The sequence below is a fragment of the Benincasa hispida genome, chromosome 12, assembly GCF_027475165.1.
Source record: "Benincasa hispida cultivar pf3 chromosome 12, pf3_genome.v1.1, whole genome shotgun sequence".
In the NCBI taxonomy this organism is placed as follows: Eukaryota; Viridiplantae; Streptophyta; class Magnoliopsida; order Cucurbitales; family Cucurbitaceae; genus Benincasa; species Benincasa hispida.
In genome coordinates this window covers 42,634,726-42,706,814 of record NC_143489.1, presented here as the reverse complement: position 1 = coordinate 42,706,814, position 72,089 = coordinate 42,634,726, and the positions used below count along the sequence as shown (strand labels likewise).

The 72,089-nt window shown below is 34.0% G+C and overlaps 2 protein-coding genes and 1 long non-coding RNA gene across 3 annotated transcripts in view; 1 reads left to right on the top strand and 2 right to left on the bottom strand.

Moving 5' to 3' along the window:
- The window catches only part of LOC120067310 (histone acetyltransferase of the MYST family 1), a 6,922-nt gene extending 5,502 nt beyond the window's left edge, over positions 1-1,420 (top strand). Inside the window, exons 7-9 of the mRNA XM_039018867.2 lie at positions 356-449; positions 681-823; positions 1,028-1,420. Of these exons, the coding sequence (XP_038874795.2) occupies positions 356-449; positions 681-823; positions 1,028-1,231 (441 nt within the window). The 3' untranslated portion in view covers positions 1,232-1,420. The remainder of the gene's footprint in view (positions 1-355; positions 450-680; positions 824-1,027) is intronic.
- Positions 1,421-2,873: 1,453 nt separating this feature from the next.
- LOC120067829 (myotubularin-like protein) lies at positions 2,874-4,115 on the bottom strand. Its single transcript, XM_039019421.2, has one exon. It carries the CDS (start codon positions 3,759-3,761, stop codon positions 3,081-3,083), a length of 681 nt encoding a protein of 226 aa, XP_038875349.1. The 5' UTR covers positions 3,762-4,115; the 3' UTR covers positions 2,874-3,080.
- Positions 4,116-20,330: 16,215 nt separating this feature from the next.
- LOC120068145 (uncharacterized) lies at positions 20,331-21,179 on the bottom strand. The gene is made up of 2 exons (XR_005479103.2): positions 21,044-21,179; positions 20,331-20,682 (listed from the first exon to the last, which is right to left on the bottom strand). It is a non-coding gene; the product is annotated as an uncharacterized LOC120068145 (long non-coding RNA).
- Between the last annotated feature and the right edge of the window lie 50,910 nt (positions 21,180-72,089).

Below are 72,089 nucleotides of genomic sequence, written 5' to 3'. Positions count from 1 at the left end.
CGACATTATGTCGTGAGCTACCAGACCATACGTTTTTTTTTCTAAGGGAAAAAAATGATAAAAGTAATGTTTGTTTAAAATTAATTTATCTACTATGATGAACAGAATTTTGATTCATGGCATACTTTCTGATCCATGCTTTAGTAGTTTTTTTTCCCCGGTTTAGTAGGCTGGTGGGTGTTTTTGTGCCAACAGGTGGTATAAAAATGAATAAAAAATTGTCATGCGGATTATGGATTTACTACTAAATTGCTTTAGAACAACTTATAAGCTAGGAACAAATTTTGAACTTCTCATACCTCTTAAGTGTTTGAATTGGATTATTTTTGTGACTATATTATCTGTCGGTGTGCAGGAAAAGCATTCAGAGGAATCCTATAATTTGGCATGCATTCTCACCCTTCCTCCTTATCAAAGGAAGGGCTATGGCAAGTTCTTAATAGCTTTTTGTAAGTCCACAATCATTAAACTGGCTCTATGTTTTGGCAATTGTGTCCGTGACTAGCAACCTCAACGAGATCTGTTCTCTAGCATTGAAAAAAGCTCGATGAGCTCTGTTCTTTAGCAATGAATAGGACCAGTGGTTTTCTTAAGTTTAATTTGTTATTTTAGTTTTTTTTTCCTGTTACCTCACGTTTGTTTTTAACGGAAGTTTTGATCTTTTATGAAACTGAGATCAGCTTATGAACTCTCCAAGAAGGAAGGTAAAGTTGGCACGCCTGAAAGGCCTCTTTCAGACCTTGGGTTGGTGAGCTACAGAGGATACTGGACAAGAGTGCTTTTAGACATCTTGAAAAAGCACAAGGCCAATATCTCTATCAAGGTTTGCATTTTTTTCCCTAATTGAACTTCAGGATTTGTTGTCTCATATGGATTCTTTCGGTTGATGTCTTTGATGATATTTAAAATATTCCACTGAAGCTACGCTCCTAAAAAATTATGCCAATTTCAAATAATGTTCGGATGTACTGCTAGTCATTAGATTTGGTACCTAAGACTTGGCGCATTGTTCATCCCTTTATGTCAGGAGCTAAGTGACATGACAGCCATCAAAGCTGAAGATATTTTGAATACACTTCAGAGCCTGGAGTTGATTCAATACAGGAAAGGGCAGCATGTTATATGTGCTGACCCCAAGGTGCTGGATCGTCATCTCAAAGCTGCCGGTCGTGGGGGCCTAGAGGTTGATGTTAGCAAATTGATCTGGACTCCATACAGAGAACAGGGTTGACTAATTATTAAGTCGGACGATAACCTAACTCTGTATGTACAATATTAGTGTAGAATTTTAGTATAAAGCATTGGCTTTGCCATTCGTATCTGATGAATGTAAGCCTGGACAATCAATATGTATACTTTGAATTGACAAATGGTAAAAATCTAGCTCTTTGTACATTACTAGTTGCTATTTCTTCGAAAATTTGGCTTTAATTTGTATTTCATGTGTGACCCTTGACATTCACCCTTTTTCTTTATCTTGTTTCTTGATTCATGTGCTGCTTGTGAAGGATATTAAGATTTAAAGAGAGAATTGTCGACTTCTTGGATCTATTATTTTTCTTTTACAAATAAAATGTAAAATTGGATATGGCTTTTTATATTTGTTTATGGTTCAGTGTTCTCACAATAATCCTTCCCTTAACAAAAGTCAAAGTACAGTAGGATTTAGTTGATGATTAATCTTTCAGCAGAACAGGAACTCTCTTTTTTAAATAAAATTTTATAAAATAGACTCATTTTAACACCTTAAATTTTTAGACGCCAATTTTTCGTTTCAATGATTTGAATAAGATTTGAAAATTAGATTACAAAATAATATAAAAACTAAGAACTATCATCCACAAGCCTTATTTGTCAAGTAGCTCTGATGCTAGACGTGGCAAGAGTAGACAAGAAAGCTAAAACAGCAGCAGTCCAAAAGAAAAGATGATGTTGCTTTTCCATAGCCTTTGTTGGTCATGTCCACATCTCCAAAAGAAATAACCCTTTTTGGTGAAAGCAGAAATAAGATCCCTTTCTGTTCAAATTTTCTTAGGAAAAAGAAGCAGATTTCACTGCAGAAGACTCATCTAGTAAAAGTTCTGATTTTCTTTTTTAAATACATTACATTTGCATCCTCCCAAGGTGAAAACGTCAGTACTTTTGTTTCTTAACACTGTTCCCTTTGCCCATCTCACAAGTTTTAGGCTTAGGAAAAAAAAAAAAAGAAATATACTTTTGAACTTTGTCATTTTTAAAGATATTTTGTAGAGGATGATTAGGGCAAAGAGTGAAGTTTTGAATTCCAAGAGTCTGAAATCTGGAGAGTTGTGAATTCTTGGACAGTCAATGTAAGGAGTTAATAAGAAATAAAAAACTCCTTACTCTCCAACTTCATTTATTGAGGAATTTCATTGTTCTCTTTTTTTCTTTTTATTTTACACATCGATTGAGAAATTTCATCTTATAACTTCAAACTTTGAAACACAAATTTTCTAATTTCAATATATTAATTGGCTTTAGAACTTAACTTAATACCCCAAACATCACGATAAAATCAATGAGATAATAACCCGTAACAAAAATATAGATCATCACACCCATACAATTTGAATGTTGCACCGTTTAAGTCTAAATTTTCGTTTTAAATTCTACTCCAAGTTTAAGTGCATAGCCTTTTTCAAGATTTGAGAAAACGGGAGGGGAAAAGGCATTTGGCTGCAAAACCTGGAATGGGGAGGACAAAAAATCACAGCACTTGGCCAAATTGACCAAATTTGCCCACTGTTTCATTTAAAACATGTCTGCCATTTACTTCAGATCTGATGCATATGTGTTGTTTGTTTCAACTTCAAGTGCAAGACTTTGCAGCAAGATGATATGAACAGGTAAACTTAATATAAACATGTCGCATAAAATTGAAACTTGAACCAAAAAGAAGATTATGAACAACGAGTAACAATCACACTGTATTCAGCATCAGTGATTGAGATACAATCAAAAAACTATTAAGAGAAAAAACAAAAGAACAGATCATTTACAGATACTCTCCATGGAATATATGATTAGATTACCCATTTCCACTTCCAAATTTTTCCTCATCAAACAGTCGTAATCTGAAGCCGATGCTTTGGAAGATGGGTTTGCTGTATCTGTAAGCTCTGTAGTACAATCCCACCTGACCTTCTCTTCCATAGATTATCCATTTCCCCTCTTTCTTCTCCGGCTTTTTGCACTCGCCGGACCACCGGCAACGGCGGATCCAAATCCACTATGTTGAATGATCCGCAATTCCCATTTTCAGAAACACTCTTCTTACCCATAATTGCAGAATTTGGGGCCGCTCTTCTTCTACTCCCACAACCGTTGACACCCACCGACGATATCGATGCGGCGGTGGCAGCGGCGGTGGACCTGGTGGTGCCGGTGCCGGTGACGGTGCTGGAGGGGGAAGCCAAGAGATTTTTGTTGGAGAAAAATTTCTTCAGCTTGAAGTAACCAACATTTGGGTTGTTGCCATTTTTGCTGTTAAGAACGGCATTTTTGGTTGTAATCAAAATCCTGTGAGAAATCGGAAGACCCGCAACTCTGTTATTCCGTTTAACTTGACCCATACATCCGATTCTCGGCGATAAAGGGTCACCGGAAAAGGACTCCGAACGGTCCCGATCGCATCTGGGTGGCCGGCCGTCTTTAATCGCCGGCTTAGAACAGAGCATCGGCAAGAACATGTGTTTGTGGCGAACATTTTGTGGATTAAAGCGATTGTATTTGTCCCCCATTTCTAATCTCTGTTTTTGAAAGAGAAAACAGAGGTTGGAGCTTGCTTGATGTACAACAATGCTCCCAAGAGCTGTATACAGTGGAGAGAGAGAGAAGGGTTTATTGGGAAGATAAGAAAAATGGGCAAATGGGAACCGAAATCTTGGCGGTGTTCGAGGTAAAAAAGCTTGGTGGAAGTTTTGTCAAATATGAACAACGTTGATCGAGTCTTGGCCTTTTGCCTCTTTTGTTGCTCTTTTGAGAAGTTGTTAAAATATTCCACATGAAAAAAATGTTTGGCTCTGAAATTTATATAAACTTTGAGGGTAATATGGATAAAGTTTCCATATCTATAAACATCATTCCTTTACTCCGATTATCACGGTTTGTTGTGGTCAATATTAGGATTGGTTGAATGTCGATATGACATGTCTAAAAGTTATTTTGAACTCGAGTTCATTTCTCAAATGCTCAGAAGTTGTATTAGTTTGTAGAGAATGACTAATAAAACAATTGCTCTCGTTTTAAATTAAAAATACTATATAAGTGATTGAAATTTCAAAATTTTCTTTCACTCTTAAATTTTCAAGATTTATATATACACAAAATAAGAACGAGAAACTTTACGTAGCTCTACCAAATTGTTGATATGGGAAATGATTATTTATTAACTTTCTTGATTTTAGAAAAGCCTAAAATCATGGACATCAAGTTACGATGGGTAAAGAATTTATTAAATTGAAGATGGTCATGTTACTCCAACATTTTACTTGTGATGTTAGTAGTTGAGATAAATATCACAATCTTCAATATTAATCTCATTTTCTTAATCTATAGAAATATCGACAATGTCGATAAATGATGTCATCTATTTTATGGGTGTCCATGGTTTGATTTGGAGGCCAAAATCGAATCGAGTTGAAAAAAATTCAATCTTGAATATATACCAAAATCAAATCATTTATTTACTCCAAACCAAATCGAATCAAACTGCAAAAATTCGATTTTCAATTTTCGATTTATTTATTTATTTTAATATGGTAGAGAGATGTGAGATGAGGGTCAAAGATTAACAACAACAAAAAAAAAAAAAAAAAAAGTAGGATAAGGCCAAAGATGGAATTGGCTTAGTTTGGTGGTGTGTGGAAATTTGGTTAAGTTGAAGTAAAGTGAAGGAAGCATCTTTAATAATGAGTGGTCCTCTCTCTTTCTTTTCCTTCTTTTTTCTTTTACACAATCAAAGCAATTCAATTCATTTTGATTCATGCCAACTTCACACGCTATACCCATCTTGCTTTGGTAAATCATGTGCCTTTGTCTCCTTCACTTCACATCTCACACCCAATCCAATCCCTTTCTTCATTTCATTACTCTTTTTTTCTAACCTAAATCTTACTTTCCACCCTAAATAGCATTCTATTTTACCTAAAAAACACTTGTTTTTTCTTATGTTTAATTATCCTCAAATCTCGTGAATTGAGTGTTATACTTTGAAATATATGTATATAGTTTGATTGTGAGTTATTTGTTGGATTCTCACCAGATATGTATCTAGATTCTCGTATTTGTTTGACAATAATGTAGGATTTGTATGTATCCTCATAACAAAATATACATTGTGCCGTAGATATATAGTTGGACATTTAAATATATCACGAATCTAGATTCTCTAAAAAATGAGTGATCATTAATATTCCTTTTGCATAACATCAAGTGAACTTGTAATTTAAGTCATGCTAATAAGTTTACTATTATGATTCACGATAAACGTATCCATATTTAAATAATAAAAGTCCAAACAAATTACATTACAATAATACTATTTTACTTGTCCATTACCATGATATAGATTAAGTAAATTACATTACAATTATGGATTTGACAGGATCTTAAAATCATACCAATGAAAAAAACTTGAAAAACAACCAAAAGAAACAAAGTTTAACTTTTGAAGTAAAATTGTCGTTGTGTAAATAAATAGCATCGTGAACGTTATTTTATATATACACTTTTGAATTTTGTATAAAAGATATTTATATTTTTTAAAAAGTTACAATGTTATCTGTAACATTTCGTATGTTATTTATGACATTTATATTTTTTTAAAAGTTACAATGTTATCTATAACATTTCATAAATATTTCAAAACTATCATTGAAGTAGAAGTTCGTTTAAAATATTAGACTACAATTTAAATTGAAACAATGAAGACATTGATCTAGAACGAAAATTAGGATTCAAACACGTTCACATTATTTCAAATCTTCACTATATCTTTTCAAAGTTCTAAAATCCGTTCAACATTCTAACAGATGCTTATTCTAATGATATTTTTTATATGAACGACTTAAGTGTAACATTACCATTTTTTCAAAAAAAAAAAGAAAGAAAAAAGAGTAAATTTTTAAAAACAAGTAACAATGTTAAGAAGTATTTTTTTTTTATAACTTAGAAAAAAATAGTATTTTCATGAATGACGTTTTTTGAAAGTAGTAAAATGGGTGGGAGAAGAAAATTTCGACAAGATTTAATTAATCATAATCAACTCTCTTTTCTATTAGAACTATTTGATTTAGTTCCATAGCTGACACGTCTGTGACAGATTATCATTAAAACATTGCTATTAAATTATGCTAAAAACCTTATTTTATCATGCAAACTAAATTATTTTATTTTAGGCCGACTTCCTAAGAAAATCTGTCTTGTTTTGGTTTGCTGTATTTAAATAAAGGAAAAAGAAGCCATTGCAAATATAATAATTAGTTCAAAATATTTACAAATATATCACAATGCAAAAACGATATGTAGATATAGCAAAATTTAGATTTACCTCTCGAAGTCTTGGATAGACTGTATATATTTTTTTCCAAAATGTATTGTAATTAAAGTGTGGGGTGGGGGAATTGATCCTCAAATCTTGAGGTCAATAGTATAAACACTATGCCCTACGTTCTTATTGGCTTGGATAGACTATATTATTGATAGGAGTCTATTAGCAATAAAGCTCATCACAGTCTATCAATCATAGAGTATTTTATTGATAAATTTTGTTATATTTGCAATTCTTTAGGATCGTTTGATTGGACGGTTTCTCTATGGAATTGACACATACATAAAAACACATGTTTATTTCATAGGTTCCAATATTTTGCCTTGAAATAAGATATTATCAAGCATTCTCATTTTCCAAAAAAAAAAAAAAAAAGTTTTCTATTCCTTTTTAAAATTGTGGTTTTTTTTTCTCCCTTTTCATCGGTTTTTCATTTTATATATAATTTTATTTTGAATATAGTTAATTGATTAATTAATATTTAACAAAACCAATATAAATATTTAGTTTAATAAATCAATAATAATCTATTAAAATATTTAATTAACTTGTTTTTACAATAAAAGAATGCAATTACTTTTTATATAAATAATTAATTAATTAGTTAACTATATCTTAAAAATTTTTAATTAGTAAATAATGATTAATTAAATTTAATTTGTACACAAATTTATTTTTCAATAATAATAATTGATTACTTATTTTTTTATCAAATAATTATTTATTGAAATTAATTTTATTTTTATTTTTTATATAAACATATAATCATTATTGATTATTTATAATAAGTTAATTATTTTATTGTAATTATATTTTACATAATTCATTATTAACATATGATATTGTTATCTCATTTTTACTTTTCTATAATATATTGTTTATTAAAATACATTTTTTATATTATTTATTAAAATTACAATTACTAATATTAAACTTAATTAATTATAAAATGATAAGTATTATATTATAATTACTATGACATTCATTAAATATATTAATTGATTAATTTTTAATAACAAATTACTCAATTTTCAAATATTTATAATTAAAATTATCATTGATTCTATAATTAATTAAATTTTATCAATATATTGAATGATATTTATTTTTTAATTAATTAGTCTACTACAATGGTATAAGATTGTCATAATTAATTTCATAAATTAGATATAAGCATAATTTTTATTCATAAAATTTTGATAGACAACCAAACACAGTATCTTTGATTTTCAGATATCTTATTCTATAAGATCTATCCTTAAACTAAAAAACCCTTAAAATATGGTTATACATTTAATTATTAGCCATAGTATTACCAATTGCAATTACTTAAAAATACGCAGACTCACTAAAAGGTTTTTCCCTTTCTTTTTTGTTTTTTTAACTTAAAATGGAAACTAAATATTCCAAATGCGGGTAATTTTGGGTTTTTTTTAATAATGTAATTTAAATAAATAATTACAAAAGTAATATTTTTGACAAATTATTCTTAAAATAAATTGACTAAATCGTGGAGATAGTACACCGTCCACAAGTCCATTTAAATCGTGTAGCACATCCACGATTTATCCCTAAATCGTTCACGATTTAACTGACATGGATTATCAACACGTCATGATACATGCCTTTCACTTGGATGTTAAAAAAACTCGTGGATCATGTCCACGACAATTTTCAAGTCATAAAAATCCGCACTCTTTCAAATCTCACAAGCAAACACTAAAAAAAAAAAACAAAAAAAAAAACCCTCTTTCCTCACTCTACTCACTAGCTGGTGTTGTTGAAGCACTATCATCTTTTGCCTTAGCACCGCCAACCATGCCACCATTTACTTCTCATCACCATTGCAGCTGCCATTTCGTCACCAATAGTAAGTTTCATCATGCCCATTTGTTGAATTCTCGCAACAAGTGTGTATCTAGATTCTTATGTTGGTTTCACAATAATGTAGGGTTTTAAAGTTTTCTAAAAAAACATTGTACAAAACAAATAGTCATAGATTTGTAGTGGGACATTTCAAAATGTCAGGAATCTATATGTCTAGAAACAAGTGATCATTAAATGTTCATTTTATTATCACATCAAGTGAATTTTTATTTAAGTCATGCCTATAACTCTTGTATCAAGATTCATGATAAACATATCTATATTTAGATAATAAAAGAAAAATTTTTACGTATAGAAAAACTCCTATTAGTCTCTATCTTTCTATCATTGATAAACACTGATAGATTTCTCCTATTAGTCTCTATCTTTCTATCATTGATAAACACTGATAGATTTTTATTAACATCTATCAGTGATAGACTTGTATAAGTTTCTATCAATTATAGACTTCTATCAATTTCTATCACTAATAGATACTAATAGACTTCTATCAATCTTTATTAGTGATAGACTTGTATCAGTTTCTATCACTAATAGATGTTGATAGATTTCTATCGGTGTCTATCCGTGATTGATATGATAACAATGTCTATCACAAATATCTAAAAGCAATAAAACTCAACAATATCCAACTTCATGGGTAAATCAATTTTAACACAAAAACTTAATGGGTGTTCAAGAACCAAACAAAATTAACCCAAAATGCCCTGAAATCTTACCCCTAAGGGCAAAAAATCTGGCGAACTCTAGCGCTGGTAGTGACAAGACAATGACAACAAGGATTGGGCTGCACGAATCTAAGAGTTAGAGGAATAGAGAGTGAATCGGGTAGAGAGAAAAATCGGCTTACCAACAACAACGTACAACCAAATTTACGATGTAGATCTAAACGACGATGGATCGGTGGTTGGGCATGAGTGCAGTGGTTGTTGGACATTAGAGTGCATGGATTAGAGAGAGAGATCGAGATCAGATCGAATAAGAAAAAGAAAGTGCATGGGTTAGAGAGAGAGATCGATATCGAACTAAAGAAGAAGAAGGTAGAGAAGGGAGAAGACAGAGAAGGAAGAAGATTATTAAATTTTACTATGATGTATAAATAATTTTTCTTATTTTTGTATTTTTGAAAATTTCCCTAATAAATATTCAAACAAGTATTTATAGAGATGAAAGCAATAAAATAATTTGAAATATTTTTTACTACATATTCTTTTTTCATAAAGATTTTATTTGTCAAAACTGATGATTGTAGTGTTGTGGATGTTATTGTTACCTTTTAAAGAGTGATAAATGCAAAAAGAAAAAAAAAATCCTGAACTTTGTCATTTGTAAAAAAAATATTTCTAATTATTTTAAAAATTGGGATATTATACGTAACCATTCATAAGCAATTCAAAATTAAACCACAGTTGGAGTTGAAGTCTACTAAAATAATGGACGAAAACTGGGATTGGAACAATGTGCACATTGACTTCAAATAGAAACAGAAATTCAAACACCTTCACTCGGCATTTGTTTATATTTCAAACTCCCAAATTATTTTCAGAATTCTAACCTATGCTTACTCTAATAATAGGTAATTTAATATATTCTTAAACAACTAAGAGTAATATTATAATTTTTTTTCACTCGCATGTCATCATCTAATGTAATACAACTTTCGTCTAAACATGTTTAATTGTGAGTTGATAACATTTAATGCATGAGTGCTAGTATGACCACACTCAATATTACATTTTTTTTTTAATAAATGACAAATGTTATACATTTTTCATACTTAGAAAAAAATAGTATTCTAATGAAGATGCTTTTTATGTGAAAAGCGGTCAATGGGTAAGAAGACCAAATTTCTACAAGATTTAGGATATATTTGGAATGCATTTTTAAGTATTTAATTTAAAAAATAAATCATTTTTGAAACAAATTAAAGCATTAGATAACCACTCAAAAATAATTTATTAATTTTTATTAGATTTAAATAAAAATAGATTTTTAAAAATATTTATCCATTAAGCACAACTATTTATCATCTTTTTTAGAACTATTTGACCATTGACTTAGTCCATTGCTTACGCATCCGTCAAAGATTCTTATTAAAATATTTCTAATAAATTGTGCATAAATTTATTTAATTATGCAAACAAATATTTTTTTTTAGGCCGACTTCCTAATTTAATTTCTGTCTTGTTTTGTTTTGCTGTATTAACAGAGAGCGAAAAAAAGAGCCGACTAGCTAAATGCTCTTTTTCTTTTTTCCTTTTTAACAAGGAAGGCTAAATATAAAAAATGGCAGTAATTTTGGAGAATTTACAATCTAGTATTTTGGAATTATTTATTTGGCGCCTAATGTTTTAAGGATTTTTGGATCCTACTGTAAGAAACTTATTAAAAAAAACGTAAAATAATTTTTTTATTAACATTTTTAGAGACATGCCAGTTTCCTATGTACAATCATTGTGATTATACCCAATCTTTCAACAAAATTCATTTCCTTCAATGGTATGGCTAGGTTTGATATTTTATTAGTTATGTTAAAAAGTCATTTGAAATTCTTTTGGCCATTTTTTTTTACATTTGGTAAAACAGATTTAATTTAAATAGATTAAAACCACTTTTAAAAATATATTGTTAATTTTACGTTGACTTTAAAAGCATCATTCGTGGCTTTTAGATTTTCTTAAAATTGGATAGAATTTTTAATTAATATTTAGTTTTCAATTTTATACTTTAAAAAAGATTTATTTTATATATTTATCTATTTTCCACCAAATCAATTCCATTTTCTATTTTCATGAATTAAATGCATCATTTTTTTTAAAAGTATACCATATTCATTTCTTAAATAAAGTTATTTTTCTTAATATTTAAAAACTAATATATAACAAACCAAATTTATCATCCTAAATAATTATTTAAAATTTTAAATTACAACTTTTTTTTAATAAAAAGGTTGATTGTAAGTCTATTTTAGTTATTATATCTAAATAAGATGTTTTTGTATTTATTTACCCGACGTTCTAACCTATTTTTTCAAGTTTAAGTTAAAATTTATCAAACACTATTTTACTTTTCATAATTGATTTTTCTAAAAGTACAATCACTAACAATTATTTCAAAAACTTCAACAATCCCAAACGGAGCCATAATCAAGTAGTATGCTTACGTGTTACTTTATTTCTTTTTAAGACAAATCGTAAAAATCACACATGGAGTATGATGATAGTTGTAATTACATTCTCAAACTTTCATTTGTAAAAATTAAACCCCTAAACCTCTACAAGTGTTAAAATTAGACCTTCAAACTTATAAAAGTTGTAGAAATTGAACCTAAATGTTAAAAATTGAACCTTCAAACTTATACAAATGTTTTAATTTATACAATTATGTAAGTTTAATGGTCCAATTTAATCTAATTTTAACACTAAATTTGAGGACTCAAATTTTAAAATTGAAAGTTTAAGAATTTAATCACAACTATTACGTGGTTTTGGCCATTCCCCTTTTTTATTATTGAAAAAAAAGAACTAATTGATAATTTTAGTAGATTAAAGGAAAAATTAATAATTTAAAAAAAACAATTACCAAATTAGCATTACTTAAAATATTATGACATTTTCTGGCACATGAAGTTCTTCAATTAATATTTAAAAATGTTATTATTATTTAGTATATATAACTTTAACTCGTAGGTTAATTGACATGCTCTCTTCTATGCGGAAGTTCAATTTGACGGTGGTCTGTCCGTTTCGAATCGCCGTTCAGATTACAATTTTGTGATAAAAACAATGCAGAGGCCCCAAGCAAATGAACTTGAAAAAGAGGCAGTGCAGCAAAGGAAGCATGTGGGCACGTGGGAGGCACGCTAAAGTTGTGTTTGGTATCCCAAATTCATTATATGCCTTTTTAACCTTTTTTAAGGAAAAAAGTAATTATTTATAAGAAAATTTTCATTATTTATCTCTTCTTCTTCTTTTTTGTTGGACCATTTGGTCACACATCTTGAAACAACCCATCATTCTTCATTATGCTTCAAGCCACATTTATTGATTCGTAATGAAAATTGGTGTAATCGTAATCGAATTTCATTGAAAGATCAATCGTAATAGACCTCAATCGCAAATGTAATTAGATCGCTTTTGATCACATTTACTTAAAAATAAGAATTTTGTCAAATTTACTGTTATCATTATGGTTACTTTTACCTTTGAGAACCAAACTGTAACGGTAACTATAATAGTAATAATAAATATGTCAAAATTCATAGTTTTTTTCCTCTGAAACAGTAACAATAATGGTAACCATAACCATTACCATAATCATAACGGTAATGGTAACGTTACAACGTAATTTTTGGACGCAATTCAATTGATCACCTCACGCTTGTCATTTAGATTATATGACTTGATTACAGATTTTTAACTGGGTCCACTTGTCAGCACGAATGCAGAATGCCAGTAAACAATAGCAAACATAAAAAAAAATAGGTGTCATTTTCCAAATAATCTTTTATTTATTGAGATACACCTTCTGTAAACGTCGCCTTAATTCTTTAATTTCTTCAAAAAAAAATTAAAAAGAAAAATTCCAAACAATTTCAATATCGAAAAATTATTATAAATTTGTAAACATATACTAATTTTATATTGTTTTGAAGATATATATTAATCACCTTTTAAGAATATCAACATCAAAATTATTAAGTCTTAATTGATGGTATGAATTATTTTATTTTTGACCATATCAGATACCATGTTATAGCCAATTAGTTGGTGCACACATGTGAATCTCATTTTATTCTAAATTTATCACATTAAATTAGTATGAATTGTGTATTTTATAAATGGTCCTCTTCATGTTTTAAACAATGGTTTCAAACAACTTCATGGCCTGCAAATTAGCAAATGGCACATTTCTTCTTCTAATGGTTAATATCAGTTTAATTTTAATGAAATTGATATGATTTAAGTAGAATAAGCCACAAATTAATTTGGTAAAAATGGGTTAAAATCTTGTTGATACGGTTACAAGTTTAGCTTTGAATTTTCTATCTATTTTATCTCGAACTTTAAAAAGCATCAAATAAGTTCTTGAAATTTTATTTTGCAGTTGACATGTTTATAAACTTTCAATTTTGTATAGATAATTTCGTGAATTTCAAAAAGATCATATCAAATAGGTCAAAATCTATTAGACAAAAAAAAAAAAAAAAAAAAAAAAAACTCAAGGATTTATTGAACACAAAATTAAAAATCTAAAGATCTATTAAGCACATTCTAAAGTTAAAAAACTAATATCATGTTTGGTTTTGTCTAATTCCATCTCCAAATTTCTTCCTTTGATATCTACTTTTCACCAATGGTTTAAAAAACTAAGCTAAAATTTGAGAATTAAAAAAATAGCTCTCAAAAAGTTGTTTTTGTTTTTTGAATTTGATTAAGAATTCATCTATTTGTACTTAAGAAAGATGCAAATTATAGTGAAAAATGTGGATGATATAAACTTTATTTTAAAAAACAAAAATAAAAAATAAAACGATTAAATTAATAGAATCCTCACAATTTAGAGATTAAACTTAAATTTTAGTGTATATTTGAAAGTGGTTTTAAAAATATTAAAATTATTTTAGTTACGTTTAAAATCATGATTTTAACTCCTTAAAATTAGTTTAATATTTAATTTTATACTTTTAAATATGATTAATTTAAAATTAATTTAATATTTAATTTTATGCTTTTAAATATGATTAATTATATGACTGTGGAGTTGACCATATACATTTTTCCAGAGAGGAGATATCTCATGGATCACTTTGTAGAAAGTGCCAAAAAAGAAGAGGGTGTGAGAGGCAAAAGAAGCTTTACTATTTGAAAAAGGCAGCAGAATTAGATAGTAAGGCACATGTAGTAAGATTGACCAATCAAGCAAAGCAAGCAGCCATTTTGTGCATTTGAATTATTAATGCCTTTGGTCCCAAAAATTATATTAAAAAATGTAATAAAGTTTCAAAATAATAATAATATTATTAATGGACATGTTTCCCAAATGTGCATGTGTTATGGGCAATAAAGTTGTAAAGCACTAAGATAGAGTTGTCTATTTTTGTTTGAATTCTCCTAATAACAAAATCTCATATATTACATGGATATTTAATTTTAAATTTGTGTCTACAATAAAGAAATTGTTAATAAACAAACCTATGTTGTTAAAATAAATATATTAATAAAATGTAAGGGCATATAATTTGCTCAACTTCCTAATTCTAAACTATTTAAAAAAATCTTGTAAATTAAGCACACCATAAATGATTATTATCAAATAAAGTCTTGAAAATTCGATACGTTATGTTTCGCTTGTATTAATTTTGATGTATTTTATTTTCAGAAGACATATATATAATAGTAATGATAAAGTAATAAAATGTATTCATGGATTGTGTTTGCTGATATATGAACGTGTTAGGTGTGAGTTTTAATTTTTGACCTTACCATATCAGACTAAGTTTGAATATAAAAGTCACCTCAAAGGGAAAGAAAGGCTCCAACTAGGCAACCACCATATATTTTTAATAATTTTCATGTATTATCTAATTAGCATAATCTCATTATCATGAGACAAATCATTATATACTCTCCTAGTTCTATTCGGTTGCCAATTTCTGTCCAGAATATCTTCACTAAGAATTTAATTCTTTTTTTTTAAGAATATGTGCGTTTAGTTCTTGAATTTTCAGAACATACATTTTTTAGTCGAATTTTTTAGAATAAGTTTTTTTTTTATCAATAAATTTTCAAAATGAACCTATTTAGTCAGGCCAATGATAAAATTTCATAGTTGGTTTTTATTGCCATTACTTGTCATCTACATAAAAGATTCGATCCTACACATGAGATTTGCTCATTTCCAATGGATAGAAATATGAGGAAGCAAAAGCAAGATACCCACAGAAAACAATCAATTGATTGGACCCACAAAAGTTGTTGAAAGTGCTAGGATTAGGACGTCTTAGTCGTTTCCTTCGTGTTGAGTTTGTACTATCTTATCTGTGGTAATTTCAGTTTGACTATTTTGTTCTTTGATAAGACTTTAAGGAGGCGTTTGGATTGAAAAAAATAGGTTAATGGTGGGAAAGCGTAAGGGATATTCATCCTCTTGCTTGGTATAAGTTTTGAAACTTTAGACATGTTGAAGTTGTGGTTTTGACTCGAGCATTTTCTTTCCATTTTCATGTTGAAGTTGTGGGTTGGGCTTCTTATTTGTTTAAATATTTATGTGTTGGGCTTTATTATTTATGAAAGCCCAAAACCTTGTACAACTTTTTATGTCTCCAGATTGTAGCCCAAGTATTAAAGCTTATGAATTAGATAGTTTTCCTTTTCTCCCACCTCCAGTACATCAGTTCGTTGAAGATGAAGAAACGTGGGTGATTAATCGTTGGAGGGCAAAGCGTGCAGACTGGTTTTTCTGGGTTTTTTTATAGCCTCATTTCTCGCCTCTGCTCAGGGTGTAAATTCTGGTTTTGTGTGAGATTTTTTGAACATTGGTTTTTCTCTTCTTCCCTCTTTGGGCTGTACTTTGTTCTTGAAGATTGAAACTCATAGACTATTGTTCACTTTGCACAATGGATGGAGATCGTCAAACCACTATAAATATTTATGTTTGTTTCTTCGCTCCTTTTTATTTTTATTTAGATTATGGAATAATATTATAATGTGTAGAAGACTGATTTTGGTTTACTGTTTAAATTAGCTGTGGGTCGTGACTTTCCACAACAAATGGTATCGGAAATGTGGTTGATAAATTAGTAGTTTTCATCTCATAATTTGTAAGTTTCAGTTCTGTGAGTATTTTGTTCTTCAACACTCTGTTTTTCATTGTTTTGATCAATGGTCTGAAACCTTTCGATGGGCTGATTTGTACTGTCGATTAGGCTAATCTGAAATTTTTGGTTTGACTAATTTGTATCTGTTATGGGCTGATATGAAATTTTTGTTAAACTGGTTTGTGACCGTTGTTTGGGCTGATCTAAAATTTATGTTTTTGGTTGGTCAATTTTTTATGTTTGTTGTTAAAATCTCAATTATGTTGACAAAATTCAAATTAGATAAATTTGATGGAAGGGGATTTTAGTCTTTGGAAAACGAAACTTAAAGCTCTTTTAGTACAATAGAAAGCGAGTAAAATTTTAGATGAACCAGAAACATGACCGGTAGATTTAACTAAAGAAAAACAAGTTGAGATGACCAGAACTACTTATAGCACAATGATCCTTTACTATTTGCTAAGTTGGAATCACTTTATTTAAGTAAATCTTTGACAAACAAGATTTATTTAGAGGAAAGTTTTTTTGGATTTAGAATGCAATGGTCAAAATCCTTAGAAGAAAACTTAGATGATTTCAACAAGATATGTCTAGATCTATCAAATACAAGAGTCAAACTAGATGATGAATACCAAGTTGTTATTCTCCAAAATCATTACCTAAAAGCTACAATAAAATATGGCAAAGATTCATTGACTTTAGAAATTGTCTTAAATGCTTTGATATCTAAAGACTTTGAAATCAAATATAGAAAAAAAAGATGCTGAAACTTTGGTGATTAGAAGGAGATCTAAATCTAAAAGAAAATCACAGGTGAAAGACACGAAACATAGATATAAATCTAAAGGTAAAAAGAAGAGAAAATGCTATTATTACAATAAGGCAAGACATTTGATGAAAAATTGCTTCAAGTTAAAGAACAAGAAAAATGATGATGAGAAACATGAAGAACAAACTGCTGCACATGTGCATGAGGGGTATGATTCAGCCAGAGTGTTAACTGTGTTTGAGAATGCCGTTAGTGATGAGTGAAGACTTAATTCTAGATGTTCCCATCACATGACACCTTACAGACATTACTTTCAAGATTTTGAGAAATTTGAAGTGGAAAGATTTTGATGAGATCTGTAAATGATATGCGATCTGTCAGCTTGAAACTCTATGATGGAATGGAGTTGATGTTCAGTTTGTTCCGAATTTAAAGAGAAATTTGACTTCTCTTAGACAACTTGATGAAGAAGGTTTTAATTGCAAGTTGGAGGGAAGTGTACTTAGGATTTATAAAGGCCTACTATTGGAAAAATGAAAGGTACACTTAGAAATGACTTGTATCTTTTGAATGGAATCTTAGCTGTAGTTCATTGTGCAAATGTTACTCTAGGAGGAGGTGATAAAGAAACTGTCCTTTGGCACAAGAGATTAGCTTATGTTTCTCAAAGAAGCTTAAGTGAATTACACAAACAAAGGTTGTTTAGTAAATTAGCTTTCAAAATTACCTTTCTGTGAGCATTTGTACTCTTTGAAAATCTACTAGGGTAAAATTTTCAAAGAACAAAAAGTTATCCAAAGGGATATTAGATTATGTCCATTGACTTGTAGGGACTAGTGAGGGTTACAACCCTTGGAGGAGTAAAATACTTTAGGAGTATTGTGGATGATTTCTGAAGGAAGTTGTGAGTGTTTATTTTGAAGAACAAGAGTGGTGCGTTTGAAACATTTAAGATTGGAAAATCCTAGTTGAAAATAAAATGAGGAGAATTAAGGTTTTGAGAATAGATAATGGTCTCGAGTAAGTGAATGTCAGTTTTGTAACTTCATAGAGAATCTGGCATTAAGCACCGTCACACATTTCCTTACACACCACAATAGAATGGTCTTGCAGAACGTTTCAATATTACTTTGCTTGAGAGGGTGAGATGTTTGCTTGCAAATGCAAAGCTTCGTAAGATGTTTTAGGGTGAAGCAGTTTCGACAACAACATATCTCATAATAGGAGTCATTCGGTTGCCTTGAGTATGAAAACTCACTAAGAAGTTTGGTCAGGAAAGCCTTCAAATCTTAATCATTTGAAAGTATTTGGTTGTGTGTTGCATATGCACATATTAGACAAGACAAGCTAGAGACATGTGCAAGGAAATGTATCTTCTTTGGTCCATATGATGTAAAGGGTTATAGATTATGGCTTTTACAACCAGGTGCAAGACAATGAAATATCAGTAGAGATGTAAAATTTGATGAATTGAATATGCATTGGGAGTTGTTAAGTAGTGTGAGTTTTAAGAAATCTGTTGACAATGCATCTTTAAACTCTTTTGAGATTAAGTTGAAAAATACACACATTATTGGATCTTCAGAAGAGCAATCTATTACCAATCATGAAGTTATAAGGGTGTTGATGATTAGTGGATTGGTGATTTGTAACGACCCGATTTCAGGAGGGGTACATGAATGAACCGATATCACATCCGAATGAGAGAGATCATGAGGACATGAAAGTATGGTTAAGAAAGACTTAAAAAAATTAAAAGTTACTACCTATACCAACAAGGTGCATCTTCCTTTTCGGTGGCTCAATCATAAGAATTCCAAAGTTAAGCGTGCTTAGCTTGGAGCAACTCTATGTTGGGTGACCTCCTGGGAATTTTCCTAGGATGAATGTGAGTGAGGACAAAGCATCCTGAAAGGACCCGTGTTGGTTTGTGGGGATAACTTGATTTATCTATTTAAGGATTTTACTCAAGAATATAGGATTTGACTATAATTAGGTTTTGTTCTCCTATTCGCTTTATAGACTTAAACAATCTTCAAGACAATGGTATAAGAGGTTTAACGCTTTTATTGTTAAGCGTGGATTTAGTAGAAGTAATTGTGACAATTGTGTTTATGTTAAACATATTTCAAAAGACATGTCTGTGTTTTTGTTACTGTATGTGGATGGTATGTTTTAGCTTCTCATGTATGTTAAAGTATGTTTTTGTTATTGTATGTGGATAATATGCTTTAGCTTCTCATGTATATTATGAAATTGTTGAATTGAATGCCGAATTATGTAGAGAATTTGATATGAAAAATTTAGGTCCAGCTAGAAAGATTCTAGGTATGAAAATTGTTAGGAGCTGCTAACAAACTCATAATTACACAGTAGGGTTACCTTGATAGTGTGGTTAAGAGATTTTAACTTGATGTTGCAAAGTTAGTGACTGCTCTGTTAGCCTTTCATTTCAAATTGTCAAAGCTTCAGATATAGAACTTGTACTTATGACAAAGGTACCCTCTAATGTAGTAGGATGTTTGATGTATGGAATGACATGCACTTGTCTAGTTTTGTCTTATGCTATGAGTGTTATTAATCATTTTATGAGTTGTCCAGGTAAAAATCACTAGGAAGCTGTAAAATAAGTAATTGGGTATGTAAAAGGAACTAAGAACTATGGTTTAATTTATGTAGCTGGTGAATCTAATGTTCAGTGTTTAAAAGTTTTTGTTAATGTCGATTTTGTTTCAAATTTAGATAAGAGAAAATCTACAATTGGTTTTGTGTTAAAAATGTTTGGCAATACAATTAGTTGAAGATCTGCACTCCACTTAGTGGTAGATTTATATGCTATAGAGTTAGAGTAATTATTTTATGTGAGTTTATTAAAGAAGCAATTTGGTTGAAAGTGTTAATTTTTGACATGTTGAGAGATATAGTAGAGCCTACTATTCATTATGATAGTCATAGTACTCTTGAACTTTTGAAAAATCCATTATTACATGATAGAACCAAATATGTTGATGTTGGATTTTATTTCTTGAGAGATGAAGTGAATAAGGAGATAGTAAAGCTTGAGATGATTGCATCTGAAAATAATCTTGCTGATACGTTTACCAAGTCATTGTCAAACGTCATATTTAAATATGATGCGCATGAACATGTTTAACCTATGGTGAGATTTTAAACTATATGACATACTTTATGTAACATATAGCTCATATAATTTAAACATACATCACATGCACATTAAAATATTTTATAACAATAATTGACAAAATATTGACACCTTAATAAAATTAAGTTAATGTAATCAATATTATTATTGATTTAATAAAATATAAAAATTACATTAATTAAAAAAACTCCCCATGAACAGCATCCTGGATGCTCGCAAGAAGTGGCCTTCAACTGTTAGAGTGTCGCGATGCCAAAGGACAGCGTCGCGACACTGCCTCCTTTGAATCGCAGTGCAACTCTACGTTTCGGAACAGGGTAGGGGTTGAAAATGTTGAGCACTGCGGCACTGATGCGTCTGATTGCCAAGCGTTGCGACATTACAACACAAAACTGCTACTGCCTGCCGAACTTTTGCAATTCTGCCTCTGGTTTCCGATCCTCTTCATAGAAACCACTTTAACATGAACGACCCTGACTTACAGACTTGATTTATAGATTAAATGTCCAAAACACCAGGTCTTTGTATTGATCAAATCAAAATAAAATACTGCAAATCTAAGTGTCAATACTTGAAAACATCTATTATGCAAACCTCATATACCGCGGGTACAGTAAGCAATCCACAAAATTAATTCTATCTTTTAATCGTAACCAAAATAAAAAAATATATTAATTCTAATACCAATTAAAGGGATTGAATCCTGATCCAGAAGCATAGAATTGCTTCTGTCATTAATTTATGAAAAATTAACAATACAAAATTAAACAAACAGAACAACAACATGTTGCAAATCAATTATGTTAAGCATACAATTAAAGATCAAGAAGCTACCTTTAAAAACCTTTCTTCAAACTTCTCCAAGTCTTGATTTGAAACCTGAACTCTTCTTTCATAAACAAGATACCTCTAAAAGAATCTTTCATGCTATTCTTTTAGCAAGGATTTGAAACCTGAACTCTTCTTTCATAAACAAGATACCTCTAAAAGAATCTTTCATGCTATTCTTTTAGCAAGGAACAGTTACGTGGGAACCTTTTTAAAAGAAGGGAATTGGCTTTTGGTAGAGAACATCTCCTATGTATTTTTTTTTAGTTATTAGAGAGTATTTTTGAGAGAGAGAGATTTCTGAACGGGGAGAGAGTAAGTTAATTTTTACGTAAAAAAAAAAAAAAAAAAACTAACTCACATTTGCAGACACTCTGCAATTAGGAGAGGAACCTTTCCATTCCCCGACAAAAGGTAAGGGAGTTATTAATTAAACTAAATTAAATAAAATCAAGAAAATTAATTAATTAAACATTCATGATTCAAATGCACATTTAGGTTTTAATATGAATCTCATTCATATTAATTTTATCTATGAATCCAATTTATATTAATTTAATATTCGAATCTCATTCAAATATTAATGCTCTCATATTATATAATTTAAATTTGAATCTCATTCAAAATAACTTTATATTAAAAAGTATCTATATATATTATATCAATTATATCATATAAAATTAACATAAATTCCCTTAATTCATTTGAACATTTCAAATTCTTTCAAAACTAATGATCCCTATTTTGCCTGTTGTGAGCTAGCAGGAGGTCCCAATAGATTTACAGTTATAAGCTTCAATGATCCGAGATTTATTAATTAAACTCTAATAAAATTAATCAATATTCATTAATTATAGAGCATTCCATTAAAGACCCATAGCTGCACTCATATGAATTGTAGAGTATTTTATGTTCATTGATATTACCATTACAAGTAAGTCGATCCTTCATGAGTTATTTGTAACTACAATTGGGTCAAAATATCGTTTTACCCCTATAATTATCTCTTACTCTTTAAGTATCATTGATCCTCCAATGAACAATCCGTTTATGATCCTACTATAAATCAAGTCCCTCTCTGGTCAGTGAGAGAGTGGAGTTCCATTGTTCAAGACCTGGAGTCAACACTTAAGGGAATAACGCATCAACTTACCCTAAAGACGTGAAAGAGTCAATTCCATCCTGTATAGCTATGTTTCTAGCTCCCCACTCGGTCTTGTCTCCAAAATGGTAGGCATATTGAGTTGGCATCTCGTGCCACTCTCGTCCATACGAATCAAAGGATGATCCCTCATAGGCAGGAGTCCATAATTTACTCAGGATTTAGATCGAGTTACATATGGTCATCGTTTGAAATATTAATCTCTTCAGTCAACAGTGTTACAAAGAGAGATTAAATATTTCATGGTAGTCTTATATAAACTCATTATATAAGATACTCCCACTCGCATGTCTCTACATAAACGATTTGGATCAAATCGTTTGTAACGTTTACAAAGTAGGCTGTATCCATAGTATTACCAGAATAAGGTACCCAATCTTATCTATATACTATAGACGTTTTAGGTTATTACTTGAACATAATTCACTTGTATGTCAACCACATGCTGTTCAAATTACATTAAATAACCTTGGATTTTAGTTTATTGGATTGAGCTACTGTCAAACAAATAACACTTTATTTATGTACAAACCACGAGTTTAGGGCATAAACCCTAACACCTTTTTATTTTGATTTAGATTATGGAATAATATTGTAATATGTAGAATGGTTTTTCGTTTATTGTTTAATTTAGTAGTGGGTTACGTGATTTTTCACAACAGTTCTTAGATTTAATATGTTTATTTTATAATTTTTTAGGTATCGAGTCCCTAAGAGGTAGAATCACACGTTTGGGTGAAGAAAAAGCTAAAATGGACCATTCAGAGCGCTAACACTTCAGTCGAGTCGAGGAGGAGGCAAAATGACCATTTTGCCCTTGAGACCTAGCGTTGGGATGCTATGCAACACTATGCTTAATGCTAATTTACAGTAGATGTGGAGAGGCACAACAATGTGGTGTTGCAGTGCCACCATGAAGAAAGGCCCAACAGTGCGGCGGAGCGTTAGGCCAAAAAGGTCATAACACTGCAGCTTTATCGCGCTGCTATAAAATTTTCACTTCGATAATTAAGGTTGCTGGAGTTGACAATCAACATATAGAAGCTATTAAGGATCTAAACACTCTAACTACATCAATTTTAAAGGAAAAGCATGCATGTTTAAAGAAAAGCCAGAAATAGGGTTTATAGTATACAACTTTTGTAGATTCCACCGAATAGCTTTACTTCTTCTCTGATTTCTTCTTCAATCTATACAGTAGACCACCGCCAAAGTCTTCTCTATCATCCTTAGGCCTTAGATTGAGTGGTGGAACTCAAATTGAAAAGAAATTGAAGTGGATTTTTGAAGGTTGAAGAAGAAGAAAAACATGTTTTCCTTTTTCCAGATTTCAGTTTGCATGGATGACAATTCTGATCTAAACACTTCAATTTATAAAAGCTCTTCATGCATATTGGATAAAACATGAAGTTTTCGCTTCATATTCCATCCAATTTTAATGGCATGAGGTGTTTATCAAAATGGAAAATGTGGGAATAACCCACTTTCCATTTTATTTAATTTTAAAAAGTGAAATTGATTAATTTAACCAATAAATCTTATTAAAAACAAGTTTTATATAAATTCAAAATTTAATAAATCAATTTCATGATTTCATAAATTCAAAATTTTAATTTTAGATAATTAATTAAACTAATTTAATTAATTTAATATCAAATATTAAATTATTAAAATACCTCATCAAATATTTAAATCATATTTAAATATTATCAATTCTCTAAAAATTGTAATGTTTAATTCTTTATTTAAATGTTAATTATAATCAAATATAATAATCCAAACCCTAAATCGAGTTTGAATATTCCAATTTAATATCAAATATCAAATATTAAATTTAATATCAAATATCAAATATTAAATTTAATATCAAATATTAAATTATTAAAGCACCTCATCAAATATTTAAATCATATTTAAATATTATCAACTCTCTAAAAATCGTAATGTTTAATTCTTTATTTAAACGTTAATTATATCAAATATAATAATCCAAACCCTAAATCGAGTTTGAATATTCCAATTTCTCTTAACACTCTATTCTAAGGTTTTAATCCTTTTACGAGTTAGTAGAGGGACCTAATAGACCTATAGATCATGAGCTCCAATGACATGAGATTAGTTGGCTAAACTCTTTAAATTAATAATTGTTCGTTAATTATCGAGACATACCACTATAGCTCAGTAGATGCACCTTCCTTACTATAGATATATTTTCATTCACCTGATTTAACCATAATTAGTAAGTTGGTCCTTCACAGGTCGTTCGTATTTACAACTAGGTCAAAATTACCGTTTTACCCCTGTAATACATTTTGCTTCTTAAGTCTACACGGATCCTCTATTGAACAATTGGTTTATGGTCCAACCAATAAATCAAATCCCTTTCTGCCATGAGAGGACAGGGCCTCTTTGTTCAAGACTAGAAGTCAGTACTTAAGGGAAAATCTATCTGCTTACACTAAGACGAGTAGAAGTAAATTCCGTCTTACAAGACTATGTCCCCAACTATCTATCGAGTCTTACCTCTAAAATGGGAGGCTTATTGAGCGGTGATGTTGAACCACTCTTACCTATGTAGATCAAAGGATAATCCCAAATAAACAGGAGTTCATAGTTAACCTAGGATTAAGATTGAGTTACCTTAGATCATTGAATTGAAATAGTCAGTTTTAATAGTAAATGGTCATTATAAAGAAAAGTGACTATTTCATGGTCCGGTCTTATGCAAACATCTTTTTCATAGGATGCCCACACTCACATGTCTCTAGATGAACGACTTTGGGATAACATCATTTGTATTAATATACAATGTGGGCCGTGTCCATAGTGTCCCCAGGATAAGGTACATAACCCTATCCATATACTTATAGACCTTTTTGGCTATATACTAAAACTTGATCATCTTTTATGTCTCTACATAAATTTTAAGCATTCATGCTATAACCATGGGTTAGTTTATTGGATTTATGATTTAATGCAATCAATAACAAATTCATTGAAAGAAATCTCATTAATACCTTTATTGTAAATAAAATATGTTTAATGTTTACAAACTGCGAGTTTTGGGACATTCCCAATAAAGGTTATAACTTTTGAATAGTGTGATTGTTTTAGGCGAATGATCACTCATTTTAATCTTCCTTTTTTGCCCTCTATTCATGTATAATATTAATTTTAGGTTTTGCTTTGTATTATATATATATATATATATATAGTGTAATTGAGCCGAATAATGTTGAACTTTTAACTTCCTTGTCTTGATGGGAAGGTAAGATTTCTAATCCTAGTTTTAGATGTTTGAAAGAACCCAAATATAAATTTGTGAGGATTTATACTTTCTATATCTTTCTTGGCTGCTAGTATCTTTAGTTAAATGTTTGAATTCTTTTGCATGTATTTATTGATTGGATTGACAACCCGACTATGAATACATATCTAATTACTATAAGTGGTTACAATACCAGCAAATAATATTTTAGCTCTATACTTTCTCTTAAAGAACAAGAGAGATGTAATAAAAGAGCTAAATGAGAGAGAACTGAGAAGACTTTTATTTACATGTGACCTCGGCAAAATGAAAATGATAAAGTATGAAGAAGCTTCCTCATCCATTTAATATTTTGAGTAGACATGGCTTGATATAAACCATACACGCCATCTACCACTTTATTTTCTTTTGGGTTAATCTTCTTCTTTGGGCCTCTTTTTATTCCGTTATCTTAAAGCCCATTTCAACAACTGGTATCAAAGCTTGGGCTATCCAAAAATTTTCAAGAAACCTCCAGGATTCTTCATAAACCTACCAAGTTCAGCCCCCCCCCCCTAAAAGAATTAACAATGGGCTCAACAAAATATGAAATTGATAAGTTTACTGGAAATAGGGATTTTATTCTGTGGGCCAAGAAGATCAAGACCATTTTAATGGTTCAAAAGGCAGTAAATGCCCTTGAAGATCCAAAAGAAATTCTTGCAACAATCACTGACGAACAGAAACAAACTATGGAAGAAATAGCCAACATAACTTGATTCTAAACATTTCAGACAATGTACTTCGACAAGTAATTGATGAAACCTCAGTCCATAAAGTTTGGAAGACGCTACATTTGCTTTATGACAAAAGAGATCTTCCCAATAAAATTTACATTTGTGAAAGGCTGTTTTCTTTTAAAATGAACCCTTCTAAATTGTTAGATGAGAATTTAGATGAGTTCAAAAAGCTTACATATGCTTTTAGCCATTCTGGTGAGAAATTATGGGCTGAGAGTGAAGCTATCATTATGATAAATTTAATTCATGACTCATACAAAGAAGTTAGATCAACCATGAACTATGGGAGAGACAATGTGTCTACTGATTCAGTCATTAATGCCTTGAGGTGCAAAGAACTAGAGTTGAAAATTGAGTCTAAGAACTCAGGTGGAGGAGAATTACTTTACACAAAGGGTAAGAAATGCTCAAAGAAGCATAAATTTGACAAGAATTAAAGGTGCCAGCAAGACAAGCCACCTTTGAAGTATTTCCTTTGTCATAAGGAAGGGCATTTCAAAAGAAACTGTCCTAAAAAAGGGAAGCCATACAGAAGAGACTCAAAGAGCTAGACAACAATCACAAAAATGATAGGCATAGAGACTTCCTCAGAAATGACTAAAAAAAACCAAGAGAGCAAGAGAGAAGGAATGTTGCAGTAAGTGAGAATGTTTATGAATACTCTGAGATTCTGACTGCAACACACCTAAAGCCCATGGAAAATAAGACTAAGGAAAGGAAAGACTGGGTCTTAGACTTAGGACGTACCTACCATATGACTTCTAAGAAAGAATTGTTTGTAAGCTACAAGCCATGGGAAGAAGGCACAGTCTACATGAGGGATGACCATAACTGTGGAGGTGTGAGGATTAGCTTTGTATGTCTAAAACTTGAAGACAACAGAAAGATACTTCTAAGGGAGGTAAGACATGTTCCTAAGCTGAGAAGAAACCTAATCTCCTTGGGTATGCTAGTTGTTCAAGACTACTACTTTGTTGGCAACAAGAAGACTACAAATTAAAAGATATGGAAAAATAATCATACATGGAGCCAGGGTAAATGGTTTGTACTACCTAAGAAATGTGTCTCTTTTTAACATTGCTTTGTTGTCTCATTCTAATAAAACAAAAGACTATGAGCTATGGCATAGAAGATTGTCTCACATCAGTGAGGAGGGTTTAAATGGGCTATCAAAGTAGGGGCTGATCCAACCTAAAGGCATCGAGAGGCTAAACTTTTGTGAACACTATGTGTGTAAGAAAAAGCAAAAAGACTAAAATTTACGAAGAGGACTCATACCTCAAAGGATAGACTCAACTAAATACATGTTGACCTATAGGAAATAGCTGGAACTTCTTTTTGGAGCAACTTTAGGTACTTCTTATCCCTAATAGATGACTACTCTAAAAAAGTTTGGATTTATCTCTTAAAAACTAAAGACCAAGATTTTGAAAAATTTAAAGAATGGGTTGTAAAAGTTGAAAACAAACTGAGAAAAAGGTTAAGATTCTTAGAATTGACAATGACCTTGAATTCTTAAGCAATGTGTTTGTTAACTTTTGCGATGAGCATGACATAATCAAGTGTAAGATAGTAACCTACACATCCCAACAAAATGGAGTGGCAAAGAGAATGAATAGAACTCTCATAGAGAGAGTGAGGTGCTTACTATTAGAGGCCATGTTAAATGCATTATTTTGGATAGAAGCCCTAGCGACAATCATTTTTACTATAAATAAAAGTCCCTGCATTTTTATTGATATAAAGACACAAGAAGAAATGCGGACAAGTGTCCCCCAAATCTTTCAAACCTAAAGACCTTTGGTTGCACAACTTATGTACATGTAAAATAGAGCAAGCTTGAACCTAGAGCCGTATGGTGCATGTTTATAAGGTACCCTGAAGAAGTTAAGGGCTACAAACTAAGGGACATTAACTCTAATAGAAGCCTTGTAAGTAGAGACATAGTGTTCAAGGAAGATGAGATATTTATGGCTGTGGAAAGGGGGAATCAAACTTCATACGCTACTCATATCTCACGTCTAGTTGTCAGGTAGAACTACCTATGTTAGTCTATAGCAATACAAACTATAGAGAAACCTTGACTTATCATACACAGCAAGAAAAAACTAAGACCACTGAAGTCCTTTAAGAACCACAATTTGAGAACCTTACCAAATATTCTTTAACAAGAGACAAAAGAAGAAGGGAAATAAGGCCACTAGCCAGATATGTGCAAGCTGATTGTGTTACTAACCTAGTTAATCTAGCTGAGAATCTAATAGATTTAGAACCTCAGACATACGAAGAAGCCATGACAAGTAAAAAAAACCCTAAGTGGTTAGAAGCCATGGACAATGAAATGAACTCTTTACGAATAATACATGGAGCTTGATGCCCCTCCCACTAAACAAAAAATCCATTATTTATAAATGGATTTTCAAGAAGAAACTGGTTGAAACCATCAATTAAAGAGTCAAATTTAAAAAAGGGAAACATACGTGAAAACAAGAAGTTTATATTGACTAGAAGTTCTACGTCGTTAAATATAAGATCCCGAACCAGGGAAAACAAATATGAATAATCTCGGAATGATTACCCTCCCTCCTTTGTGATCATTTAAGAGAATAGATGCTTCCTTGTTCTCCAAATATGAGAGAGATGGAACTTTCATTATGGTTACTGATGACCTTACAACAACACATAAAAGCTCTCTGGGAGCTTTGTGCATGTTAATCTTCGGGAGTTCTGTCTAAGCAAGTTGTCAATAAAAATGTAAACATGTAGGTGAGACTTGTATTAATGACCTGCAAAGATTCAGATGGTGGAAAATTTTACATACTAGAACATAGGGTGCAAGATCATAGTTGTCTTCCCGCCGCTCCAGTTTCATGATCTTGTCTTGATTATACAAATGGTATAATTTCACACATTAATATAGAATTTCATCTCAAAATTGAATTGATGCGAATTTTATTTGTTTTACTATCTAAAATATTTATTTTCAAGAAACCAAAATTGAGAAAACTTACCTATATTTATTTTTAACTTTATTCAAATATTTTTCATTGAATTTTCACATCATTTCACCTCAAAATTAAATTAATATAAATTTTGTTTCTTTTACCATCCAAAACTTTCATTTCAAAGAAATCAAAATTGTGAAAAATAATATATAATTATTTTAACTTCATTCAAATATTTTTCATTAAATTTTCACATCATTTCACCTCAAAATTGATGTAAGTTATGTTCTTTTACCATCCATCATTTTCAAAAAATCAAAATTGAAAGAAATAACATATAATTATTTTTAACTCATTTAAACATTTTCCTTTGAACTTTACATCCTTTTACCTCAAAAACGAATTAATGTGAGTTTTGTTTTTTCTACCATAAAAAATTTTCATTTTCAAGAAAAAGGTTTTGACAAAATAAAACAAAAACCCATAATTTTCCTATAAATAGCTCTACCAAATCACTTCTTCCACACACTCTTAAATCTCAAGTTTACTGGTAGAGTTTTCTTTTTATCTTTCTTTTCCATTATGTTATGTTATTTTTAATGTTATGCTTTTTGTATCACTCATGTTTAATGTGATGATTTTTTTTTTTTTAAATGCATGTGATGATTTTTGTATCCGTATTATGTTATGTTCTATTTAGGGTTACGCTTTTTGTATCCGTATTATGTTATGTTCTACTTAGGGTTATGCCTTTTGTATCCCTATTATGTTATGTTTAATCTTATATTTTTTGTATATCCTTATTAATGTTATGTTAGTTCAATGTATGCTATGATTTTTGTATCCATATTATGTTATGTTATATAAGCTTAGGGTTATGCCTTTGTATTCCTATTATGTTATTTATATTTAATATTATGCTTTTTGTATTTCTCTATTATGTTTAATATTATGATTTTTATATCTTATTAAGTTATATAAGTTTAATGTTATAATTTTTGTATCCTATTAGGTATTATGTGTTATGTTATATAAGATTTTTTTTTGGAGTACACGTTATATAAGCTTATGTTATGCCTTTTGTATAAAATTATGTAATGTTACTAACTTTGTTTAATGCTTTTACTTTGTACTATTTTACAAATGGGGGGTGTAGAATTTATACCAGTTTTTTATCAAAAGCGGTGGAATCACAAGAATTAAATTAAACAACATTTATCCAGGAATGATCCAAAGAAGAACACCAGACCCTGCCTCAATGTGCCACCAGAGGTGAAACAAGAAATCAGCAATTCAATGAAAATGAAAGAAGCCAAGAAAATTAATGAAATACAAAAGGAATTATGGTCTAATATGAAAGGTCATAACGAAGATGATAGTAGTGGATCATTTGACGATGTTGAAATCTTTGGTAATGTTTACTGGAGCCCTTGTGCAGCACATTGCACCGATTTAATGTTTGAAGATAATATAGGTAAATGAGCTGCGACACATTGCACAGAACTATTAACCAAATTGTTACATCATTTGTAGCTCATTATTTGAATCCAAAATACCAATATAGTACTGGTATTGAAATGGATTTTAAATTGATTGAGGATGTACATAAGGTATATAATAAATTATTTCCCAATTGTCCAAATGTTGGAGATTTCGGAACTGAGGTAACTATACAACCAATAATTAATTGATAATTATGTAAATTTGAATTGATAGTAATTCACCTAATACTTGATCTTTTAATGCAGCTTATACATTTTAGAGATGCGACACATAGTTTTTCAGAATGAACTGCTATAATGTCGAGAAACAAAATGCAACCTGTAAGTAGCATTTAAATTTCGATCTACTGTCTCATTTTATTTGTATTTTTTGGGTGGTTGCAGGCCATTGGTGGGCCATTTATGTTAATAGTGATCCAACGGTACAAAAAGTAGCCATGCGTGTTTTGTCTCAAGCAAGTTCTTCATCTGCATGTGAGTGAAATTATCGGTTAGCTTATGAAAGACTTCACAAACTTGTTTACTGGTACTACAACACGAGATTGGAATTTAGAGATATGGAAGCCAAAGAAGAAAAAGTTGCAGAAAAAGATTACATTGATTTGGTAGATGTTGTAGAAGATCCAAATGATGATGGTGATGACCCACTTTTTCAATGGGGCTAAACAGTATATTTGGATGACGAAGCTGACAATCCAAACCCTGAGATTGTTGACATGGCTGCAAAGTTTGGTATCAATGTGGAGCAAGTAATGAATGAATAAGCTATGACGTAAGAAGAAGGGTTAAATTCGGATGAATTTAACATCTATTTAGAAGCTGGTTATATTGAAGCAGAGCTTAGAAAAGTGAGGAGAAAACGTCATAAATCTAAGTCAACTAATGATGAAGATGACTGTATAGACGATGGAACTACATCTGGTGGTGGAGGAGGTAATACAAATGTTGGAACTTCAAGCAGTTACTAGGTTGGAGAGGGACAATCTAATTTGTTAAATGTATAGGGGGGTTGGTTGATGTTTGTTAGGGTCTATTCTTAGTCCCTTGAAGTTGTATTTATATTCATACTTCTATATACAAATTAACTTGTGAAATACATTTGTAATATGGTATCAGAACCAAATTAGGCAATTTCTACCATCTCCAGTCCTCTGTTCATAAATCCAAGTCCTCTGTTCACAACCAATAGGCTTCTGTTTCCAGATCTATCGGACCCGTATTTTCATATCCCTCCGCCTCTGCCACCCAAATCTATTGCCTCCACTTCACACAACTCCCTGTTTGCACAACGAGCTAAGTCAGTCTGCCTCACACAAGCTCCACCACGTCCAACAAGCCAACTGAATACCTATTTCTAGATCCATCGGACCCGTCTTCGTCGCTCAAAGAGGTTTGTGCCTTCTGTTCATTGGCATCGCCTGTGCATTCTGTTCACTGACGTCACGTTAGCTCCCACCAAGCCAGCCCACCAGATCCTTGTTCACCGTGCCATATCCCTAACAAGCTAGATCCAAACGACGAATCAAGCCGATCAACAAATGAGAGGCGATCCAACGAGTTGTTATCGTCGAGCCGAGCCAGTCCAACAAGCTGAGCCGATGAGATATTTTCTTTCCAATGGAGTCGAGCCGAGTCACAAGCCTTTTTTTTTGTCTTCTTCCCAATCAAGCAAAGCCATCACATGGAGAAGGACGATATGTTTCGCCCTATTGGTACTATTCTTGATGGGACAAATTATCTTACCTGGGCCCATAAAATGAAGAGTTTTCTAATAGGGTGTAAGTTATGGCGCATTTTTACCTGCGATATTCCTAAACAAGTCAAGATACCCGTTGAAGATATGATATTAAATTTATTGAACGGGGATTGGGATAGTAAAAATCATCAGATCATGACTTGGCTTGTAATATGCCTATACTTTCCATCCATGTCCAGTTTGATGCGTTTGATGACACCAAGAGTTTATGAGATTTCCTGCCTATACGTTTTCAGTCTGTTGGATTAGCTCATTTTTATCAACTGCACAACACTCTTGTTAGTCTCAGTCAGGAGATTGGCCAATCCGTTAACGAATATCTAGCCACACTTCAGCCAATTTGGATACAATTAGATCAAGCTAAAATTAGCGTTGATCATCTTCATCTTATTAAGGTTCTTATGGGGATTCGTCTAGAATATGAATCTATTTGTGCCACTTTACTATATCGCAGTCCTGTTCTTTCACTGGAAACAATAATTTCGGAAATCCTGTTTGAGGAAAAACATCATGGCATTGCTTTTTCCAGGAAATCTAGCAAGCAATCATTTTTCTGATACTTTTGGAGCTCTCTTCTGTAAAAATTGTAAGCTCATTGGGCCAAATTTACTAACTGCTCAAAAGTCGAGTGCAGAAATTGTCACAAACGCAGGCATATTCTAGATAACTGTCCCATACAACCACCTCGACCTCTAGGACATTCTTCGAAGACAAGACATGTTAGTAAGCCTAGTTTTGCCTTTACTATTGCTGTCACCTCCTCTATTGATTATGAACCTTCTTCGTTTAATTTTCAGATGAGTGATTTGCAAGACTTGCTTAAACAGGTGACTTCGTCCAATTCCTCCTCTCTTGCGGTTTCTTCAGGTAATCAGTGGCTTCTTGATTCCGCATGTTGTAATCATATGACTTCTGATTTTTACCTTCTGACTACACCCACTTTTGCTAAATCCCTTCTTCCCATCGATGCTACTGACGGTAATTGTATGACAATATCCCATGTTGGATCCATTGACACTCCTACACTCCAACTTTCCAATACTTATTGTGTTCCAAACCTAACCTTTAATCTTACCCCAATTGGATAGTTGGGTGATCTTTGTTTAACTATTTCTTTTTCTTCTATAGGGTGTCAGGTTCAGGATTGACAGATGGTACAGACAGTTGGTACGAGTCACAAAGTGGGAAGATTGTTTGAGCTCACGTCACTTCTGCTTGTTTTCTTTCCACTCCTGTCACTGACTCTGCTATATATCATTGACATCTTCATCTTGGTCATGCCTCTTTTGACAAACTCTGTCATTTGATTTCTCGTAAAAATTTGAATAATGTTTTCAAATTTATTCCCTTTGATTGTGTGAATTGCAAACTTGCTAAACAGCCCGCATTATCATTTTCTCAGTCTAATTCTATATGCAATCAACCTTTTGACTTAATTCACTATGACATTTAGGGTCATGCTCCTACTTCTGCTATTACTGGATATCATTGTTTTGTCCTGTTTATTGATGATTACTCTCGGTTCACCTGTATATATTTTCTTAAACATCATTTTGCCTTGCCTCAAATATATATTGATTTTGCTAATATGGTTCACACTTAATTCTCTTGTACAAACAAAGCTCTTCGTACCGATAACACCTTGGAGTATAAGGACTCTAGGCTTATTTCCTTTCTCACCCAATAAGACACTCTTGTCTAATGCTCTTGTCCCCATACCTCTCAACAGAATGAGAGAGCGAAACGTAAATATTGCCACATTCTAGATTCTGTTCGAGCCCATCTTCTATCTACCTTCTGTCCTACCAAATTTTGAGCAGAGGCCACCCTTACTTTTGTCTACACAATCAATCGTCTCCCTTCGTCTGTTCTTTACAATGTCTCTCCGTTTGAACGTTTATATGGTATTCCTCCTGATTATTCTAACCTCAAAGTCTTCGTTGTGCATGTTTTGTTCTTCTCTATCCTCATGAACATACCAAATTAGAACCGTGTGCGCATCTTTGTTACTTCCTTGGCTACGGAACCAAGCACAAAGGTTTTTGCTATTAGGATCCTCTTTTAAATAGACTGTGCATCTCTCGTATGTCACTTTCTGGGAGCATACAATGTTTTCTAGTCTTTCGACCTTTCGTGCTTCTCTTTTAGGTCCTCATCTTTTTCTTCCTGATGATTTCATTGACCTTTTTCCTTCATCTGCATCTTCTCGTGATACTAAGCTTGAGCAATTTGCGCCTGTCTCTATTGATCTTGATCCATTATCTGTCTCACTTGAGGAGTCTGAACCTACTTCTGATCTTGCTTCTTCTGTTCGACGCTCCACTCGGGTAAGGTCACCTCCCACTCATCTTCTAGATTTTCATTGTTTTTCCACCATCTGTTCCTTGATTGAACCTACCTCTTTTCATGAGGCGAATACTAACTCTCTGTGGCAACAAGCTATGATTGACGAACTCCAGGCCTTAGACAAGATGCACATGTGGGACTATGTTGAATTACTTCATGGTAAGAAGCCTATTGGTTGCAAGTGGGTTTACAAGATCAAGACTCGCTCTGATGGTTCTATTGAATGATATAAAGCTTGACTGGTGGCGAAAGCATACTCTCAAGAATATGGGATCGACTATGAAGAAACCTTTGCACTTGTAGCTCGGATGACATACGTTTAGAATCTCTTAGCCATTGCTGCAGCCAAACAGTGGCATCTGTTTCAGATGGATGACAAGAATGCTTTCCTTAATGGGGCTTTATCTAAGGAAGTCTATGTGCAACCACCTCTAGGTATCTCTCCACCATCTCAGAAGGTGTGTCTCCTTCGTCGAGCATTGTATGGGTTGAAACAAGCCCCGTGAGCCTAGTTTGCAACTTTCAGTTCCACCATTGTTTAAATTGGGTTTATGTTAAGTCCTCATGACATGACACATTTTACGCGTTAGACAAATCATGGTATTGTTCTCTTTTTTCTATATGTTGATGTTATGATTATTACTAGAGATGATTTGGGGTCATTTAGTTACTTCTTGGTCTTGAGGCATCAATGAGCTCTGCTAGCTGTTCATTATCTCAAGCGAAATATGCTTCAGACTTATTGTTGCGTCCTGGGACCAATGACTCTGCTATAGCCCCGAAACCGCTCGACCCTAACATTCACCTGACTCCGTTTGATGGTGTTCCTCTTGAAGATGCCACTCTCTACCGTCAACTTGTTGGTAGCCTGATATATCTAATAGTGACTCATCCTAACATTGCAAATGTTGTTCATATTGTAAGTCAGTTCATGGCTGTCCCTCGAACCATTCATTTTACTGTTGTTCTCCGTATTCTTCGCGATGTTAAGGGGACTCTAGGTCATGGCCTTCAGTTTTCATCTTAGTCATCCCTGGTCTTATTTGGCTACTCTGACATTGATTGAGTTGGTGATCCTCCTGACTGACGTTCTGCTTTAGGTTATTGTTTCCATCTTGATGACTCTTTTATTTCTTGGTGGAGTAAGAAATAGAGTGTTGTCTCTCACTCTAGTAAGGAGTATGAATATCGCACCTTGGCTGATGCTACGTTAGAGTTATCATGGCTCCGCTGGCTTTTGCTAATATGGGAGTTCCTCAACTGTTTGCCACTATCCTTTAGTATGCCAATCGTAGTGCCATCCAGATTGCTCACACTGATGTTTTTCATAAGTGCACCAAGTATATTGAGAATGACTGTCATTTTGTTCGACATCATCTTCAGAGTAAAACTCTTCTTTTAAGAGTTATTTCCACTAATGAGCAACTTGCTGACATTTTCACCAAAGCTTTGTCCTTTGGGCGTTTCCTTCTGCTGCTTAACAAACTCAAGTTGATTCCAATATTACCATCTTGAGTTTGAGAGAGGGTGTTAAATGTATAAATATTAGACTTAGTCTTTGTGGTTAGGAAGGTTAGAGAGTTATTAGGGGGTTGGTTGATGTTTCTTAGGGTCTATTCTTAGCCCCTTGAAGTTGTATTTATACTTATACTTCTCAGTACAAATTAACTTGTGAAATACATTTGCAATATAATCAACAAGGGTTAATTCCTTTTACATGTGAGGTTGGATTTGACCATGTCACCCAAGACGAGGACCACAAATCTCAAATGGGTGGCGAAGGAATTGCTGCTATTGGTAAACCATTCTATTGACAACTAGATGCATGATATGTTGGTTCATATGGGAATTCACTAATTTTAGGTATGGAAGCTCTTCTGCTCAGAAATGAAATGTTCCTGGAAATTCTTGCTCCCATTGGATCATTTGTATCTATATGCATTAGGATCCCATTGGATCATTTGTATCTATATGCATTAGGATCCCGATTCATGGATCTCTCTGTTCGAGAAAGAAAAATAATGAGCATAAGGAGTAATAATACACACAAAACAATGGTCAAAGTAATTATTCTTACTCAGACTATGATAGTCCTTTAAGACTTGACCATAACTATTTCCAACCTAATTTTTCACTGAATAGTTATTATCCATCTAAAGGAGGAAGATCATTGATCAATGAGATGTATCCACCAATAGGGTCTATATGTTGGCTGTATGAGTCCTATAATCTTCATTCAAGTAACTATCTTCAACATTTTCAATATAGGATGACCTAGGAGCAATGTTGTAGTTTCTATCAAAATTATCAAGGTTCTAGATTAGATGCTCCAAGGTCATCTTTTTGGTATTAGACATATAAGTTTTATAATAAACAATTTACAATTATTTTGTATGCAAACATTTTATGTCCTTTAGTTTGGCAAATAATTGCCTACGTTTGATATTATTTTATAATATTTTTTCATTTCTTTTTTAAATTTAAGCTCTTGCATTGATATTTACACAGATATTTACACTATACATCTAAATGCTATCTTACTTTATAGAAAGATGATTAAAAATGGTCAAATATAATCTAATTAGGTCAAAATTGAAGTTACATTAAATAATTATAACAATTTTCGTCAATTTTCATAAAGTTTCTTGAAATTTTCATCGATATATCAATATTTCCATAAACCAAGATCTCGATATTCAATTGACATCAATATTTTGAACATTGCTTATGACTTAATTCAAAAAAGGAAGTTCTAGTTATAAAAGACAAAGATGTATTCAAAACAAACATTGAATTAAATAAATTCTTTTATCAGATTTGAAAATAAGAACCAACCTGAGTTGAAGAAACTTCGCTTATATTTCCATATCAAGAATGCCTAAAAAGGTCTTATGGTGTTTTTTTAAAAAAAAAAAAACCTAAGTTGTTAGCTAAAAGCGCCGCACAAGAGCCCTCATCTTCTTCTCCTCTTTTGTGTGAAGACAACGGAAGTAGTTTTATGAATCAACATTCAACCATGCCTCCAATCGCCTGTAGCCCTATTACAAACCATCGACTATTACACGTTGGTGTCCGTGCCATGATTGCTGCCAATGTTCTTAGACTGCTGCCGTACGAAGGTGATAACTTGTTTTTATACAAGCTATTGTCTCTTAAGATTAGAATATTTAGAAGTAAGCGATGAAAAAAAACATTGAATCATAAGATAATAGGACCAAATTTCTTTCCATGCGTTCGGTGAATTCAAAAGAAGAGTTTGAGTATATTTATATTACTAATGAGTTAAATGTGCAAAAATACAGATGCATTTGAGGGGATTATTGGGAATGTCCACAACTACCAAGGTCCATGGACCATCCACTTGAAAGAGTTCCTTGTCTCATATTGGAAGATTAAGGAGTGGGAAGAGAGTATAAATATGAGAGCTCTCCCCACAAGTTCCAAAAGTTGTTGGAGTGGTAGTTATGATTCTTCCCCATACACGTGCTACCGTTGCCATCTAGTCAGACGAGCGACTAAGTGTAGGTAATTATGCTTGCAAAAAAAAAAAAGAAAATACTTTTATTTCTTTTAATTTTTTTATAACTGTTATGAATTAAATTTAGATCTAAAAATTTTAATATGATTTTATTTTTAGATTGGAAAACCTAATTCTCTTCTAGATCCATTTTTCATTTTTTTCTTCATATAACAAGGTTTGGTTTTGCTTTTCCTCCATTGACAGAACAACTTATTTTCTTTTTCCTTCGTCTTCTCTTTGTTTTTTTTTTTTTTTTTTTGATTTTGAGTAAATCCTTTCGCTGGTTCCAACCCTCCCTTCGATGAGTGCACATCTGAAGGTGGATGTTGTGTTAACCTTAGGGAGCAACCGATATTAACGATTCGCATCGAGGTTATGTTGAATTTGTTTTACACAAAAATATAGATATAGTTTAACGATAAACAACAATTTAAAAGAAAACTTATACTTAATATCGATCAAATTTGGAAAGGTTCAGAACTGTCCAAATTGGAACCATTTAGAATTCTGTTTCTGGAGAGTGGCGAACTACCAATCCAATCACACATTTGATTCAATGAAAGTGACGATGACATTCAGACCAAAATCTATTAGAAAGGTGCGAGTATTAATGATATTTGTAATGACTTGGACTTTTGCTTGCGTGACATTGATAAGGCAGCAAAGCAATTGATAGCTCTTGGAAAGAGATATTTTTATGTTCTTAATTTCCTTTCCCCATTATGTTTTAAATGAGTAATCATATATTTTTATAGGAATTATAGTAAATCATGTAATGGAGTGTACATTCCATTGGGTCGATTTGGAATTATTGAAAGTGAAATCAGGCATCCAGAGCTTCAAAGGAGTAAAATTACGAAAATGCCCTTAGAGGAAGTGCACGGAAACAACATGCATGCGTGCGCATATGGATGGATCGCCTTGGCGAGTGCTGCTGTGCGCAAGGCTGCACTACGGCAACCAAGGCCAGAGAGCAGCTACGCTTGACCAACCTCTATAAATGGTCATCTTCATTCTTTAGGGTATTTTTTGTCATGCCAAATTTGATGGAGGCCAAGGAGAGACCTCGGTTTCTTCTTCTTCCTTTATCCTTTGAGCATCTTAACTTAGGTTTTTTAATTTTCTTTTGAGTTGTAAATAACGGATTGGACTTCTCCTCTTTGATTTGTCTATAAAATGATGAGGTAATTTCTATTTAATTTTGGGAGCAAGAAACCTAAGTATTTTTCTTGAGATTTTCTATTCTTGGATTGTATGCATTCTTATTTTATGTTTTGTTTGAATCCATTTCATTTTCGATATGTATGTTTGTATTGTTGACTTTTCACACCTAAGCAGTATTACCTCGCTAATCGGTTCTTTACATCACATTCTCTTATTGAATGTCTAGCTAAAATCACATAAGTAGAAAATAGTTAATTGTGCATTTGATGGAAATTCTTAGAATGCATGAATTGCTAGGTTCAAAGATAAATTCATTTAATCATTTAGGTTGACCAATTGGTTAATCGACACAATAGAATCCTAAAATATAATACGCATATTTTTATTTCTATATGGACGCTGTCAAACTCAATAAAATTTAGAAGCATGTAGTTTAATTTTGGAATGGATTTCCAACCTTGATTAATAATTAGGATGCTTTCTCGGTTCGGTTCTAACTAGTTGTCCGCCTTTGTATAGGCTTGCTTGGTCGAGTCAAGCGAGTTGTTGTGCACACATAAATTGATTACATGTTCAATTAATGGAGTTTGTTGATTCAAATTACATAGAATCTTTCTTGCTCTTGAAACTAGATGAATCCTATCCTTAGTTTACATTTACCCTTGCACTTTATTTTTCTTGCACGCTTGTTCTTATCAACACTAAATCCCTCCCCCCCTCCATCGTATCTCCTTGCGGATCGACCCGTGCTTGCCACTATTGCAATGCCATCGTAGTAATAGTTGTAGAGTTCAGTTAATATGAATTTCTTTTGATTTTTAGGAGTTTGCTAAATGATGGCAAAATCTCTATTTATCAAAATGACACCATTGCCAGGGAGACCATTTATGTTTCATTTAGTCGAGTTTCTAGTTAGAGCTTTCTTTTGCTTTTGATTTATTTTCTTTTCTCATGTCAGGTTTGCTATGGCTAACAGAGTGCATAGTAAGTACTATGCATCGCACGCAAGGCAAACTATCGAAGAGAGAGACCAAGAGGCCAATCAGATTTCTGAGCTCAGAAATATGCTTGATGATTTTGTCTCATCTGTTCAGCCGTTGATTGAAAAGTAGTTACAAAGCAGCCCGATGCCAACGAGTCATACCTTGAAGAGTCACCCTAGTCATTGGGAGCTTGAGCCTTGCACCCATCCTAGATGGACTGCTCACTCTTGTGACTATGGTAATTTCTACGTAAAATTAGAGTACTATTGTCATCCCATCATCCCCGAGGTATTAGAGTAATCAGAAGGCAAACCAAGGTATATACTTAGAAGGTTTAGTTAGAGAATTGTTTAATCACCAGTTCTTTATGCAGTAAGATGTTCTTCGTATCCAGCGGGAGAGCCTTCAGTTTGAAATGGAGGTTAAAGTTGAGGTACAACGTTTGTGTGACTTGCTCGCTCAAATTTCTGACTTAGTGAGGAGGTTGGAGGCATCCCAACTGTGGCACCATATCTTCGAGGCTACCGAGGCATCCCACCATAACTTAATTTACTCTGATGATAAAGACGATGACAAGGATCCTACACCATGGTTAGCCCTATTTGTCGAGGCAGAAGAAGAACCCAACCTTAAACTTGACAAATCTTAAGTTATAAAGTCAGAGTTTGAAAAACCTCACCCTATTCTACAAATTTGGTATTTCGTTTATCTTTGAATTTTGTTCTTCTTGTTCTCAAGAGTTAGTTGTGTCTTTCATTTCTTTCAACTCTTTTGTGTCATTTGATTTTTATGATTCTTTCTTTTTTCCTTTTTTGCCTATCATTAGAAACAACAAATTTGACTTGTCTGGTTTTTTGCAAAAGATGAGAAGCCTTATAGCCTTACTAGGCTATCCGATTCATCCAAGAAGAGACTAGAGAAGTACAAGAACTTCTTTGTACCTTGACAAAGGATAGGTCAAGTCAAGCAATCCACATTAAAAATTTTCCCTTCTTGGAAGGAGCTAGGTGGAAAAATTTACTGTTTTCCTTTATTTACTTTCTAGATTAGTTTCTTGTTTTTCTTTTGTAAGGATCCCTTAGAAGAAGAAGAGCATCCTTTGAGAGGTGAGGCCTACTATCACACCTCAAAGACCGTGCACAAAAATGCCTACAGAATAGATTTCATGTTCCCTTGTCTTTATTTTCATTAAACTTTGATTAGAGATATATTGCTTTAGGTTGAGGATGGTGGTTGTATATGCATATCTGGTAAGTCCTTGAGCACCTGAGCTCGGACTTTGTGGTTGAGCTGAATGATAAGATTTTTGTGATGCATGTATTGTGATGATGACTTTCTGTAATAGGTTTTAAATAACTTTCTATTCACTTTTTTTAGGATTCACAAAATGTATGCATGTTTTTGGGTCAAATTTAATTTTTTTCTTGATTCCTTTGCATATTTTGAGCACATTGTTGTCTTATTTGTGTTTTTGAATGCTTAGGATTGGGTTATTTGGTCCATATGCTTGTTGTCACCCCGAAAGGTCTAAGTGATAGTTGTTAAATGACTGAATTTCAACTTAGTAATGCATGCTTAGTTTGCCAAACTCTTGTTTTGTAAAGAAAAAGCCTATTGTAAAGTGAATAAAAGGCAAGCATGTTATAGAGTAAAAGTAAGTTGTATGATATTTTTAAAGTGGATCACTCCTCTTTCTTAGGGATATGATTAACCTTGGGCAGCCATGGCACCCGTAGTTTTCCTCTATGCTAAAGTGCCATTGAGTAACGAGTAAGCTTCAACACTTTTAAAGGATACATTGCTCAAAGTTGGACGTCTTTCACATAACCTATGTGGGCAAGCCAAAAAAAAGGTAGCATAGTCTGGATAAGACTTCGTCTTTTGTGTAAAGTAAGAATAAGAAAAAAATTTCTTAATTGAGTGCATGCAATTGAACGGTTCTATCTTTGTGAATGGTTTGTTATCTTTAGCCTTGAGATTAGAGTCACTCATTTTCATTACATGATTCATATCTATACTTTGTTTTTCCCTGCTCGAGGATGAGCAAAGTTTAAGTTGGAGGTGTTTGATAGCTCTTTGTTGCTAATGATTATATGCGTTAAATATGGTTATGCGCTAATATGGATGTGCATTAATGTAGTTGATCATGTGCTCCGTCACAAGTTTTCTTGCTCTCTTGCCAAGAATAACGAGATCACAAGTTTCATGGGATGATCCAAGGTCGAACTCGGGGACTTGTAGCTAAAGACGATTGTAAAGTAATGTGTTTGAGGCATAATCTAAATTACTAGAATAAATAAAGTAAGAAGCATGCAACTAACTACTATGCGATGAATTAACTAATGCGACTAAACTAGCTAAATAGGCAGTGAGCATTTGAAGAATAATTCCGAGAGTTTTTAGGGAAACAATAACTTTAACACGTAATAGAAATGCATGGAAAAAATAAGGTTTAGGGGAAATCAATGTTGCATCTCTAAGTTCAACTTTAAGAAGAATCCTGGCACGTATCATTCATTTGTCACACACCTCTTAGTGGTTAGCCACATTTTTCATATTTCAATGATGCAAGAATGATGATGCGTTGAGCATAAGGTTATTTCTATCTCTAGAAACACTTCTTACGTTGCTTAGTGAGTTCCACAACTACTTATCCTCTCGGATAGTTGGTCATAGCTACTTGACTCAATGAGTGATCAAAAGAAAGCATTCAAATAATTATACACTAAGCAGACAGGATTGACCTCTAAAAGTTCAACATAGTTCAAAGTATTAATCTTCCTCTAACCTTGTGAAGATTAGCAACATGGTAAATGAGAAAGCAATGGTCAAGATAAGGAAGATAATGAAGGTAAACATGATAATATATAGATAGATGTGTTGATTACAAGATGTATTAATGTCTTAAGCCAAAATGTAATACAACAGCATAGATAAGATAGAAAGATGGACGACTAGTTTTCAACAATCTCTTACTTCCAACAGATGTGTGTCAAGACTGTTGGTGATGGGACGGTAGCGTGAAGTGGAGAAGGTCCTCTCAGATTCTTACTTCGACGTAGTTCCGATTGTCAATCGGAGGTGATTTATGGAAGTGAAGAACTCTCAGAGAAACTTTTGAATGTGCTTTCGTCTGTGATCATAGGATTTTGCCTAAGGCAAAGTTCCCAGATACTTTGCCATTGATGTTATGACTCTGTTTATAGAGCCACCCTCTGATGACCTCAGGGATCCCGCAATGGATAGTCACCATATCTAATAATGTAGGTGAGGATGTTAACGCTGCTATCATGGTCATCATTATGAAGTTGCAATAGGAGATCTGCTGGAACAGGATCAAAGATCCCGAGGCATTTGATCAACGTTTTGTCATCAGGATCAGAGCATACAATCAACTTCTACGATAACTTCAAAATATACACTTTAATACATGTTAACTCAAGATGTGTGGTTATCAGGGTTTTTTTTTTGTGCCCTTCACCGTAAGTATCATTTTTAGCATGAATTCCTAGCATTATTGATGCATGATCTGCCTATCTACCCTCATTATTCTAAGTAAAAGGCTACAATAACTTGTATTTCTACAAGTTATCACTCTCAGAAAGAGCTATTTTTATGTCCTTAATTTTCTTTGCCCGTTATGTTTTAAATAATTAACATATATTTTTGTAAGAATTTAAGAAAATCATGCATTTTGGAGTGTACGTGGCATTCGAGGTTGATTTGGAGCTATTGAAAGTGAAATCAAGGATTCGAAGCTTTAAAGATGAAAAATTACGAAAATGCCCTTGAAGGGAGCACAAGGCTGCCCTTGAAGGGAGCACAAGGCTACCCTTGCTCGGTACCCTCTGCTATGCACAAAGGCAATAGCACGTAGTTGTGGCAGCGCCGCTGATGGTAGCGTAAGCGCATGCGTCAAATTATAAGGATTCTCAAGTGATGGAACATAAGGCTCTTCAACCTCAACCTTAATCACTTGAACTTCCTTATCTAAATTGGGCACATCTTCTCTCTCAATCTCACAAACCAACTCTTGGTTGACTCCAATGCTTCCAACTCATCCCCATCATCAGAATTTGCAATCATGGACCTCCTTATCTCAATGGCATTGGAAATATTTTTCTCAAACAAGGCTCTAAATGCATCAACCATTAGACTAAGTTGATCTCTTAAAAATTTCAGGACTACCTCATTCTCCACTAATTGGGCTTCTATCCTATCCAACCTCCTCCTCTTCCATACAAAACCTCTTAAATTGATAAACTCTTTTAACAGGTCCTCTAAAGAAGGTTTCTTCTCTATTGAGGGTGGATAAATATAAAAACTCCTATGGTCATGGAATGGGTAACTGATGGGATATGGGTATGGGTTGAAAGACATTGGTGGTGGTGGTGTTGGATCTAGATTAGGTTGGTAAAACTCGTAAGACCACCCAAAATTATAATAAGACATGGTAAAGCAAACATCACAAAAGAAAACCATACAAGAGAAGACTCAAATAAAAAAAATTGAAACAAAACAAAACAAAACAAAATAAATAATATACACCCTAAATTAAAATCAGTCAAATATCTTAAATATTAAAAGAAATCAAAGCATAATTCCCCGATAGCGGCACCAAAAACTTGATGGTAGCGCAAGCGCACACATCAAATTATGATATAGTAAAACGGTCAAGAGACCAATATTGTCCTCTGAGGAATTGGTTTGACTCTCTTAGTTATTAAGAGATTCTTATAATTTTATTTAGAGGACCGGACTATGATGAGAACCTAACTAATCTAATCCTAGAAAGCAAGAAAAGATAAAACTAAGGTGAAATTAGACAAAGGCACGTTCTAAGGTATGATTTCGTTAAATGGATTAACCAAATTAGTTATGTTGACCTTAGATTGATTCAAGCAAATTATAGATCTAGGAGTCTTTTATCCAGGTATCCTCTCTCAAGCTCAACTATTTCTAATGACTAAGCATTGACCTGAATCTCTTCTATCGCTTGACTAGACACAACATTAAGTTCCTCTGTCAACAATCTCTATTAATCTTCTATCACTCTTGTGCATACTCAATTAACATTTTAACATACTAGTTCCAACTCAACACATTCTCTCTCGAGACAGACATTAAGTAAAGAACATTTAATTAGTGATCAATTAATCAAAAGCATTAAGAATGAACATGCCAAAATAATTATGCATAAATTCAATCCCAAAAGCAATTAATTCAGTTTTCACAATCTATAAAACTAAATTAGCACCCTAGAAACAAAAATTAGTCACTTATGATTACAACAAAAACATCGACCATTCATGAGGTTTCCAAACACAAAGGATAAAAAATAAAAGAGGGAAGAAATTGCAAGCTGTGTTCTTGACTTTCATCCTTGAATCTAGAATCACAACCCAACGATCTCTTCAAATCTTCGATCCTTTGAAGCTCTAAGATGACACGTCTATCCAGAATTACACTCCTCAAGGAAACCTCACCAAAATATTGCTTTACGCTCTCAAAATAGCCCTAAAAGTGCCTCTCCCAATCAAATCGGCAGATGCATATGAGACCCGTCTCATCTCCTCAACCTCTTGAGGCATCTTAGGACAAATTTCATTAGACAAAGTATCTCCATGCCTGAATGGCAGTAGGCCCCTTTTGGAGTCCTGCATTAAGTACTTAAGCAACATCTTGTCAATGTATGATGCCTGAGACAGTGCTAGCACTTTGTTCTTACGATCCCGAAATATCTATATTCCCAGAACAAACTGTGTCTTTCTCAAATCTTTCATTTGGAATCGGGTCGCTAGCCAGTTCTTAACTGCAGTCAGTAGTCCTACATCATTCCCAATGAGTAGGAACACTAAGAAAACTACTAAACTGTTGATGATCTTCTTGTAGTCACAAGGCTCATCAATGTTTTGGTTCAAAGTCATACGATTTGATCTCAGTATCAAACTGAATATTCCAAGATTGAGACGCCTGTTTTAGCCCATAAATGGATTGATTCAATTTGCATACTTTTTACTCTTGACCTTGGGCAATGAATCCCTCGGGCTGCACCATATAAATGGTCTCCTCAAGATTGTCATTTAGAAAGGCCGTTTTAACGTCTGCCAAATCTCATAATCATAATAAGCAACAACGGATAGAAGGATTCGGATCGACTTCAACATGGCAACAGGTGAGAAAGTCTCCTTATAGTCGACTCCCTCCACCTAGGTATAACCCTTTGTCACATCGGCACCCCGTTTTCGCTTATAGATCCATTTTCAACCTATAGGTTAGACCCCACCAAGCTGATCTATAAGATCCCATACTGAGTTGAAGTACATTGACTCCATCTCGAGATCCATGGCCTTGACCATTCATCCCAGTCAACATCCTTCATTGCCTTTTGATAAGACAAAGGATCCTCAATGTCGTCATCAGTTACCATAGCCAGGATTTCCGTGAAACCCAGATAGCGAACGGGCAGGTTCAAACCCTCCTACTGTAAACCCCGTATTTCATTTTTCCTATATAAGTGAGTAACAAGCGTGTTAAGTAAAGTTATGAAAGGAGGTAAAGAAGGTAGGCCGATGGAGGAAGAAAATTCTAAGTGTTAGAAATACTTAGTCAAGGGTGAGTTTTAGATAATATAACAAGTGAAAATTTGCTAAGTATGGAAGTAAAGTGTAGGCATGCGTTGATGGAGAAGTATGGATGTATGAGGTTACGTGTGTAGCAACCAAGGCTTGTAGAGGTTAAGTGTTGAAGGCAAGGGTAAACTATGCGTTGGTATTAAGGATGAACGCATGGGTTGAAAGGCATGATGCGTTGATAAGGCTTGCGACAACCTCAAGTGTGTGTGAGCAAAGACGCTGGATGATCGTGTAGCAGATGAGCGGCGCTATATGGTTGGGTAAGCGATTGTCTAGTAAGTAAACAACACTACACGATGAGGTAGGTGATCGTGTAGGTGTGCGCTGAGCGATCGTATAGTAAATGCACGGAGAGCTAAGCGATACGGTAGGCGATCGTGTAGTAATTGCATGGAGCTGAACGATGTGCTAGACGACGCGAAGGATCGTGCTAAACGATGGTGCTACACGTTGGACGATAGCGCAAGCGGCACTACACGATCGGCATCAGTGCCAGACAATGAGCTGCACGATAAATGCTAGACGATAGGCGCTGGACCCTAGACGATGGAGTATACGTTGTGCGCAAGGCGTTGAAACTCGATGTACGCTAAAGTTATGCTTTAGGACGAAGGCCTAAGGAGGGTTATGAAGGAAGGGAAGGAAAAATAAATTAATTGAAGAAACTCACTAATGGGAATTGGTTGGAAGCACGAAGTGCTGGATGAGGTGGCAATTTGACCCTTGAACAGGGGAAGCGGAAGGAAGTATAAAAGGGAGAGGAAATTCAGAAGCTCGGTTTTGGAAAATGACTTGAGAAAATTAAGTGAGATTGATGCCGTTTGAAAGCTAGGGAATGTAGTTTTTGAGGTGTTTTGCTGGAGAAAGATCTCACACGGAGAAGAAAAAAGTGAAGAATTTGCAGAAGGGGCAGATTCTCGGATTAATCAGAGCCTGGAGTGAAGATTGGAAGCTTCAAGACAAACTAGAAGGAATTTTCAGCTGATATTTTTAAGTTAAGAAAGTTAACCCAATTCTAAACAAGTTTGTAGAAGGAAGTTTCTTAAAAAGAGTCCTGGATTTTGAGTTATGAATTTTTGAATTTGGAATAGGGAATTGGTATGTAAGTAGGCAGCTGCTTGGGAAGATTAAGCAGGCAGCTCACCATTGTGAGCGAGATAAGAAAATGAGTGAGAGTGAGAGTGAGTTAAGGAAGAGGTGAATCTCGCTAAGGATGAAAATCTCGCTGGTTTTGCGCTGAATCTCGCTAGAAGTCACAAATCTCCTGGAAAAGTCACAAATCTCGCTGGAAAGTCACAAATCTCGCTAGAAGTGGTTAATCTTGCTCATGAGGGTGATCTCGCTCATGATGATCATCTTACTAGTAATGCTGTTTTGTTGGTAAAAGTTTCATTAGTAAGCGAGCTACCTAAAGCTTTTTGCTAAGAATTCTAAGGAATCTAACCGAGGATTATGTTCTTTCAGACCAAAAAGAGCTAGGAGAGGCATATAAACTGTTTAAGAGTCCCAATGGGCTGTGAGTGACTATAAATGATTTATAAATATTTTAATAATCCATGATTTAATGAAAGTTACTTTTATGTTGGTTATTTTAAAAGAAGTTCCAAGCAACGCATTTCTCTAAAGTTTATAAACGCATGCTAGTTACAAAGTTTATGAAATATGCTTTGGTACAATGGTTGAACCATGGTAGTTTTCAAAAGAGTATTCTATGACATGTTTATGTTACAAGTATTTGTATTATGTTTTAAAGCATATGTGCTCTTAATGTTGTTGAGCATGCATTAGCAAAAGATATTCTTATGAAAACTATGATTTATGAGATCAGCTTTCATTAAGCATGTCTTATGAAAATGTTTTTCTATTAGGTATTTTCAGCTCAATACTGAAGTACAAGGAGAAGGTATCCGAGCTGTACTACCTAGTTTCAGTTATGTTATGATTCTGATGCTGAAGTACATAGAAAAGGTATCAAAATAATTCACTCAGTTTAGTGATAAGCAGTGGTACCCTGCCTTAGTTATGATCCTTGGCATCAAGATCCAGTTTGCTCTACGTGCACGTATGACAGTTAATCGTTCAGTAGGATTGAACCACAAGGGTTCTTTCCTAGCATTGGCTAAAATGTTTTGAACAAAAGTGGTCTCACCCCATCTCAGGCTTATGTTTGAGAAATCGAACAAAAGGGTTCTCTCTTAAACATGATACCCGATGATGAGATTGAACCACGAAGGTTCTTTCCTAACATCTGCTAAAAGGTGTTGAACAAAAGAATTCTCACCCCAACCTAGGCTTATGTTTGAGAGATTGAACAAAAGGGTTCTCTCTTGAACATGATATCCGATGTTGAGATTGAACCACGAAGGTTCTCTCTCAATCGGGAGTCAGTTTAGCTATGTTTTCAGATACAATGGTTTTAAAAGTTTTATGTACACGTTTGCTTGGCATGTTTTAGTTCCAATATTATGTTTTTTAGCTTTCATTTTAAGCATGAGATTTATGTTTTTATTAAGTCACTCATTAGAGGAATAGCTCATTCTTTCAAATGTTTTTCTTTTCCTAGGTAGTGGTCATCTCCCCAGAGGTTAGCTGTCATCCTGTTCTGCCACTCAAGGACTCCAGTTAAAAGTCCAAAGTCTAGAGAGAAGTTTTAAGTGTTTATTCTATAAATTTCTATACATATGTGTTGCTCATATTAAGGACTAGTAAAGTATATTGGGACCGCTGAACTCTGTATGTGTTAATATGATGTAATTATGTTGTTATTGATCCATGGTGTTCTGAGGTTATTTTTAAAGTTTCATTAGTTTGGTGAATGTTATATATGTATTCCAGGGATCTAAGCAGGTGAAGGATGTTAGTTAGGCAGTAAGTGCCATAAAAGGGTTAGTAACTACTGTCGTCACATTCACGCCTGTTCCACAACTTCAGATGTGTTCTTGTAACACTCTTAGATCGAACACAGTTGGGTATATATACCGTAGTCTCCACTGTAAAACCCTAAAACGAGTTCGATAAGGAAGCGTAACTTATCATCGAACGAACCATGTCTAACAAGGTTCTGTTTCTCCTCTCTGCTACATAATTCTGCTGAGGTGTACTCGACGCTGAGAGTTTAGAAACGATTCCATATTCTATCAAATAGTCCTGGAACCCCGAATCTAAAAACTCTCCACCTCGATCCGATTGAAGTGTCTTAATCCGTCTATCCAATGCATTTTCAACTTCAGCCTTGAACTCTCTAAACTTTTAAAAGGATTTAGACTTCTGTGCATAAAATAAACATACCCATACCTAGAGTAATCATCAGTAAAACTGATAAAGTACTCATAGCCTCCCCTGGCTCGCACATTCATAGGATCACAAAGGTTAGAATGCACTAACTCTAGAGGCTCTTTGGCTCGATAACCTTTTCCAGGAAATGGCCTTTTAGCATATTACCCTCAAGGCAGGATTCATACACCAGTAAAGTATTTTCTTCTAACTCACTTAGAAGTCCATTCTTCACCAACCTCTCAATCCTATTGAGGTTGATGTGCCCTAATCGAAGGTGCCAAAGTTGGGCATTTTCTTTTGGAGAAATACATTGACGTTTATTTTGAAGGAAATTGAACACGAGGATTTCCATGAGCAGCAGAAAGATCATTCCAAATTACAATCATATATGAACTTTACAATTACAGTTATAAATATAAACATACGATTATGCATTCATTACAAAAATTACAGAAAGATACTACAAATGATCAAGGAGAAACACAATACACATTTGTAGACTCATCGTCAAGCTCCTTGATCACGAATGCTCGAACACAGCAACACGACAACCTCGAACACATGTCCAACGCGACCGCTACACTGCAGAACACCACACACTCGATCTCAGCGATTGCCTCAGTCACGAACACCCAGAACAATATGAACGACCTCCACAGAACCTTGACGGTGTCGAGTTGAGTATGACACCAACAATTAGGCTACCTTGGTATTCTCGGTATGAGAATCCAGAGGGTGGGCTCTGTGTGGACTTGGTTTGAGGCAGAAGACGGAGGAATCAACAATCGTGTAAACGATTGAGCAAGTGGGAGATGGCAGAACCTATCGTATAAGTCAATGGCCAATTGTATAACAAAAACTAAGCGATCGTCTATCAAAAGCTATGCGGTCGTTTAGCTCATCGCTTAGCTAAGTGCCTGTCGCCTACAAACACACCACGATCGTTTACCTTATCCAAGCTGTCGTTTAGTAAATCCTATTTACTTGACATCTTCCGTGAGATTCTGAGAGATAAAAAATCTCAAAAAAAATTTTGCAAAACTTTCTAAGATTAGGAAAATATTTTTTCTTTTTATCTCACGGTTACCATGAACCCACCAATAACCTCCCACTCAATTGGTTATTAGAGAAAAAGAGTTAATTATCCAATAATTAATATTATTATAAATATAAATGATAATTAACTTATCATACTATATTTAAAACCTATAGATTTAATATTTCATCTCATGAAACATATAAACCATAGCTCTTTTTCTATTCAATGGAACTTAATGTAAATCTCATTTACATTAATCCTCCATTAGATGTATCTCATACATCATACCAATCATATCATATCGAATGACCTCCTGTCAATTTGAACATTTCAAATCAACACCAAGAACTGATCCTCAACTGAATCCATTGAGTTACCAAGGGGATCTTATGAACCTGTAGCTCGAAACTTCAACGGTACGTGAATAACTGACTAAAATCTTTAGTCATGGGATCCACCATCCGTTAACTGCCAGGCACTCTACTAAAGACCGACAGATGAACTCTCCTTACCATAGATATTATGTGTCCATCTTAACCAATCAGTAGTGTGACAACCCTTCACAGATCACTCGTAAGTACAGCTTGACCAATAACCTTTATGCCCTTGTAGTTACATCTAACTCCCTAAGTACCACTAATCCCTCTAATGAACATAAGTCATAGTCCTACTATGACTGAGTCCCTCTTCTAAAGAAAAGCTATAGCCATTATGTTCAAGTCCCAAAATCAGCACTCAAGGGAGTAATCTCTCTACTTATCCCTGCTTCGGGAAAGGAGTGAATTCTATCTTGTGTATTGAGTTCCTAGCTCCCAAATTAAACAAGTCCCCAAAAAGGTAGGCATATTGAGTTGGCAATCTGGCCACTCTCACCCATACTAATCAAAGGACCGCCCTTAAAGACAGGAGTTCCCAAAACCTTCAAAATTAAGGTCGTGTCACCTATGGTCGTTTAGGTGAGATGTAAGTCTCTAGTATCAATGGTGTTATATACAGAGTCTAATCATCTTGTGGTTCGGTCTTATACAAACTCTTTGTATAAGACCCCCCCTCGCATGTCTCCACATGAATGGTCAGGATCTACCATATGTAGTAGTTTACAACACTTGCAAACCTCTACAAAGTGGGCCGTATCCATAGTGTCACAAGGATCAGGTATCCCACCTTAATCCTTATACTACAGACTTATTTAGTTTATCACTTAAGTCATGATCCACTTGTATATCACATATACGTGCTTAAGTTTACATAAGATAACCATGAAGCTTTGTTTATTGTATATGAGTAAATGCCAGAATAAAATAACAATTATTTTATTCATAAAACAATGTGTATCATTACAAACAACGAGACTTCGGGAGAATTAGGACATCAATCCCAACAATCTCCCACTTGTTCTAATGCCTCGAGAGACTAATGTACAATACAATATAAAAATGTACAATATAAAATAAACTAGGGCATAACCCAGTAACATCTCCCACTTGCCCTAGACAAGATGCCACATGTCCCGCAGACCCAGACTCTCTAGGTGACCCGCGAACACTTTAGTCGTGAGGGCCTTTGTAAAGGGATCAACAACGTTATGCTCCGATGCGATCTTCGTGACTATCACATCACCGCAATGCACAATCTCCATGATCATGTGGTATTTTTGCTCTATGTGCTTACCTCGACGATGACTCCGAGGCTCCTTCGAATTTTCCATAGCCCCGTTGTTATCACAATAAAGAGTGATAGGCAAATGCATATTTGGAACAACTTCCAAATCTGAAAAGGAATTTCCTCAACCAAACAGCTTCCTTAACTGCTTCACAAGCCGCTATGTATTCGACTTCCATAGTGGAGTCTGCGATGCATCCTTGCTTGGTGCTTCGCCCGTCATACTACAGTCGATCCATTCATAGTGAAAACTGAACCCGATGTCGATTTGTGAGAATCTCTATTGGTCTGAAAGTCAGAGTCCATGTATCCTGTAAGGATCAAATCCTTATCTCCATACATGAGCATATAGTCCCTCGTTCTCTGAAGATACTTGAGGATCGTCTTGACCGTCGTCCAGTGATCAAATCCTGGATTGGACTGATACCGACTGACAATCCCTATTGCATAGCAAATTTTGGGTCTGGTACACAACATTGCATACATTAAGCTTCCTACAGCTGAAGCATAGGGAATCTGTCTCATCTCCTCAACCTCTTGAGGTGTCTTAGGACATTGATTCTTAGACAAAATGATTCCATGCTTGAAGGGTAACAAACCCCTTTTGGAATCTTGCATCTTGTACTTGATCAACATTTGATCAATGTATGATGCTTGAGACAAGGCTAACCATTTGTTCTTACGATCCCGAATGATCTGAATCCCTAGAACATACTGTGCCTTACCCAAATCTTTCATTTGGAATTGGGCAGCTAGCCATTTCTTAATGTTAGTCAGATACCCTACATTATTCCCAATGAGTAGGATATCATCCACATATAGTACTAGGAAAGCTACTGAGTTTTCTTGTATACACAAGGCTTATCAACATTTTGATCAAAGCCAAACGACTTGACTGCAGTGTCAAATTTGATGTTCCAAGATCTAGATGCTTGTTTCAGCCATAAATGGACTTATTAAGCTCGAAAACTCTTTTCTCTTGATTTGGAACTATGAACCCCTCTGGTTGAGTCATATAGATGGTCTCCTCAAGATTACCATTAAGGAAGGAAGTCTTGACGTTCATTTTCCATATTTCATAATCATAAAATGTGGCTATGAACAGGAGAATCCTGATAGACTTGAGCATGACAATAGGTGAGAAAGTTTCCTCATAGTCAACTCTCTCAACCTGGGTATAACCCTTTGCCACGAGTCTAGCATTAAAGGTTTGCACCTTTCCATCTATACCTCTCTTTCACTTAAAGATCCACTTACAATCAATAGGTCTTACCCCATCAGTTAGATCAACAAGCTCCCAGATGTTACTAAAGTACATAGACCCCATTTCCTCGTTCATGGCCTTAACCCATTCATCTTTGTCAACATCCTCCATTGATTTCTTAAAAGACAACGGATCCTCGACCCCATCATTCGAAATGACATTTTGGGCTTCAGTCAAACCCATGTAGCGATCTGGTGGGTTCATAACCCTCCCACTACATCGAGGCAGTCTCAACTCTTGAGCTGGTTGACTAGATGTTCCGACCTCAACAACTCTTGTTGATCTGTCGGCCTGTTCAACAACTCTTGTTGAACCCTCAATAGTCTTAGTCTCACTAGAAATCTCATGCAAAACGAGCTTACTTCGTGGCTTATGATCCCTCATGTGGTCTTCTTCCAAGAAGATAGCATTTGTAGAAACAAATACTTTGTTCTCACTCAAATCATAGAAGTATCCACCGCTCGTTTTCTTGGGGTAGCCTACAAAGAGGCAAACCTTCGAACGAGGTTCCAACTTCTTTGGGTTAGTCACTAGCGCATGTGAGGGACAACCTTAAATCCAGAAGTTGCATAAACTACCTTTATGGCCTCTCCATAACTCAAAAGGTGTTTCAGAAACACTTTTCAGGGAATGTTATTCAGGATATAACATACAACCTTCACTGCAAAACCCCAAAACGAATCTAGAAGATGAGCATAACTCATCATAGACCGAACCATGTCCAACAAGGTTCTTTTTCTCCTTTCTGATATACCATTCTACTAAGGTGTACCAGGGGCCAAGAGTTGGGACGCAATCCCATGTTCTATCATATAGTTCTAGAATTGGAAGTCCATATACTCTCCACCACGATTAGATCGTAGTGTTTTTTTCTTCTTACCTAACAAGTTTTCAACTTTAGCCTTATACACCTTGAACTCGTCAAGGGCTTCAGACTTATGTTGCATTAGGTAGAGATACCCGAACCTTGAATAATCATCTATGAAAGAGATGAAATATTCATACCTACCCCGAGCTTTAACATTCATTAGACCATAGAGGTCTGAATATATAAGCTCTAAGGTTTCCTTGGCTCTATAACCTTTTCCAGTAAAAGGTCGTTTGGTTTTCTTGCCTTCATGGCATGATTCACATACCGGCAAGGAGTTTTCTTCTAAACTCTTTAGAAGTCCATTTTTCACCAACTTTTCAATCCTATTGAGGTTGATGTGACCTAACCTTAGATGCCAAAGATGAGCATTTTCCTTAGGAGAAACCTTTGGTCTTTTAGCTGTTGTTGCCGTATTGAACATTTCAGTGTTCAAGAGAAGAACAAGGCACTACACGATTGAAAAGTGCTGACCGTGACATGTAGCATGCATGGATGGAGCACCTTGTTAAGCGCTATTGCACTACAACAACCAAGGCCAGAGCGCAATTGAGCTTGACAGCAGCGTCGCTATGCTTGGCCAACCTCTATAAATGCTCCTCTTCATTATTTAGGGTGTTTTATCATGCTAAATTTGATGAAGGTTGGGCAGAGACCTCAATTTCTTCTTATTCCTTTTTCCTTTGAGCATTTTAGCTTAGGTTTTTAATCTTCTTTTAGGTTGTAAACAATGAACTAGACTTCTCCTCTTTGATTTGTCTATGAAACGATGAGCTAATTTTTATCTAATTTTTGGGGCAAGAACCCTATTTATTTTTCTTGAGGTTTCCTGTTATTGAATTGTATGCATTCTAATTTTATGTTTTCTTTGAATATGTTTCAATTTCAATATGTATATTTATGTTGTTGACTTTTCACACCTAAGCATGCATTACCTCGCTAATTGATTCTTAGTGATGTCACGTTCTGTAAAACCCTGAAACTTCCCCCTAAGATCTTCTAAGTAAGGATGGTTTACGGAGTTGCTTTAGGAACCTAGAAAGGCTAGGTTTGGGCATGCGTTGACCTTGGTAAGAAGCTTGGGTGTGGATAGAGTGAGGTTAAGAGGAAGGCCTTAACGTTAGGAGAATATTTTACACAAAGGGACTTAGTATAGAGTAGAATTGTCAGGTGTTGCCAAAAGGGGCAACCAGGTGTTGAGGATGTGTACAAGGAAAGAAGAGGAACCATGCCATGAGGAGTAGTTTGATGAGTCATGCATGGGAAGTAAGCAAAGGAAAGAGCACGCTTGACCGAGCTTGGTGATGGGATGGCTAAATTAAAGGAAATCGAACACGAGGATTTTCATGAGTAGCGAAAAAAATCATTCCAAATTACAATCATGTCTGAACATTACAAATTACAGTCAAAACATAACCATACGGTTATGTAATCAATACAGAAATTACAGCATGAAAATACAAATGAATAAGGAAAAATGCTACGAACATCTGTCGACTCGTCTCCATGCTTCTTGCTCACGAATGCTCAAACACAACAACCTCAAACGCTCGAACAACATGACCGCTACACAGCACGAACGCCGTGCACTCGTCCTCAACGATCGCCTGGATCACGAACACCTCAACAACACGAACGACTTCCACAGAATCTCGACGGTGTCAAGTTGAGTATAACACCACCAAGAAGGTTACCTTGGTATTCTCGGTGTGAGAATCCAGAGGGTGGGCTCTGTGTAGACTTGGTTTGAGCCAGAAGATGGAGGAATCAACAATTCCGTAAACGATTGAGCAAGTGGGAGAAAACTAAATCTATCGTATAGGTCGATGCCCAATCATTTAGCAAAAGCTAAGTGATCATTTAGCTCAACGATTAATTTCGTGTCTATCGCTTACAAACACTACATGATCGTTTACCTTTGTCAAGCTGTTGCTTAGTAAATCCGATTTACTTGACAACTTCTTTTCCGAGAGAAAATTCACAAATTCAACATTACTAAAATTAGGAAAAAAAATTTTCTTTTATCTCACGGTTACCATGAACCATCAATAACCTCCCACTCAATTGGTTATTAGAGAAAAAAAATTTAATTATCCAATAATTAATATTATTATAAATATAAATGATAACCAACTTATCATACTATATTTATAACCTATAGTTTTAATATTTCATCTCATGAAACATATAAACCATAACTTTTTTTCTATTTCATGGTACTTAATGTAAATCTCATTTACATCAATCTTCCACTAGATGTATCTTATACACCATACCGATCATATCACATATAATCAAATTACCTCTTGTCAATTTGAACATTTGAAATCAACACCAAGAACTGATCCTCAACTGAATCCATTGTGCTACCAAGGGGACCTTATGGACCTACAGCTTGAAGCTCCAACGGTACGTGAATAACTGACTAAACTCTTTAGTCACGGGATCCACCATCTGTTAACTGCCAAACACTCAACTAAGGACTGACAACTAAACTTTCTTTACCACAGATATATTATGTGTCCATCTTAACAAATCAGAAGTGCGACAACCTTTCATAGATCGTTCACAAGTACAGCTCGACCAATAACCATTATGACCCTGTAGCCACATTTAACTCTTTAAGTACCATCGATCCCTCTAATGAATATAAGTCATAGTCCTACTATGATTGAGTCCTCTCTTCTAAAGAGAAGTTGTGGCCACTACGTTCAAGCCCCAGAATCAACCATTAAAGGAGCAATCTCTCTACTTATCCCTGCTTCGGAAAGAAGTGAATTCCATCTTACAGATTGAGTTCCCAACTCCCAGATCAGAAAAATCCCCAAAAAGGTAGGCATGTTGAGTTGGCAATCTAGCCACTCTCACCCATACTAATCAAAGGATTGCCCTCATAGGCAGGAGTTCCAAAAACACTAAGGATTGAGGTCATGTCACCTATGGTTGTTTAGGTGAGATGTAAGTTTCTAGTATCAATGGTGTTATATACAGAGTCTAGTCATCTCGTGGTCCGGTCTGATACAATCTTTGTATAGGACACCCCCACTCGCACGTCTCCACATGAATGGTCAGCATCTACCATATGTAGTAGTTTACAACACTTGCAAACCTCTACAAAGCGGGTCGTATCCGTAGTGTCACCAAGATCAGACATCTCACCTTAATCCTTGTACTATAGACCTATTTAGGTTATCACTTAAGGCATGATCCACTTGTATATCACATAGACATACTTAAGTTCACATAAGATAACCAAGGAGCTTTGTTTATTTGATATGAGTAAATTCCGGAATGAAATAACAATTATTTTATTCATCAAACAATGTGTATCATTACAAAACAACGAGACTCTGGGAGAATTATGACACTAATCCTAACATAAATGTAGTCCCATGCAACCAAAAATGCTGGGTGGCCAACTATGCTAGGTGATGAAATGACTACCTTGGCTTAAGGAGGGCCGATTGATTGAGTAAGTACCCAAGGCATTTAAGGGTTAAAAGGGAGCTAGAGAAGAGTAAATGGTTCTTACCTTTAAAAGTATTTCAATTATATGCTTTGGTTTGCTAAAGTAAAATATATTTATGAAATACCTAAAATAGGCTTTATTATTCAGTTCAAAGCACGATTTAGATAAACTCGTTTATCTATAGTTTTCCAAAGAGGACTATGTTATGAAGTTTATGTTGTTCTTAGGTTATGTCTTACAAAGGGCAAAATGTTGATGTTATGTTTTCAAGGAAATTAAGATATGTTATGTTTATGAAGTACTATGTTTTCCAAAGTAGTATAGGCCAAGCTATGATTTCCAAAGTGATTTGTAGCAAGTATATTTATGAACTCAAAGTATGTTTGTGTTGAATGAATGAGATGGTTTTAATCAAACCATGTTTCTAAAGGATGTGAAAGCTTTAAGTTTCTCATACATGAGCTAGATGCTCTAATATTTCCAAGGCATGGTTTAATTACGATAAATTCTAATTGAGCTAGATGTCGTAACGTTTTCAAATATGATTAAGTAAGATTTATTTCGAAATGAGTTTGTGCTATTATTTTCTAAGATGTTATTGATAAGCTAGGTCTTGCAAAGATTGTATGCTAGGTGCTGGTTTTCCAAAAGGCTAGTCATGCCATGATTTACAATGAGAATTTATAATAAGTATGTTATAAACTCAAATTATGATTTATGAGATTTAAAGAGAAAAATATGATTATGAATGGAAGTTAAGAGATGCTAAGTTTGCCTAAAGGGATTTTAATTAGCATGTTGTAATCTTAAAGCATGTTTAATGACATTTAAATATGATTTACCTATGATCTCAAAAGAGGAATTTAATAAGCAATGTATGATGGTTATAAATAGATTATGGTTTTGAAATAAAAGGTCTTTCAACCACTGGCTAGGTACCCTGGATTGCTAACATACTATAGAGATGTTTGATGGGAATTGTCAGTATATACTGATGGGAAATGTCAACGTACTCTAGTATGTCTAGTTGGGAATTGTCTACATGTGCACGTGGGGATGGATAAGATAGGGTACATGTCAAGTATGCTTTCCAATTTTATGAAAGGTTTAATAAGTTAATTAACATTAGTCAAGAAGAGGAAGATGATGATATAGCCAGTTTGTTACTAAATCAAAGTATGTTTTCTTGATTTCATAAGACTAAATGAGTTTAATCTTTGGATTTACTGAGATATTATTGAAGGAACTCTAAATAGAGAACCAGTGATCGGAAGCGGATTGTTCCAAATTTCATTGAGAAATAATACAAACAATTACAGTCTTAAAAGAATAGATTATGCATATTCAATAAATTATAGCATGCTTCTTTGATTGAATAAACAAGGGATAGAATATGCAAACATTTGAAGAACCCTTTCTTCAAGTATCCCTCAATCGTTCAGCAACTCGTTCAACAACACGAACTCGAACGCAACAATTAGAACACGATCTCAATGAAAAACTGGATGAACTTCGATCACAATCGAGTTCAACTTGATCCTCGACCCTCGAACGGAACAAGAACACTACCATAAGAGTTCTTGGTATTCTGGTGTGAGAATCCAAGAGTTGTGGGCTCAGTATGACTTTGGATAGAGGAATGAAGGAGGTAAACGATTGAGTATGAGACAGAGGAAGGAAGTCTTTCGCATACACTTGATACTCGATCGTGTAGAAGAAGAAGCCTATCGTATAGACTTGCTACCCGATCGTGTAGAAGAAGAAGTCTATCGTATAGACTTATTACTCGACCATGTAGTAATGAGTAACTATCATATAGTAAACTCGATACTTGATCGTTTAGGCTATGAGATGCTATCATTTAGTAAAACTCTTTTACACGATAGTCTTTTTTTTGTGAGACCGATTCAATGAATCATCAACCTTATGTGTTTTGGAAAACCATTTTTCTTTTTATCTCACAGTTACCATAACCGTGCATAACCTCCCACTCAAGTTGGTTATTAAAAAAAAAGAATAATTAATTATCATATAATTAATACATTATAAATAAATATAATAATCAACTTATCATATTATATTTATAACCTATAGTTTTAATATTTCATCACATGAAACACATAAACCATAGTTCTTTTTCTATTTTATGGTATTTAATATAAATCATATTTATATTAATTCCTCCAATTAATAATGAATCAAATACATCATATCAATTATATCACATATAATTAAATCAATTTAGTTATGTCATATATAATCAAATTTCCTCTTGTTAATTTGAACACTTCAAACTAATCCAAAATTTGATTCTCAACTTGAACCCATTGAGCTACCAAGGGGACCTTATGAACCTGTAGCTTGAAACTCCAACGGTACGTGAATAACTGACTAAAGTCTTTAATTCACGAGATCCACCATCCGTTAACTGTTGGCCATTCCACTAAAGACCGACAGTTGCACTCTTTGCACTACAGATATATTATTGTGTCCATTGGATATAACCAATCAATAGTGCGATGACCCTTCACAAATCGCTCACAAGTACAGCTGGGCCAATTTATCGTTTTGTCCCTGTAGTTACATCTAACTTCTTAAGCACCACTGATTCCTCTAATGAATAATAAGTCATAGTTCTACTATGACTGAGTCCTCTCTTCCCAAGAGAGGATGCGGCCACTATGTTCAAGATCCAGAAGCAATCATTAAGGGATAAATTTATCTACTTATCCCTGTTTCAGGGAAAGAGTGAATTCCGTCTTGTGTAGCTGAGTTCCCAGCTCCTCAATCAAACGAATCCCCAAAATGGTAGGCTTATTGAGTCGATAATCTGATCACTCTCACCCATACAAATCAAAAGACTGCCTTCATGAGTAAAAGTTCCAAACTCACTCAGGATTAAGGTCATGTCACCTATGGTCATCCTAGTGAAATGTAAGTCTCAATTCTGAACGACGTTATATAAAGAGATTAATTATTTCGTGGTTCGGTCTTATACAAACTCTTTGTATAGGATACCCCCGCTCGCATGTCTCCACATGAATGGTCAGGATCAGACCATTTATAGCACTTTACAACACTTGTAACATCTATAAAATGGGTCATATCCGTAGCGTCACCAGGATAAGGTATCCCTTTTTTATCTTTATACTACAGACCATTTAGGTTATTACTTAAGGCATGATCCACTTGTATGTCTCCACATACATGCTTAAGTTACACAAAATAACCTTGGATCTTAGTTTATTGGATTGAGTAAAAGCTTATAAAATAACATTTATTTTATTAATAACAATATGTTTATAGAGTGTTTACAAACTATGAGACTACTAGGACAACTAGGACACCAATTCCAACAATTATGTTATGCTATTCTCATGTTTTAATATGAATGTTTTATAAGTATGGTCTTCATCGTCAAGAAGAGGAAACTGATGAATGAAAGTTTTCTAAAAGGCTAAGTTTTTTTTTCCTGGTTTGGGTGAAAATTTATGATCTTAACCTCTGGCCTTATTGAGGTGTTTTAATATGATTTTTCTGAGTTAAAATGGAAACTATGTATGAGTGCTCTATGGTTAAACTATTAAAGGTTAAAAAGTATTATTATTTTTTAAACTAAATTTGGCCCTATAATATTATTTTGACTATCACCTAACTTATTTGTAGTATGAAAAATAAGCAAATTTCACATAAAAATTTTATATTATTGAATGTGTATATGATCTTGAAAAGAAAAATGTTAATTGATGGTTTATGGTTGTTATATAATTTAGCATATGGTGAAGAAATCTAGAAATTCTTGAAATTATGTGCTTAAATGGTTAGTCATTGTTTGAATATAGAGATGCTGAATTTTTTTGGCATAATTTTCCCATGATCAAAACTGTTAATCAGTTAGTAGATAATTCACATCATAATCAAATTGTTAGTACTTCAAGCAACGATCAAATGTCTGAACCCCTTTTTCCTGCATCGAATAGCATACATGAATTTGAGCCTAATAGAAGTAAAAGACAAATGATTGACCTGATTTTCTGACTACCTTGTTGAATATTCAGATAAAATAGACAATCAATTTGCTTCCATGTACTTAATAGATGAGGATCCAAAAATCTATCAAGAAGCTTTAAGCTTAGTAGATTCTAATTTTTGGAAAGAAGTAATTAGGAGTAGATTGGATTCCTTAGTTATGAATCAAACATAGGAATTAGTGGAACTACCTAAAAGAAATAAATCCATTAGGTTTAAATGGATCTTTAGGAAGAAAATGAGACCAGATGGTATGATAGATAAGTTTAAGGCTAAACTAGTGGTTATGGCATACACACAAAAGCAAGGAATATACTATTTAGATATTTACTCACATGTGACTAAAATAGCCACTATCATAACATTGATAGCCTATGCAACAATAAGTACCGTGAAGGTTTTATTGTTGCTTGTCAAGAAGATAAGGTCTGTAAACTCACAAAATCTCTTTATGATTTAATACAAGTTCCTAAACAATTGTATGCAAAATTTAACAATACTTTAGCGAACAATGATTTTAATGTAAACTATTATGATGCAAGTGTTTACTTAGAGTTGTTTGGAATTGATTATTTGTTTCTATATCGATGATATGTTGATCTTTCATACAAACATGGATTTAATAAATGACATTAAGTTATTTACATCCTCACAATTTGAAATGAAAGATTTAGGTGAGATTGACGTGATACTTGGTGTCAAGATAAGAAAATGAAAATTTATTTTTCTTTATGTTAGTCAGATTATATTGAAGAATTGCTAAAGAGAATTTGACAGCTTTAATGTTACACTTGTAAGAACACACTATAATCCTAGTACGAGTCTAAGAAGAATAAGGGAAAAAATGTCTTTCAATTTGAATATGAAAAAATTATTGGTAGAGTTATGTTTTTAATGAACTATACTACACCTATATATGCTAGAGTAGATTGAGAAGACATACATAATCCTAATAAAGATCATTTGATAGCTCTTCAACGTTTGCTAAGGTACCTCAGAGGTACAATGGATTTTTGTTTGCATCTCAACAATTTTCTTGTAGTTTTAGAAGGATATTTTGATGTGAACTGGGTAATAGATAACAACAAGTAAGTTACACTAGCGGATACATGTTTCTACTAGGTGGAGAAGTTATTTCATGAAAATTAACTAAACAAACCTGTATAGTACGATCCACCATGGAGTCAGTGTTTATAGCACTTGAGCTAGCTAGACAAGAAGTAGCGTGGTTAATAAGTTTACTAAGAGACGTGCCACTGTAGGGGGCTTTTGTACTAGTGTCTCTACATTATGATTCATAAGTTGTTATAGATATTGTCAAGAACAATGTGTATAATGGAGAAAAGTGGCATATTCGTCTGAGATATGGAGTTGTAAAACAACTGTTGAAGAAGAGAATTATCTCGTTGGAGTATGTGAGATCTGAGAGGAACTTAGCAGGTCCTCTCAACAAAGGCCTAACTGAAGGATCCAATTAAGGGTCCTTGAGCGAAAGAGATGGATTGTCCCAATTCCCAAAATTTTACAGTGAACAGAATGATATTATGCATTTACCAACAATTAATTACAACATGTAATTAATGAAATTACAGAAAAATAATATAAGGTTTGGAACCCTTATCTTTGAAGACCAAATCTTCACGAAAAAATCTCTCGATCTCCAAATTGGGCACCACCATGATGGAAACCTTGGTATTCTTTGGGATGAGAATCCAGGAGGAGTGGACTCTGACTATTTTGGATTTATGAGAGGGAAACGAGATTGAAAGAGGAGAGGAAGAACAAACAGAAAACTACAGAGAGCACTACAGTTTGTTTTTCAGAAGAAAAAAAAGAATGACGGCTACACCTCCACTCCTGCACGTTGTGTAGAGAATAATGGGAGGGAGTTACCACTCCCTCCCTAAAACTATTAATTATATATATATATATATATTTATTTATTTATTTAATAAAAAAATATTAAAATTAACAAAATTAATTTTAATAAAAAAACTTTAATATATATATAACTACTTTATCATATAATATATATTAAACTATATGTTATATCAAATATAACATATAACTTAGTTCAATATTGTATCCAATACAATATAATCTATGGTTTAATTCTCTCAACAATGATATTTAATATAAGTCCCATTTATATTAAGTTTAATTATATGAATCCAATTCACATAATTAATATTTGAATTATATTCAAATATTTAATTTCTCTCAATTAAAATACTTAATATTAAAATGTATCAGATACATTATATTAACTATATCGTATATAATTAATTCGCTCAATTAATTTGAACAATTCAAATTAATCCTAAAAATGATTCTCATTAAATCTCGTTGAGCTACTGAGGGGACCTCATGGACCTGTAGCTTGAAGCTCCAACGGTACGTGAATAATTAATTAAACTATTTAATTAAATTATTAATCATCCGTTAACTGTCAAACACTCTACTAAAGACCGACAGCTGCACTCTTCGCACTACAGATATATTTTTGTGTCCATTGGATATAACTAATCAATAGTATAATGACCCATCAGAAATTGGTCGTAAGTACAGCTGAGGCCAAAATTACCGTTTTTCCCCTGTAGTTACATCTAACTTCTTAAGTACCATTGATCCCTCTAATGAATAATAAACCATAGTCTAATTATGACCAAACCCCTCTCGGGTCAGGAGAGGGTGTGGCACCACATTGTTCAAGTCTTGGAATCAACCCTTAAGGGAGCAATTTATCTACTTACCTCGACGTTGGGGAATGAGTGAATTCTTTCTTGTGTTGGTTGTATTCCCAGCTCCCCAATCAAACGAATCCCCAAAATGGTAGGCTTGTTGATGTTAGAGTTAAACAACCAGCGGAAATATCAAGGATCCATAAGCATTCTAATTCACTAATTTTGGCAAAAACTAAAGTATGTTGTTCATAAAAATGGGTTTTCAGAACATACCTTTAAAGAACTCTTCAAGAAAATCGTTGTTCAGCTGCTATCTTCACTTGATGTCAATGTGAACCACCTCAAAACCTTCCCTTCTATGCTCTTGGAGCTTTAGACAGAGTTGTGGGACTTAAGAACAACTTGTAGATGTGAAAAAATAAGGGAAGCTCACAACAACAAGTTGAAGAAGACAACTTCTTCTTCACCACGATTTTTCTCTCAAATTTTTTTATTCCTCTCCCTTCTCCAACAACTCCAAACTTCTTTATATATCAAGATGAACATGCAAAGAGATGAAGTACATGACTTGCAACTCATGCGTAGAGAATCAAGGTAGAGAAGATCATGGTTTGTGTGTGAGCATAAAAGATGATGATAATGGAAAATACTCTTTTTCCATTATGTGCCATGCAAAAAAGATTTTTCCATTTCATTTTTAAAATACAAAATGACTTTTAAATCATTTTAATTTAAAATTTGATTTTCTTAAATTAATTTCATAAATCAATTTAAAAAATTAATTAATTTAATATCAAATATTAAATTAATTTTTGCACAATAATCATCTTTATATATTTAAATCATATTTAAATATTTATTCTCTTGTTCCGTTTAATTTGAACGTTTCAAATTAATTTCTCAAGCTACCCTAAAGTGTACCCATTTATGAGCTAGTAGGGGGACCTCGCGGACCTACAGATCATGGGCTCCAACGATCCGAGATTAATCGGCTAAACTCCTTAGACCGATCTAACCCCCATTTGTTAACTAATGGGTGATTCCACTAAAGCCCATAGCTGAACTCCCCTCACTGTAGATATATTTTGTCCATTCGATATTACCATGATTAGTAAGTTAACCCTTCACAGGTTGCTCGTAATAACGGCTAGGTCGAATCTCTGTTTTACCCCCGAAATTACCTCTTATTCCTTAAGTTCCACTAATCCCCTAATGAACAATTGATTTATGATCCAATCAACAAATCGAATCCCTCTCAGGCCAATGAGAGGGTGAGGCCTCTTATTCAATACCAAGAATCAGCACTTGAAGGGAACGACCTCTCTACTAACCTTAATCGGTTAGGAGTGAATTCCCTCTCGTACCCTATGTTTCCAGCTATTCATCCGGTCTTATCTCCAAAATGGTAAGCTTATTGAGCAGAGGCAATTGGTATACTCTCACCATTTGCAGATCAAAGGATAATCTCGAACAAATAGGAGTTCATAGTTAGCTCAGGATTAAGTTTAGGTTACCTAGGTCATCGCTTTGAAATTGTCAGTCTTAAACAGTAAACAATGTTATAAAGTAAGAGTGACAGGTTTCGTCGTCCGATCTTGCACAAAACTCATTTGCACAGGACACCCCCACTTCTCATGTCTCAATATGCACGAATTAAGATCACTTTGTATGTAGTACTTTACAATACTTTGTAACAACTACAGAGTAGGCCGCATCCAATAGTGTTACCAGAATAAGGTACCTAACCTTATTCATATACTATAGATCATTTTGACTATTTACTTGAATCTGATCTACTTGTATGTCTCAACATAAAGTTTAAGTACTCATATAATAGTCAAGGGACAGGGGTTTATTGGATTTCTAAAAAAAATATATTCAACAACAACTTTACTGAATTCTCAGAATAAGTTCTAATGTTTACAAACCACGAGTTTTAGGACATAAAACCCAACAAACTCCCACTTGGACTAAAACTCCAGTGGCAACTTATATATATCCGATATAGAAGACTGAGTTTCTGAGTTTTATAGAGAAATACAATAAACTAGGGCATCCCATACCTATAGTTTTTGCCATTTAGTATCTCATACCTGATATTTCTCCCACTTTCCCTAGGTTATTAACCTCTGGTATTTCTAATCTTACTAGAAGATTCTCAAACATTTTAGCCAAGAGAATCATTATAAACATATTAATATACAAATAGGTTTCTAATGGAGAATTCATCTTTTACTCAATAATGTCTAGGAAACACATTTTCCTCCTACTACATTGAGGTACTCTCAACTCTTTGATTAAGATGGTCTGACCTGCCTTAACAACTCTTGACAGTCAGAATTAGAAATCTTAAATTCATTATACTTTAATCTTAGCCATTTAAATATCTGAATATTTGCTGATGGCTATTAACAATTTGATTCTTAACAAAAGTTGCTAGAACAAACATAATTTTTGAAAATGAACATTTCATTTATACAATCTGTTCTATACAAGTTTTAACAATTAAAAACAAGTAGCAACTTCTCCCACTGGATGAGCTGAGCAAATAGTCCTAGGGTCAAGTTAGCCTGGTTACCTTTTCTTTGCTCTTTTCTCGACAAGATATTGTGGGTAGTGTTTCCTCCAGTATCCTTCATCGTTGCAGTGGAAACATTTCCCTTTCTCTGCAGCGGTTTTCTTACCAGCAGGCTTTTTTCCTTTCCCTTTTTCTTTCTTCGCTGGAATACTCTTAGTCTGCGAAGATGAGGCAACTTCAGGCTTGGAGGACATTCCTCACTTCTTGGCAGTAGTAACATTTACTTTTGGCACCAGACCCTTTTGTTCTCAACATTATCTAGTAAGCCTATAGCTCATTCAGCAGAGTAGTCAAATTTTATTCATTAATGCATTCAGAATTGCAGAAAACTCTTTAGAAGAGATTCTAGAATAAACCAACTTGACTTCTCTTGTTCATGACAACACCGTTTACTTCTGCCACATTAAAGTGGACCATCATGTCCAGGACATGTTCATGAACATTGGTCCCTTCTTTCATGCGACTGTTGTAAACGTATTTGATAACATCATGTCTCAGGGTAAAGGACGGCTGTCTAAATATCCCTCTTAGAGATTCCATAATCTCTTTGGCAGTGTTCATACCCTCGTGTTTTTTGGCCAAAACGTTAGACTGGCTGGCGAGGATATAAGCACGGGCTTTATCATTAGCCCTGATTCATTTATCAAACGCTTCCCAAACAGTTCAGTTAGTATTTGAGCTAGGAATAGGAGGACATTCCTCTGTTAAGACAAATCTCAAATCGTCTATCGTGAGTATTGTATCCAAATTTGATTTCCAGTTTACATAATTGTCCCCAATCAATTTGTCTGAAGCCAACAATTGTATAATAGAACTCGTCATTATGAAATTATAAAAAAAATTTATAAGTGAATTGCTTTTAAATCCAATCAAGTTTTAGCAAAGTGATAATGTACCCATAATCATTATTTTTGCAATAATACTTAAGTGATTTAGAATAAATGATACCGTGGGGCAGTCAAGAATTCCTTCATAAAAGCAAGACAATTCTTGACCGAATACTATCTCCAGAATAACTCATATTCAAATAGTCCTTTAATTATCATTTTTAGTCAAGATCATTACTAACACTTAATAAGTCTTGTAAGTGTAAACCCGCCATTTTCAGATTTTATAGAACGATATGAGTATGCCTCCGAAATAGAAGACAATACCCAAGACGAAACTATAAGACCCTATTCATTTTACTGAAGCCTGGGTTATTCCGAATCCTATGTTAGAACCCTCCTTAGGGATCACTGCGGTTAACGATTAGCTAGTGTCGTATGAAAAACGACAGCAGGCGCAACATAAGAATCTCACGGTTCAGACTAATGGAGGAGAACGTAGGAAAATGTTGACACATTTTCTTCACCCATTTACTATGAAATACTTCTCTCATTCACCTTGTTATTGACCCATGCAAATACTTTCTGTATGGAGTAGTCGAGGTAAAATTGATAAGAAACCGAGCATGGATCTCACGGTATGAACTTTTGAGGACGTGAGAGCTAATAACTTTTATTCTCCCACTGAAGTGTTCTAAATGTTTGGGTATATTTATACTTAGGTTAGACGGCTAATTTCATACAACTTAAGTCTAAGTAGTTTATCCAAATATAACTCTTATAATTGGATTTAACCTACAATGTCTAGGTGATAAACCATTTTATTACCTCACATCGCTCACAAATGCTCATAAAACTGGTTACCAATGCTTAATTATTCGGCTATATTCCCCAAGTAGGAGGTGTTCCATAGACCGTCAACTTAAATACCCCCAGCCTTTGATAGGATTATATACCGATTGAGTTTGTAACCAGAGTTTTACAAATTTAACGACCTATTTTAACTATTAAAACAAGCGGTTAACCTAAGTGAGCATGCAACTGTTCTTTGTTATGGATTTTAAACGTCTAACCAATTTTATAACAGCTTACAAAATTTAGACATGCTTAACATCCATGACAAACAACGAAGGTATCTAATATAACTATTATATTAAACATAACCCTAACATGCATACTATATATCATAACAATTATAACATATTGTCAATGCATGTAACATGCTTCCTACGGTGGGGTTTTAAATCTACATGACATACTCTATGCATATACATGAATTTATTTAATTATCACATACATCTCATGCATAAACAATTAAATACTAACTGTTATGGTTTTCGTTTTGGCATAAACAAGAAAATAGATAGCTAACTATTATAAATAACTTCATAATCGTCTTTGAATCGCTCCAAATCAAACCCAAAACATCTTGAACCGGGCTGGACGAGTCTGAATTGGACCAACAAAGCCTGAACCAGACCAACCACAACCATTTGAGGCTGAACCGGATTGAACCTTGAGTAAACCGATCGAACTGGTTGCTCTCGGTTCAACCTCAATATGCTACTAAGATCGATCGTGTAGTGCCTGGAGGTAATCGTCTAGTGTCGTCGCCTTTGGTTGAAAGGAAGAACACGATCGCATAGTTTTTGCTGGAAGCTAGACGATCGTTTAGCTCTATCGCATAGGACTAGATGATAGTTTAGTTCCATCGCAGTGTAATTGTTTAGCTCCATTACATAGTACTAAATGATCTCGCTGATCTCGCTCTAAGCGATTGCATAGCACCATCGCCCAACGTATTCAAGTCATCGTTTAGTATCCGCCATAGCTAAACAATCGTATAGCTCCATCGTATAGAACATCATTGCATCGTATAGCATTTATCTACACGATCGCTTAGCTCTGCGACCAAACAAACGCTCAGTGCTATCGTGTAGCATTTCATCGCATTGTTTAGTGATGACATGCAGAAATGCATCATTTAGGCCTTTTATCTAGAATTATGAGGACTGTTAAGCATAATATGGGGCAATTATGTTAGGAATTCATGAGAAAACGAGCTTGCGGCGTTCAACATTGAGAATCTCGGCTAACCCATCATTATGCATTATTATGCGTGCAATTGTCTATTTTTGTAGCTAACGTAGGAAATGGACGCAAATGCGGAAGCTGGACTACCACATAGACGACCTCATGCGGAGAAACTCTCCATTGCAAAGGCGAACGCAGTTCGATCAACGCATGGGTGTTGCGGAAATCAGCCGCATGCGTCCATCACATAAGAGTTGCGATCGTCAAGCGATTGCGGTCATCGTGTAGAAGTTGTAGTATTAAGCGAATGCAGTCACTACATGATTATGGCTACACGATAGCGCATAATAGAGGGATCAACGCAAGGTTTGTGGAATGAACGCATCAACACATACCTTGGAAAAATCAAAAGATGATGTTGACATTTCACTTACCACGCCATTAGCAGCAAAGATTCAGAAAAGGACTAACACACCGCGAATGTCAGAATCAGAGCAGTCCATTAATGCTGTCGATGATCCAAGCTCTATATAAAGAAGCCGATGAGCAGAATTTCAACAGATCCAAGGATTTTGCCTAAGGTTCGTCTTAGGGCGGATCCAGGGTTATCCCTGCGATCCATAATAATGCGTGAGAAGGAAGCTTGAGAGTTCTTCATCTCCCTCATCCATTTTGAGTGACGACCGGAGCCTTTGATCGGAGCTAGATCTCGGGAAAGTTAGCTCCACTGCCCATCCGTGGCACCACCGGCAGCCTTGACACACATCCATTGGAAGCAAGACATTGCTTCCAGCCAGTCTTTTCATTTTCTCTCCTTTTCTTATATTGTATTGTATTACATTTTGTGATTAAGGAATTAATACATTATGTATTCAATGCATTTTTGTGTTTCCTCTGATTCCATCTCCATCTTCTTTACTTAGCATCCTTAACTTTCATTGCATCACTTAGTGAGATTGCTAGAGTATCGCATACTTAGTCATGTGGATTAGAGATATGAAGCATGTAGCAAACCACCGAGAGGTGTGCGTTGCGTGAGTGTGTGAGAAAACCTTATTTTCTTAGTGTGAAGCTAACACAACGCTTCTCTATGAGTAAAGTCAGCAACAACTAACTGCCCGGAAGGGTAAGTGGTTGGTCGCATTAAGCAATGCAAGCTATTGTTCACTAGAGATAGGAATAATCTTTCATCAGCCAAGTTTATGTGGTTACCTTTTCTTATGTATGCGTCCACTGCACCTTTAGAGCTACTGGGAGAGAGT

Bases quoted from the DNA above. Each gene is read 5' to 3' on its own strand.
- LOC120067829 (XM_039019421.2), bottom strand. From the start codon at position 3,761: ATGGGGGACAAATACAATCGCTTTAATCCACAAAATGTTCGCCACAAA.